A 72089-nucleotide genomic window follows, 5' to 3' on the forward strand; every position below is an offset into this window, starting at 1 on the left:
TGCGGAAGCTTAATTGAATTGAGCAAGATCAAGAGAACACATATAACTGAGAATGAGAAATCAATCACACATAACACAAAAGAAATAACTCGGTGAAAGCCTCAGCCTAAAACCCCAACTCTGTATTATCATACAAGTGGAAAATAGTCACAGAATTACACAAAGCCTTAGCTTGGAAGCCAACCAGATCCCATTATAATTTCTCTGCTGCTCATAGATAGTTAAAGGCCTCTCACAAACCTTCTCCTCTACCCTCCAAGCCTCCTATTTCCTTGCGCAATTTTTCTTGGGGTCCAGTGCTTCCACACATGTGAATTCCCACCTCACACTGCTCACTTGGCTCAATAGTAACTGCACAATCATGAAGGAGATAAATCCTTCTACATAGATGAGTTTCCTTTATAGGAAAAATCCATCTAACTGATAGTACATCTGAACTCAGCTGGGTCTTTGTCTGAACTCACATGCATGAGTTATTTATGAGAGAATATTCAGTTATCTGAAGTGCAACAGTTACAAGCATGCAAGCATTAACTAACTGAACTCACAATTAATTCAACAAACTGTTTGAATTAATCTAACTGGACTTGACTGAGTTAACTGAGCCAATTAATTACAACTCAATATTACAACTCATCCTTATCTCTTTAACTGATGGATAAATTCCTCAATTAATGGAGAAACTGTTGCATGTCCCCACATAGACTTCATGTTTGATTTTTCTTAACTAGTTAACTCAAGATGAATTAATTAATTATTTTACAAACAACTGCTAAGATCAAATTCAAATTTTACTTCACTATTTTATTTCATGGACTAATTAAAATAGGAATCCATCCCAAACTGTTAAAAATAGTAATGTTATTTTTAGCACTTCCATTTTTCATTCCTTGTTGCTCAGTTGAGGACTAATACCCGAACTGCTATTTATAAAAGTGTTATTTTTAACACTTCTATTTTTATCATTTCTTGTTGCCATTTTCAACATTTAGAGATGAACGGTAACCATAGCACTATCTTGGCTCCAAAAAGAGATTATAAGCTTACCTTCATTTTAATCGGCTCTTTCAACTGTGTGCATGTTCTTTGGGTCCAGTATTTTAACTCAATTGCAAGTGTCACGTGACAGTGAGGGCCCTCACCTTGCATGAATTAATATGTTGTGGGGAGGTACAATCACCTTGCATACATTAATATGTTGTGGCAGCAGCGGCGGAACAATCAACAATCGCGTCATTCATAAAACCACGACTCTAGAGAGATCTTTGCACATAACGTGGTACATCTGTTAGATTTTTATTATTTATGTAGATTTTTATTATTTATGTACAGATGTAATAATTACAAAGTAAGACCTCAGTCACTAGTTACGAAGCATAGAACAATAAGATGTTCAAAATTATAACCAATAACATTACACATATAGAAAAAAATATATATATATATAAAGTTTTATTTTGGAAATTGAAAATAATTTAACCTGTTTGACAAAAATAATAAATGATCAACGCAAGACCTATTACATAATACGCGCAAACATACACGCTGAGAGCAAGCATAATAATATTATAGAATATAAATATAAAAAATACTTAAATTTTAATAGCAAAATCAACCAGCTAAATAATGTTATGGAGCATCAATATGAATAACAATTTGCACTTAAATTTTGATAACAAATAAAAACGAAAACGAGATTTTTTTTTTTACAAACTTTAAAACATTTTAATTAAAAGTACCTAGGCATTATCACTGTATTTTATATATTTTTATTTATTATAATTATATTTAACTTGTGTGTTTATTTTATTATATAAATTATTTAATATGAAATAATACCATAGATAAACATAGGTGTGGATTTTTTAATTTTTTTATGGATAAATTTTAATAGCAAATAAAAAAAATTACAGACTTTAAACATTTTAATTAAATGTGCAGAGACATTATCATTATATTTTATATAATTTTTTATTTATCATAATTATTTTAGCTTATGTGTTTATTATGTTACTGCTTGAGACATATAAGAACGATTTTATGCCATTAGTTTTGAACATACATAGAAATATTTTCATATTTATAAAGATAACTTTCAAGTTTTGAAAGTTTGATAGCCTGTGACCCGGGGGCGAACCTAATTTCCTTTAGCGTATCAAACAACGATGGAATAGAATGGAATTTAATCCATTCATAACTCAATAAACCAGAAAAGGGTATAATATAAATGCACCTACATGTTGACTTTTGACGTGTGTAGTGGAGTCGTGAGAAGGTGTGTAACTGGGCCATTCTACAAGGGGTGACATGAGAAAATATAAGCACTTGATCAATCTAATAAATCCAATCAACGAGCAATTGGGTCATTCATAAAGGCAATTCTTATTTCCACCTCTATAGCATTATAAATGTCTTCTGACATGCGAGGGAAATAGCGCTCGTCCTCTCTCTTCACGCTCCATTCATTTGTTTACGTGTTGTCTCTACAAGGGGTGACATGAGAAATTATAAGCACTTGATCAATCTAATAAATCCAATCAACGAGCAATCGGGTCATTCATAAAGGCAATTCTTATTTCCACCTCTATAGCATTATAAATGCCCTCTGACATGCGAGGGAAATAGCGCTCGTCCTCTCTCTCCACGCTCCATTCATTTGTTCACGTGCTGTCACGCACGTGAACAAATGAATGGAGCGTGGAGAGAGAGGGCGAGCGCTATTTCCCTCGCATGTCAGAGGGCATTTATAATGCTATAGAGGTGGAAATAGGAAAAGCCATTCATAAAACCACGACTTTGGAGTCCGGAGAGATCTTTGTATGTAATTGGGTACATTGGTTAGATTTTTATGATTTATGTACAGATGTAATAATTACATAATAAGATTTCAGACACTAGTTACGATGTAATAATTACAAAATAAGACCTCAGACACTAGTTACGAGGCATGGAGCAATAAAATGTTTAAAATTATAACCAATAGCATTACACATCAATGTGAATAAAAAAATTTATAATAAATTTCAAAAAAATAATGATAATAAGAAAAATAATAATGATAATAATCTATTCTCTATAAGCTAAATCACATGATGAAATAGATTAAAATAAATAATAATGATAATAATCTATTCTCTATATAAGTTAAATCACATGATGAAATAGATTAAAATAAATAATAATGATAATAATCTATTCTCTATAAATAGAAAATAAGTTAAATCACAGATGAAATATAAGTTAAATCATAAGATGAAATAGATTAATAAAAATGATGAAATAGATTAGCAAATGCAAAATTAAATAAGAAAATTTTCAATGAACCATCAAATAATTGATATGAGATCATGGTGAAAAATAAGATTCTATCAACATGATTTAAACCCACTCCATCGACCGTAGTAAAAAAAATATGAATTAAACTTTTTCACTAAACATTATTTCAAAAGAAAGTTCCATGAACAGTAATAACTTCTCAATATAAACTAAAATCCCATCACCTAATAGTGGAAACAAAAGTGAAAAAATAAATTAAGCAAAACATATTCTTAACTCTATGTTTCATGAATTAAACCCAACAACTACTTTTCATTGAACATTACTTCAAAAGGTACTCCAAAAGAAAGTCCCACAAAGAACAATAATCTCTCGATATAGACTAAAATCCCATCACCTAATAGTGGAAACAAGGGTGTGAAAAAAATAAAATCCCATCACCTAATAGTGGAAACAAAGTTGTAAATTTATTTTTTTACCCAAAACATATTCTTAATTCTATCTTTTAAGTAGGTAGTAGTATATTGATCTCTTTTTCTTCTTTCTTTAATTTCTTTATATATCAGTAAGAGAAATTTACAATGAGCTACATTAATTCTATATCATTTTTATTTATCAAACATTTTTGACAAAGCTTCGCATACACACATATAATTTTGAGACATAAATGTAGAGTTCACCTTGTTTATAGGTTTGAGTAGAGAAATTTACAATGAGCTACATTAATTCTATATAATTTTTATTTATCAAAACATTTTTGACAAAGCTTCGCATGCACACACATATAATTTTAAGACATAAATGTAGAGTTCACCTTGTTTATAGGTTTGAGTAGTCATAGCATCTATGATGAATTTGCTTCTCAAAACATTTGTAATTAAAGTGGAAAATAATAGTTTTTTTGTTTTGTTTTGAAAGTCAGAGTAAAAACCTTATATTACGATAGCACAAAAATTTACATCATAATCTGTTGGTCTGCCAGACTGGAAACCAAACCAGTTGCAGTATAATATAGCTTTGTTCCAGTATTAACCAGATTTGCCAAAATGTTTTTATGTCTATAGTAATTCCTAGGCATATCAACAAAATCAATTTTTCTACTACTACTTAACCATTTTCCACTTACTAGAGGTCTGAATGAATATGTAACTTTCTGATCCAGATCTACAAACCTACCTATTATTCTATTACTTTGTTTCATCCTACCTAGCCTATCGACAAAATATAGCAAAGTTAGACACAGATACATGATCATTTTTCCAGGGACAAAGATGGGGCCTTCGCCACACCTGATCCAGACGCAGGTGTAGTTTTCGCCACTAGAGATGTTGCAGTTGTCGTTCCCACTCTCGGTTTTACCGGTTTCTTATCGTTGGCTCTAGCTACCTCTCTAACCTTGTATTTTGTTAATTTGGCCGGATCTTCGTACCCCTGCCCCAGAGTAATATCCAGGTTATGGATATATTTCAAGTAAATTGAAAAAAAATGTTCATATCACCAATTCGATCATCTTGCAAACGTCCTATATTCACCACCCGTTGCAGTTCCTCCTTGACGCCCTTCAGTCGTTGCTCAATTGCATTCATCGACAAATGGTATTCCATCTAACACTTGATCCTTTCTTCTATTGCTTCCACCTTCAACTTGCCCACTAAAGTTTTAACATGCCAAGTTGTTTCTAAAGTTCTCTGATAGACCGTCTGTCTCATTTGGGATTTCCCTATATCTATTATCTAGTCGACCTCCTCTTCAATTTTGTCGTCTGGGGTATTCCTTCTCAGATGCCTCACCTCATTTTCCCAGACTTCAGTAACCTCTTTGCCTCGTTTTGGGACGATTTCATGATAGATGAGAGTTGCTTCCTTTGATGCCTCCTCCATTTTGGTTATCTTGTCAGTTGTGGAGCTTTGAGCTTCCACTCTCGGTTGCCCCCTCGACCTACCACTCCCATTTCTCCCCATAGCTATAATGGGTGCCACAATTCATTAATGAACAAGTTTTTTCTCAATGTTACTTCTCGTTTCGTTTCAACTTATCATTATGCCTCCCATGCAACGCCCATCTCTAGCATATAAAGGAAAAATCTTGAGCAGCATAGTTTGCCCCGTTCTTTAATTGCCTTCCCTGTTCATTTTCAGCAACTTCCATTTAGCAATGTCGTCACAGTACATTCATGTGAGAAAGGGATTATCTTCCTTTTCATTTGCCTCTGCATACAGTCTGTGCAGGTCCATTATAGCCAATTTTTTGTTCTAGTAGTGCTTCACATTGTGTTTTGTCCTTCCCCACTTCTTCAACTGTCCTTTCTCATCAATGCCACCTCCCAACAGACAATTATGCGATCTTGGGTTCCACTCTTTCCCATCAGCTATCGTCATGTCCTTCATACCTTAGTGACATGTACCTCCTCGATCTTCCCTAATGCCCACTACTTGTCTGCTCATATTGATTATTAAACATTCTTTTCGCCAGGTGGGTTACTGCCTTCCTCCTAACCCACATCGTGTCCATCATGTTTCCCCTCTAATGTGGATAGATCTCTTACTGCCAAGGCTCGAAAATCCTCCTTTAGTTGTCCTTCCACCATTTCCTCCTGGGTCATTTGAGTTAGTACCTTGGTACTCTCGACCCCTTCACTTGCCACTCCATCTGCCAATGCATTAGCCGAGTGTCTGACTAAGGTAAACTCTATTGTTTTTAGCTCCTCCAGGTGATCCTTAATCCTTTGAATTATCTGGTCGAGATGCCAATTCCTAGTGACTTTGTTTATCAGGGTGCCACGTTGCAGTCTACGTGTCACTTGGATGGCTAATGTTGAGTCGCCCTCCACTATTACATTCACCTTTCTTTCCTGCCACAACGTTTCCAATCCCTGCTCCAGGGCCTAGAACTTCACTACATTATTTGTGGCTTGTCCCATCTTGATGAAATATAATCTCTAGATTTTACCTGTCCATTCCCTTATTATTCCTCCAACACCAGCCTTCCCCGGGTTGTGTTTGGAAGCTCCATCGAAATTCAATTTCCATAAACCCTCGGGAGGAGCCTGCCACATTGAAGCACCCGTCCTTATACGACCTTCTATGGGTTTGAAGATCTTATCACTCAGGTAATCAAGGTCAAATAACTTTAGCATTTTGGCTTCCTGAGGGGATGGATGTTCTTCCGGGGTTTGAAATATTTTACTTTTGATGGTTTCCTTCAACTAACGACGAATCTCTTCTGTCAGGCTAGCAACAGGGAGCTTTTTATCTCAGAAGATTCTGCGGTTGCATTCCTTCCAGATTGCCCATAGGATGAATCTTGAAATCAAGTTCTGGGTCCTGTTAACCACTTCATTCTTGGTATATTGTAACCACCATTTTTTAATTGTCTTGTATGTTTTCTTTATTTCTATCAGTTTGTCTGTAAATAATAGCCAACTAGTCCCACAGAGATTCTGTGTATCTACAAGTATTCAGTAAATGGTTAAGATTTTCTTCTTCCTTCTCACACAGGCAACACCATGATGGACCTATCATTCCTCTCTTCATAAGATTCTCCTAAGTTAGTACCTTTCTATGCAGAATTAACCACATAAATGTTTTGATTTTTGGTCAGTGGGAAGTCGTCTAGAGTTTGTTCTAGGTTGGGTTTCCTAAGTTAGGACCTTTCTGTGCAGAATTAACCACATAAATGTTTTGATTTTTGGTCAGTGGGAAGTCGTCTAGAGTTTGTTCTAGGTTGGGTCATGGATTTCGAGATTCTCTGTTCTAAGGTAAACCTTGACTTCTTTGAGGTAGAAATCACCTCCTTCTCATTGCCCCCATCGGATTTGATCTTTGTCTTCATTTGCCAAAATTTGTCTTTTGTGCAATTCATATGTAATAACTTGAATTTCTGAATTTCTTAGATTTACCTGGCAGAGGATATTTAGGTTCCATGTTCTCCACTTATTGTTTGCTAGCTCCAAAGCCCAAAATTGGTGGACTTATCTGTATCCCTGTCACTTTGTGGCTTCCTAAAGAGTTCTCCGTTTCGGTTTTTTTAATTTTAGTTGGTGTTGCTAGGCATCCTCCCAGAATAGGGCATTCTTTCCATTTCTTACTTCCCAAAAGTTGTGCTTTTGTATTATTTCCTTGTTGTTCCATGCCATGTTTCATATGGTTGACCCCTTGATTGATCCTGTGAGCCTTACTAGGTCTTTTAGTTGACAGTCAAGGGTGTATTTTGCTTTCCATAATTGTGCCCAGTGTGTTTCCCCTCTTGTTAACAATTTCCACCACAATTTGGTTGTGTTTACTCTGTTAATTATCTCAGGGTATTGTAACCCAAGGCCTCATACTTGCTTAGATTTACAGATCATGTTCCATGCCACCAGTGGTCATTCCTTTTCTCCTCTGCTCCTCGCCACAAGAAGTTCCTTTGTATCTCCTTTATCTTTTGGAGCACTCCTTTAGGCACATGAATAACATATAACATGTATCTCAGGATAGCCTAAGCATCAACCTTCCCGACAAACGCTCTCATTGTCCATCTTTTGACCCTATCTTCTAGGTTGGATAGAACCTTTTCCTTAATCGTAGGTATGCCATGAAGCATAGTGTCATCCATGTTGGGAATCACGACTATCGTTAGACCAAAACTCACAGGTATTAGTCAACGATCAAATCGTCAAAAGATAAGGATCTACAAGAGGCGATTAGTCCAAGTCACAAAACACACGGGTAGCATTGGTTTATCCAATATCCAACAATTCCCCCCCAACGCAAGCCAAGTGTGTATCGAACTCGTGACCTACCCTCTTATACCACTTGTTGGGAATCATGATTTCCGTTAGACCAAAACCCGTAGGTGTTAGTCAGCAATCTTATCGTCAGAGATAAGAATCCACAAGAGGCAGTCAGTCCATGTCGCAAAACACACGGGGAGTGTTGGTTTATCCAATGTCCAACAATCCACAAATTGTTGGTGAGTGGTATTCTCAACGTTGTTGTGTAGCTTCAGCCCTGTGATATCCCCTTCTGTATTGGCCACTCCTATTACTCTTCTGAGCCTTTCCATCATTAAGATAAATAGGAATGGAGATATTAGGTCCCTTTGCCGAATTCCTCTGGACAGGAAGAGCGGATTTGATGGGGCTCCATTAAGAAGAAGCGAAACACTGAGTGATGAGACCATTGCCATGGTCCAATTAATCCACTGCTCATCGAAGCCAAATGCTTATAATACCGCTTCCATGTATTCCCATCTAATCTTATCATAAGGCTCGGATAAATATAACTGCATTATCATACCAACTTTTTTTGGGTCTTCGAAGAGTGAGCTACTTCGTGAGCCAATATTATGTTGTCCAAGATCTATCTTCCCTTCACATAGTCTGATTGTTCCTTTGAGATCATATATGGAAGAATTGTTTTCATCTGATTAGCAACTACCTTGGATATGATTTTACAGACAACGTTGCACAATGCTATAGGCCTGAATTTTTTAGGGGTACTTTCTAGTTCTTCCTTAGGGACAAGGGATACAAAAGTTGAATTTAAAGCTTTAAGAACTATTGTTGATTCTTAAGAGTCGGCCACCAGCTCGTATATATAATTTTTACAGTTTTCCAACAAGCTTTGAAGAAGTCTATAGTGAATCCATCTGGACCTGGGGCTTTCCCATTCGCCATTTCATTCACTGCCAAAGCCACTTCCTCCATAGAGACTGGCTTGTTTAGGTTTTTGTTGTGTTCCTCAGTGAGCACCTTCGGGATATGCCTCACAATCCTTTGAATGTCTTCCCCTCTCTCCACCTAGGGCTCTTCAACTATCTTTTGAAAGTGTTGGACCAGGACCTCCTCAATGTCTTGGTGAGCCTCAAAGGTTTTCCCTCTTTCATCCTTTATTCTAAGGATTCTGTTGGAGTTTCTATGCTCGATTGTTGATCGGTGAAAGAATTTTGTGTTTTTCTCTCCCTCCTTGAGCCATTGCACTCAAGATTTCTGCCTCCAGAGGATTTCCTCTTGTTTGAATCTCTCCTCCCACTTCTTTAGTAATGTCATTTCCTCTTCTTTGCTTCCCTCTTAGTACCCATCAAAGATCAACCGTTGTTGTAATGCTTCCATTTTCTGTTCCAGTTCCTTTTTCTCCTGAAAGATGTTTCCAAATTCCATCTTATTCCACTGCTTTAGTTTCACCTTAATGTGTTTTAACCTAGCTCATAGGGTGTACGTCTTCGAGCCTCTGCCTGGGATCTTTTCCTTCCACCATGATTTGAAATTCTCCATGAAGTTAGGGTGCTCTAATCAAAATGCTTCAAATCGAAAGGGCCTATTTTTGGGAGTTCCTGCTAATTGCATCATTAAAAGCATTAGCCAACAGTCAAATCCCCCACAGGGAAGGATGTTTGCTACCACATATACCCCTCGCATCAGTAAATATTCTGATATTAAAAACTTGTCAAGCCTGGACGCCACTTGATGTTGCTCTCTGCGCTTATTACTCCAAGTAAAGCATCCATTCACAGTTTCCATATCAACAAGTTTGGTCTCATTGAATTCCTTAAATGATTCAGAGTCTCTATCTATTCTTCTTTGGCCATCTTTTTTCTCTGATAGAGAAGTTATCATATTGAAGTCTCCCCCCACCACCCAGTGGAGGTGCCCTTTCCTGCTCTTTATTCTTCTTAGATATTGCAACAACTTGATCTTCTCCTCAAGTCTTTGAGGCCCATACACATTAGTGAAAATCATTGTGCTAGGGGTTCCTATAAGCTACATTTCTACATATAGATATGATCTATTGGCTTCAGAGTCTAGAAGGATCAAGGATTGGGGGTTCCAACAGATTGCTAAACCCCCAGCTGAGCCCTATGCTTCCACCTCCACTGAGTCATACTTTATTCCTAGTTTCCTACTTAACTCATTTATTTTCCCTATTGAGCATTTTGATTATTGTATACAAAAATATCAGGTTGTTCCATTTGAATCTTTTTTTTTAACAATCTTTGTTTCCTAAGGCTACTAATGCCTCTGATATTCCAAGATAAAAATTTCATGATTTAGATATGGTTTGAGGAGGGTGAGCCTAGAGCTCTCATCTTACCTGAATTTATTAACATAGCTCCCAACTCCTTAAGGGCGACATTGTTTGGCTTTCTCCCTCTTTTCTGTTGTCTATGTCATAGTGCCAACACTGTATGAGATTTTGTTTCTTTCACACCTAGTTGAGACCCCTTCGAAGATCCCCTTGCTTTTTTTGGATGTGGTATTTTCTGCTCTTGTAATCTCGACTCTTCTCTCATCAAATATAAATATTGGATCATTTTCATTTGATATGCATTGATTGCTTTTATTCCTTGTTTCTCTGCTTGTTCCATTAAATCTTGGAGGTTGATTCCTTCCCTCTCAATTAGCTCCTGCAATTATGGATCTTTTGTTCCTACTTCGCTTAGGTTCATTTCCGCGTCTCCCTCAAAATATTTGTATAGATCTGGGATATCTCCTTGCTGCTCACGGTCCCCAATCGGCTACTCCATTTCTTCCTCTCTATTTTCTTCTTTATCACCACTTTCCTCTTCTTCCCCCCTTGTTCTTCTGGGTTTTCCTCGACTAGAATTTCAAAGCTATTTCTCTGAGCTTTCTTCCCCTGATTTCGTTGTTGTTGTCTTTTATTAGGTCTTCCCTACGGAGTGGGTCTGACGGCTCTCTGCATCCTTTCAATCTGTCTCTTTGTTCTATTCTTTTGCATTTCTTAGGGGGCATTCCCTTATTAGGTGGCCATGCTCATGGCACCTCTGACATCTGAAAGGGATTTGTTCATATTCCACCAGTTGTAACCAAAATTCCTCCCATAACTCTAGCTTGATTGCTTCAGGTAGGGCTCCGAAGACATCCATTTCTACACAGATTTTTGCATATTTTATATACCTGCCTTGTAACATTGCTTCTGAAATTTTAATGAATTTACCCAAAGAATCTCCTATAAAATTTAAATTTGTAGGAAGTCAATAGTCCAGGGGAAGGGAATACAACCTAACCCAAATCGGGACACATGTGAAGGTTTCCTTCTCTGAGGTGAAGTTCTCCATCCATGGTCGCATATACAAACCTGTTGATGCAAAGAAATATGGAGCCCCCATAAAAAATTCACTCTCTGTCATCCATATTAGCAAATACCACTATGAAGAAACCTTTTGACCCTAGATGTAGTTTTATTTCTCCCCTTGGTTTCTAATGATGTTTGATCCAATCACACAAATATTTTTCTGTGGGCCAGAGCCCCATGAATTTGCATATGACAGCATATGACCTCATTCATTCGCTGAAGGCTTGTGTCTCAGGATTGATGATCAATGTCATTGGGATTACTGTCGTTTTTGGCTTACACGATCCTGTAGATCCCTTTGACTTTTGTTGTTGTTGTTGTTGTTGGTCAGTTGGCTTTCCTTTTGGGCCCATCTCTTCATTTGCTCTCTTTCCTTTCCCATCGACCTCTATTGAGCCCTAGACCTTCTCTGACATACCATTTACAGGGCCATGTTCTCTGAAGCCCATTTGGATCCCCTTCCCTTTGTCCATGACTACATTTCTATCGTCCCCCTTTAGAGGTCATTTGAATCAAACCCCGTTGTTGCTACTCTGGAAATCAAAAGAATTTTTCACAGACACCCTTTTCTCTCGACACTAAGTTTATTATTTTTCAAGTGGAAAATAATTAGTTAATAATATTACGAGCATTAATATTTATGACATATTTTGTCTTATTTCAGATCTAATCAGAGGTAACCTTAAGAGCACATTAGCAAACATTTAATGCATAAGGAAAATCATGTAGCTATTGTAAAGTACCCAAAACCACCTTTCTTGCGAATATAGTATGTTGAGATTTGTAGCTTGGAAGGTACTCCAAACCCTAAGCTAGAGGTTGTGGAGGAATTGGCACACAAAGATGACTAATGGGCTTGGAATCCAAGCTTGGGGTTTTGTACCCAAAGGTGTGGGGCCAAAACCATGATGAGAATTTGACATGTGACTGATGGAGATGATAGAGGACTTTGAGAGCAACCAGAGGCAACCAAAATCATTGAAATCCAAGGTCTAGAAATTGAGTTATTAATTTTTTAAGTATAAGTGTGGGCTTTCACATGAAGAGTTCAAGTTGGCCTAGTGTTAAGAGGCCTAATGGTAGTTGTACAAGCCCTAAAGGATAGACGTTGGAGCCCTTGAGGAGAATATAAATAAGAGATGCGTGTGAAGTGATTTCACACCATCCAAGTAAATTCAATCATCAAAGAGAGCTCTGATTTGGACAGCGAGTTAGGGTAACAAGGACGCAAGGGCGGGAGAACAAGTTATGGAAGGTTATCTCTGAAATTTGGTGTGATTTACCTTGTGGAGGATGTCGCGGGCCTTAGGGATATTGTATGAGGCTTGGGAGACCTGTTTGGTGTGCTTTTTCACTAGTTTTGGGTACATTCTTCTTATAGACTTAAGTCGTTGTCACAGAGGGAAGTTGGGACTATTTTGTGTTGATTTTTGTGAGTGTCTTGGTGCTCTATTTGGGCCGCAGGGGTAGCTAAAGTTACAACAATGTCTGAAGGGTTGTTTGGAGGAGCGAGCGGGCTAGGTAGGCTCCTATAACCCAACCATAGTCATCTCTAGGAGGTCGTAGCTCAAACAGAGCCTCCTTCCTTGGTTTTGAGGGCAGTTTATCTTGTTGTTATGGACAACCACCTGTAGGGTGCCTTGTGTGGATCTTACAAGGGCCAAAACAATGTTTGAGGAGCCTAGAGTGGACAACAAGTAAGAGCGGACCAGTGGGAGGAGGATACACAGATTTTTGAGCATTGGTTTAGGGTTGTTGGTATGCCCTAAACAATTTGTTTGATGTACAAATACCAAGGCAAGAGGCAGCAACAGTGAGTTGCAGATGTCAACTTGATTGATGGTTGACGCTAGTGGATGAGGACGTCCTAGTTTGGACATTAGTACTAGATGCTCATGGATTGTTGGAGGGCAACATGAGAGTGGACCAAGTTGGAGACCTAAGTGTAGTGACCTTGATGGACTAAGGGAACTGCTAGGAGTGGCAGAGTTGGAGCAACCTAAAGAACAACTTAGGAGGATTGTAGAGGCTTGCTTCAAGCCCAAAGGAACAAGCCTCTTGAAGAACAAAGGGATTGCTAGATGTGGCAGAAAGAGAGCTCATAAGTCTGATCAACCAAGAGCATTTTGAGTAGCCCTAGACTTGCCTTGTGGAGAAGGACATCTACAACAGAAGTTGGTTAGTCCTCCTGGCCCATGTCCATTGTTGGAGAAGGACATATTGCAGTGATAGGTGACAACCCTACATGCCTTATGTTAGTCTTCATTGGAGCAACGTGGAAAGACTATAATGGGTTGAAGTCCCTAAGTAGCTAAGGAGCAACAATGGGAAGTTGAGAGTAGTTCACAAACAGATTTGTGAATAATTTGAGAGGAGTCTCGATGTGTTGATGTGTTGAAGGGCTAATGTCCAACGAGAGAGCAGGTGGAGTTGAGATTCAATGGCTAGATGGACTTGTTGCATTGATAGAGGTAGGTGTTGTAGATCGAGAGTCGAAGGACCAAGCAGAGGTGTACAAGGTATGCCAAGGCAGTTGTGAGGAGCTCTACATTAGCTAGACGATTAAAGTACTTTGTTCAGGGTAGATTGGTGGTCATCACAACAGACACTAAGCCCTAGTTGTTGTATATATTTGTATCAATGGATGTATGTGGGCTATTATCCCTGGTACGAGACTATTGTATTATCAGTTTGAATAATATAACAAAGTTAGATTGTTGTATAAATTTGTAAAAATTGTGTATATTTTGTGCACCGGTAGATTTATTGTTGTTTATTGTTCCAATGTGCAAATTAGTCTTATTGTGATACTTGGATTGGTAGTGTCAATGGTTTAAGATTCTATCATAGACTCTAGTATTGTGGAAAAACGACATATTACACCACCTTGATTACACTTATATTACAATGGATTATCTATTTTCAAAGTGTTAAATTAGCCTTCAATATTGGCCAATAATAACAAATTATATCCATCATGTTAATCAAAACTATGCCAAAATTAGAAGTTTTCATTTAACTACCCCTAGAATAAGGAGCCCAAGCAAGGGCATAGGAGATTGTAATTTATATATTTAGTTGTTAAAGTAGCTCATATACATGAGATTAATGGTTTTTTAATTAACAAGATTGAGTTTAAGATTAGTAGGTGTGACTTTGCATAGGTGATTTTTTGTAGCTATAAGAACTTGTGCTAACTTATACTACAACATACATCCATGGAGGGCCCAACAAACCCCATTGGTATTTGTTTTTTCCTCTCCAAACTGAGATACATCTATTTGAAGATACATGAATATTGTTGTAGCTTCTTAGGAGCTCACAATAAAGAGGGCAAGAACTATCTAGGAACTTGTAAAAAAGAGGGCACAATATGAACTATTTAGGAGTTTGCAATAGACAGGGGAAGATGAGCATTGTTTCAACTAATGTTTTTTCTTCAAACAACATGCCCCAATAAGTCAAAACCTTCAATGCTTTGGTTCATACGTACTACAACATTATGGCTTGTCTACTAACTAGATTGGGCATTGGATAATCCAAAAACAATCCTTCTATCAAAGACATAATATATATATATATATATATATGATGAAGATCGAGACTATTATAAGCTTTAGCAACAAGCATTGCCTTGTAAAACCCCAAAATTTATGGATTAATATCTCTCCTTCAAAGAAAAATTGTGAAATAAAAAGCAAAGACAAAATTTGAGATAAAGTGTGAAAACACAATAATAACAACAATTCACAATGATGTTATTACTCATGCTCCCATATGTATGGCAAAAGCAACTTTTTCATTCTCGATAGAGCAACCTCATCTCAAAATATTTAAACATCCACATCTTCAAGGAATGACTATTTATAATTTAAACTTTTGTTGATTAATGTCTTTGTAGAATGATTTCTCTTTTGATATTTTTTAATTGTGTTTCCATAATTTCAACATTTACTTTATTTTATCATTGCTACATCATGACTTACAACTTACCAATTATTCTCTTATCTCTTATGGATGATGTATGTTTATCATTAATAATAATAAAATCATGCAAAAAACAAAGATACAAAATTATAATAAACTTGTAAAACTTAATAATAATAATAATAATAATAACAATAACAAATTATCATTATAAAGAGAGTAGAGAATGCATTACAAGTTGAAGCAGAAAACAATACCTCAAAAAAATGCACAATGACTTGAATGCCATTGTAAATGCAACTACTATCAAAACAACGCAAACTAAAGATGCTAACGATGGATAAGGATGTGCTATTTCAATCCACAAAACGCCAATGCATTCAATACATTGTAATTAGCATTTGGGAAACATGGTTCCTTCATATTCTTCAACATAATCCCTACAAATTTTAATTACATCCAAGATATTGTAGCAATGAATCATTATTGCTATAAACCCAAGCACAAATCCAACTAGACCAAGAAGAGGTGCCCATTTCCGTCATGTATACTAGATGTTTAGCAATATTATGTTTAACAAGATATATAACATCTCCTTATCTAACATTTTTTCTTATACATGCTCGATTATTTAAGTTTTGCTATTACACATGTGGGATTAACATGCAAACAATGATGCTCTTACTGCAAAGGCCAATCCCAATATTAACTTCTTTACATTGGATTGCAATGCTCTATGTAGCTTTGATCATTAGAGGTTTTTGAGTATAAAACATTGAACCTTCAAATGATATAATCTTCGATGATTCTTTAATTGATTTTCCAATATCCACAAAGGTCACTTTAGAAAAGCTTCTAATTGGTGTGTTGGCACTGAATGTTCTAGAAAAGTTTGCTAATTTAGCACGTACTAATGTGCTTCTATGGATTAGAAATACCAGTGATCATGAATAAACGCATCTATTAAACCATTGGACAACATTATAAGACATCCAAACATGTCAAGGGACAAAGAACTTGAAATAGACAATTTATTTGTGACATTGGTGCCTACTTCAAGGAAGAAATCCCATTATTCTCTAAACTATCTTAAGAATTTTTGCATTGATATGGATTACATGCATATGCTATGAAATTTGTGTAGGGCATGGTTTTCAAAACACCCAAGGGAGAAGCAATGCATAATGTCTTTGCTTGGACAAAGGGCTTTATTTAACACAATACAAGCAATAGAGACAACTAGACATTTCGATCAAGATCAACCCCTCAGATGCTAATGTAACATCCATAAATAATAACAACAAGAAATATCAAAGAATAGCTAATCATCATTTAAATTGTCAACACACTTTCAAATTTGAAATAATGTGATAATCCTATGTTTTTCTTATGTGTATCTCACATCAACACTTTAACCTTATCACATTTACAAATATATAGCATTTTTTTAACAACCAACATATTATAATCGCTCTTAAAAATGCAATGATTGTTTATCCATCTCTATGCACAAACCACACCATGATTAATCTCACTGGATAATACCTAGTGTGTTATTTAAGTTGATAGATTATGTTTCAATATCATAATACTTATGATTAAGCGCTGCATTTAACTTGAAACTTTCTGTACACAACATTAATAGTTAACAAACAAACAATTGTCAAATATCATGCTTGCTTGCCAACAAGTTGGCTATAGTGAGCTACAAACATATGATAAATCAGTATGCAAACATTTGCTTTGTGCGAGTTAGATATCAAATAAAGCAAGTGCTCTTATTTCAAAGTTATAAATTTGTGAGTATTGCCATTTATATTTGCATTTGTCTTTGTACGAGTTAGATATCAAATAAAGCAAGTGCTCTTATTTCAAAGTTATAAATTTGTGAGTATTGTCATTTATATTTGCATTTATATGTCTTTATGCGAGTTAGATATCAAATAAAACAAGTGCTCTTATTTCAAAGTTACAAATTTGTGAGTATTGTCATTTATATTTGTATTTATATGTCAAAGTGCATGACATAATTAATTTATGTGCATTCAGTTCTCTTTTTATGTTGATAAGAATTGTCACAGTAAAATAAAAATTACATAAAAGAAATCATTTAAATATAAGATGGTAGGTCACAACCTTTTCTTCGTAGAATTTTTATTACAAAATTATCTTGCCTCTTTTATTGAAGAGTGCAAATGAAATTGCATTGTCAATTTACTTATTTCCAAAGCTTTGGTTATTTTATGTAGAGGAGTTAGCTCTTAAAGATTGCAATTCTTGACAATATTTTTAATTGCATTGACAGAGCTCTAACCAGAATAAAGATTGCAATTCTTGACAATATTTCTAATTGCCATTGACAGAGCTCTAACCAGAATAGCAATGAGAAGTTTTGAGCAATCACAAACCTCTATATCAATTCGGTTTTACAGCAAATGATCTACATGTTCTATGTTCAATGTTTAAAATAATCATCACGGATATAGCAAAGACAGGGACTAGCCACCGATAACAATAGATATTTGAAACTTGGGTCAACCTTCAGTATGCAAATCTACGAAGTCTCAGCAGTTGCAGGTCTGAAATATTACCATGGTTATTTCCTTTATGGATACATTTTATTCTTATATTGCATGCATGGGAGTAGATGTATTAGCTATGCACTCTTGCAGATTCCCATGCATATGGAACTTTCAAAAACATAGACACTGAACAGCATTGCAGTACATGGGGTTTGTTTTAATAATCTTTATAACTTTTTAAAATTACCTATTAAAAACCTTTGTTCTCTATCACCATGCTTGACTTCCACATTAAAGAAAGGAAGGTGGCAATGGCTTTCTTCTCACATTCATTTCATTGGAGCTTGTATGAGTTACTTATTCGTTGATACAAAAAGCCTTACAAATTTACTCACAGCAACCTCCAACTTACTTGAGGGTAGCATCCTCTAACAGTTTTCTCCTTTCCAGCTGAACTGGCAGCTGTCTTTCTTCAACTGACGGGCTTTCTTTTCCCGTTTCCTATATGAAACAATTAGAACCAGCAGGGTCAATTTCTCCTTCAATATCCAATGCATTTACATTTCAAGTTTCTGCCTTCTACTACTAGCGGATGACCTTGTCAGTCTCTCTGGTCCTCTCTCAAAGGGAATGGATCCACCATGGGGAACGATTGATAAGGAACATTTTCTCTCTCGCGTCTCAAAATTGAGTCATTTCCTCTTCAAACTGCAACCCCCACCTCAACTCAAATTCTATTCCCCCACAAACTCACAGTCACTCTTACTGTTACATTACCAAATTAGATTTATCAAAGCAACCAAAAGCCTATAAATTTCATCTTACACATGTCTACATTGTTGTAAAAAAGATCTGTCCTAAAAATGAACAGTTGAGGATCATCCTCTAGACAAAAATGGATTTGCCCCTCCAAATTTGTCAAACACTGGTAAACTTGACCATACTGTTAACTATAGAAAGTAGGGTGCCAGAGAAAATGCACATTACACCTTTAATGAAAAGTTCTTGAGACAACAGAAGATTAGTTCAGAACCCAACCCATGTGTTCACTTAGATGTACCATAAATCTTGAATATGTATGTTTGAACAGAAAAGCAACAGAAAATTACTTCAGAACAGAAGCATCGTATTCCATCAGGGATGACTAAGAAGTGCAATCTTTATGTGAATAAAAATTATTGTCACAAAGCAATCTCAAATTCAAGGGAATGTACTAACATGAACTCAAATTTTCTATTAGTGAGAAGCATTTTACCAATTTTAGGACCATTTATAAACTAATATCTATACTCAAATGAAACTTGGGCATTTAAACCTAGAACAATTGAACAGAGGCTTAAGCATGCCACAAGTCTGCCCGCTTTATTGAACTGATTTTGTATTATCAAATACTGGGCACCAACACTTGCAAAGAAAAGAAAGAATTGCTAGAGATAGAGGACAAGCTCACAATCCCCAACAGGTGAGTACAGATGTAAGGCTTCCACTTCAGAAGGTCCAATTTAGATATGGTCCACACAAAAATTGAACCTCAATGTCTAACCATCAACAAAGCACACATTCCAGACCTGTATCTCTGATGATGACAAGCACATTTTCATCAGATAGATGCATGTGTACATCCTATACAGAACTCAAATCAAATGCCTCTTTCAAAATTCACCAGTACAGCCCACTTAGAAACATATTAGAATAGATAATAAGGCATGTAATCTACAGGTTTTCTTCACCGTCAATCTGAGAGTCCCAGTCTAAAACTCCGTGTCAAAGCAAGCAACCATGAATTTTTTAGCTGCTGCTCGTGCAAAAGGTATATAGCTCAAGCTATACCTGTCAGAAAAAATAGGCAAAATATTGTCACAACAGATTAACCAAGCTTCCCAAGTGCTAAAATGGAGAAAACTGAATGGCATTCAAAATCAATTGAAAGGCTTCAGCCATGTACTAAAGCAAATTGAATGACAAGCCTGTTATTTGATTTTCCCTTAATTAAAAATCATGCACACTCCTGATTACATGGAGGATGCCATGCCTCATAGGATTCAATCATAGTCTGAAAAGAAAAGAGGTTCAATGTATCAACCTATATATGAGAATTAATCCATATATCCTATAGCCACTTGCAAACAAGGAATCTTGGGCTCTCTAAAGGAGCCTGTGGATGCACTACAGCTTCAAAAGCTGATAATCTTTGAATCACTACTGCAATTAAAGGAAAATACCAACTCTGATTAGCACAAATGTTGATTTAATACCACGAGAGAAATCACTCTTGTACTCATAGTATGACATGTGCAATGTTAGATTCTTCCATACAGTCAGTATAATTTGATGAAATATTAAATGTCTTCCTCATCATTGTAGAAAGTATGGTCAAAACATAAGTGGACATGATGTGCCTGTACGGTTAGGGTGGTCATATTCAAGCGCGCAATTGTGCTACAAACATCTGGATGGAGCAATCAGATAACCTTCTTAACAAGGAGAGATGTAATGAACTCGTTATCACCATCCAAAAAGAGACTAATCTCCTCGGCAATGTTGCTACTTTCAAGTCTTATTTGAGTCAATCTTACTTAAGAAAACCTAGCTTGACATTGCAAATTCTTCAGTATAACAAAATAATTTTTTCATATTAAGCAGGCCCAAATATCCTAAAGAAGGGGGTTGATGCTTTGGAAAGATGTTAAATTTGGCAACTAGGGCCAAACATCACTTTTGACAGTTCCTATGAGGCAACTGATATTTTTCTTGGATTCCTCTTTCTGAGAGGTGTAGGATTGATCTAAACATCATCCCATTCTGACATGTACAAATAAAGTTATGAATTTATATTGATTATGGACAAATTGTCAAGGTCGGCCAGCGATCAAATTAGCCTCGTCCAGGCTTCAACATTGCATATAAATACAAGGTGCCTCCTCCTCATTTTGGCATCACTCTCATTCATCTTTCTCTCTCTCATCTTGATTGGGTACAGATTTCTGGGCTTCTCTCTCTCTCCACACGTGCAAAGGAAGGTCTGATTTTCTAGCTGCTGCGTTGACCAGATTTGACCAAAATTTCAGGAGGCTGACTTTGACCAGCATTGACTTCAGTTTTGTGAGGGAGACTTCTGTTTGGGCAGGCCGCTGTTCTGAGCACAAAAACCGAGGCAGTTTAACCCCTGCATTGACCAGCGTTGACTGCCCTAATTCAGGTTGCTGCGTTGACTTTTGTTGACCAGATTTTACTGGTTATTTTTGGACTGTTTTGAGCTGCATTATCAATTTATCTTGCTGTTGGAGGCCAAGTAGAATAAGTTTGACCGAGCTGTTTTGGAGGTCAATTTCAGCCCTGTTGACCAGCGTTGACTTTCTGGTTAGGGCTTTCTGTTTCTGCTGTTTTCTCTGATCAGATTGGACAGGTGAATATTGTAAATTGTACTCTCTCTCTCTCTGCTGAACTTTTGAAGAATTATAAGAAGAATTGATCAAGGGTTTCCCCACATTGGGGTTTGTCCCTGGCTGGTGCCATATCTTGTGTCCTCTTGTGTTGGCTTGTCTTTTACTGTTATTGTTTATGTTCTATCTACATTTTACTATCATGTTGATGTGATTGCTATACTGGATATGATATTGGGCTAATAAAGAAAATTGAAGTAAAATTGCTCTAAGCATAGAACATACCATTATTATCCTAAAATTAACATGGTATCAGAGCTGAGGTGAAGAAAAAGTCCAGGAAAGAGTGAAGAGCAATCACTAAGAGGAGCAATCACTGATCAAGAACAAGTCTCAATGGCCTCCACATCCTACTTCAAGTCTAATGATAAGCTTCATAATAACTCTGATTATCATGCATGGAAGATGTCTCTTGATTTGACTTTAGAAGAAACAAGGATGATGGAATTGGAGATGCCTTTGAATAGGAATAACCCTACCGCATTCTCCGCTCATGCCAAGAGGAAGAACAATGCAAGTTCAAATAAGCAAAGTCAAAGAAGACCGGGATTCAAAAATGGAAGGAAGGGAAGATGCTTCATTTGCAACAAGTTTGCTCAATATGCCAGGGAGTGTCCAAATAGAAGGGACACATCTCATGATGATGATCACAATCATTCCAGGGGCAACAACAACAATCAAAGGAATGGCAAGTTCAACAACAAAGGGAAAATGAATGCTTCTACTACTCAACTTGGAAATGATCGAGCTTCTAAAAGAACAAGAAACTCCAAGTATGATGAATCTAATGTTGTAAATTCTAACCAAAAAGAATTTTATCTTATATCTGCCCTCTCTACTGCTTCTCCTCCGGATACTTTGGGAAATTGGTTGATTGATAGTGGTGCCTCAAGGCACTTCACCGAGTACAAGGAAGCTCTTTCAAATATGATAGAGAAGGATACAGATTTCGAAATTATCCTTGGAGACAATCCCACCTATCCCGTGAAGGGAGTTGGGAATGTTACCCTTCAATTGAATCAAGGAAACACCATTCATCTTCAAGAAGTACTATATGTACTTGATCTAAAGAAAAATCTAGTGTCTATCTCGGCGATGGAAGACAAAGGATTCAAGGTGGCATTCATTGATGGAAAGGTATGTGCATGGAAAAGAAATTTCAAAGAAGCATTTACTCTTGGATTCAAAGTTGACAGTTTATATCAAGTTGGAGGAAGTCCACTAGGAGCTATGTCTTGTGAAACCTCTTCAATCTGAACTATGGCACTAGAGGTTTGCTCACCTTCACTATAAGGCTCTGCCTCTACCCAATGCAAGAAAAATGGTTACAGGTATGCCCAAATTCAAAATAGAGCATGAAGGTGTATGTCAGGGATGTGCCGAGGGAAAACATACAAGGGGACCATTCCCCTCAAGTGATAGCAAGACCACAGACATTTTGCAATTGGTTCATTTTGATCTATTTGGTGCAATGCCCGTGAACTCATTGGGAGGATACTTATATTATGCAACCTTTATAGATGATTTCTCTCACAAGACTTGGATATATTTCTTGAAGAAGAAGGACGAAGTATTCTCATGGTTTTGTTCCTTCAAAGCTTTGGTCGAAAATCAAACCGAGAAGAAAATCAAAATATTGAGGACCAAAAATGGAACCGAATACAAATCAAATGAGTTCAAAGATCATTGCAGAGAAGCTGGCATTAAGAGGGAGACTATTATTGCATATACTCCTAAGAAAAATGGTGTTGCTGAAAGGAAGAACCGCTCTATCGTAAAAGCCACTTGTGCCATGCTTCATGATCAGAGCCTTCCGAAGTTCTTATGGGCTGTGTTAGCCTCACTAGCAAAAGGCCCAAAATGGATCCATATATGCTCTTAAAGTTTCCAAATTTGCTTAAAATCATCCCATGGGATCCATATATGCTCTTCAAATCTTCAACATTTGCTCAAAATCATCTAAAGGTCAAAATCGGCGCAAGAGGAGAGCCCTTGGAAGGGCGGAAATACACTATCGAGAGGCAAAAACACTTGAAAAACCAAAATCACAGGCTTTAAACAGTGAAAGAATACCAACCATTAGATTTGGCCGATCAACGGCCCAAATCTAAGCGGCTAATCGCAATCGGCCCAGCAAAGAGGATGATTTAAGTATGGGCGCAAGACCCATCGATCAGCGATCTCCGATGATCGAATCGGCGGGTCACATCAGCGAGGCATCGACGATTAAAGTAAAAGGCCCGGGCATCAGCGACATGCGATTGCGATTGATCGCATCGGCTATACAAAGGGAGCAGGCATATACACATGGGCGACCCGATAACCGGACCCGACGGTTATATACAGCATATTCGATAAAATTTCAAGTCCGCAGTAAGCCTATTTTAAATGCATTTTAATGTATTTTGTTATATAACGAAATACAAAGGGAAACATCGCAGTGTCGATTGCGATGAAGCCCGGACCCGAAAGGGTTCGGGAAGTGAAATGTATAAAATTTGAGGTCCGCAAGAAGGCCAATTTTAATGCATTTTCAATGTTTTTTCGTATTTTAAGAAATACAAAGGAAGCCTTCGGCGGCGACGATAACGATAGGTCCCGGACCCAAAAGGGTTCAGGAATGAAATATATAAATATTTCAGGTTCGCCAAGGCCGTTTTTTCATAATTTCCAATGTTTCGACATATTTCCAATATAAAGGAAAAATTACAAAACCGGCAAGATTTCGGGAGGGCCAAAGGCGATAAGTGGTTTAGGCCAAGCTTCGCCCGATGCCATACAACGACCGCCACGTGTTCAGGACGAGGAGAGAGAAAACCACCCTCATCAAGCGGTTAACTCCAATAAATTGATCACCACCGTTGGATCTAGAACTCCTAGATCAACGATGGAGATGGGATATCACCCCAAAGGCGAACCCGATAGATATAAACCATTTTTGAGGACTTTTGAAGTCCGAAAAGGACACAGAGGGGCGGGATTTCTCAGTGTTGCTGCGTTTTCTGTTTAAAACAGAAACAATCATTGTTTAAGGCATAGGTCCACCATATGGCAACGCTGTTTTGTTTTAACAAAAAGCATGCATTGTTAAACCTTTGAAAGGGCCATAGCATGCACAGTTCATCCCCAAACCGACAAAGAGGCTGAGGAGCAGCACAGCGCAACACAACACGCGCAGCTGTCCAAAACAAACAAAAATATCAAAGGCCATAGTGCAGCTCCTCAAAACAAACATCATGGGGCATCTCCGGCACGAGAGAGCCCCCAGACAGCACATCAAACTACCTGAAGGTGGTTATTCCTTTGTCAGAAGGAAAAAACCTCCGAGCCATGCTTGCCTCTTTAGGGAATCAATCAGTTAACAAGACATATCAGACAGATTAAGACTCCGAGCCTTTGAGAGCTCAGGAGCATTGTAAAAGGCCTATAAAAGGCTGAAAACTAGATGTAACAAGGGTTCAACTTCTGGAGATTGTTCCTCCTCTGTTCCTTCAAGCTTCTCATCTTCATTCTAGCAATATAAGCTTCTTTTGCTATTATATGTTCAATGTCCATTCTCTTTGTTGTTCTATGCTTGCACTTGAATAGGTTATTCAGGTTTTCTGTTGTGTCTAATGCCAGATAACTGTCATCTTATCTCTGCATTGTCATATGTGTTTATGTATGCAATCTGCCGGTACAGTCAATATTCTCCATCTATCCATTGAATCTATAAATTATTGAGCATTAGTGGTCTAAAGCCTTGTATTGGTGAGAGTGTTCATGCATGTCTTGAGTGAGAATAGAGCTGAAATGGTTATCTGACTTGATCCAAACCATCATCCATTCCAATAGTTCTGAGAACAATATTGAAGATTATATGTTACCAGGCATTTCCGAGCTGCAACCTAGGAGAGTTTCCCGAAGTGATAACAAGCCGAAGCTGCAAACACAATTGTGTATGTTCAAAATAGATGCCCTCATCAAGCGTTGGACTCCAAGACTCCTGGAGAAGTTTTCACCGGTAAGAAACCTAATGTTTCTCATTTTAGAATTTTTGGTAAATCGGTAGTCCCGTATACTTTCATGTGACGAAAGAAAAGAAAAGTAAATTGGAGGCATCTGGGAAGAAAGGAACTTTTGTGGGCTACAGTGAAACTTCTAAGGCATATAGAATCTATGTGCCTGGTCAAAGAGAAGTGGAGATAAGTCATGATGTCACTTTCGATGAGGATGCTGCCCTTGGGAAGATTAGTAACCTTCCTCTTCCAAGGAAGGACAAAGAAGTAGATTTCGGAATGTAGGATGAGCAGAGGCCTGAGCTGAAGGACCAATGGATCCCACTGATCCACCCACTCATAAGCCCTCCTCCTCGAAAAGGAGACCCTCGTGGCTTAGGGAGACTCTCGAAGATGCCGAGAGACATGTTGCACCTAGGGGGACATTTCATGAAAGTATGAAGCTGAATAGGTACCAAGAGTATTTAACTGCTATAAGCACCATTGTTCAATCTGAGCCTTGCACATTCAAAGAAGTTGCCAAACACCAGGTTTGGAAGGATGCAATGAACGAAGAGTATGAGTCAATTATGAAGAATGATGTTTGGGATGTGATCCCCAGACCCAAGGACAAATCCGTTGTCACCTCGAAATGGCTCTTCAAGATCAAGAATGGAGCTGATGGAAGTGTTGAAAAGTTCAAGGCCAGATTCGTTGCTCGAGGCTTCTCTCAAAAGGAAGGTGTAGATTATGATGAGATATTTGCACCGGTTGCTCGCTACACCACCATCTGTTCGATTATAGCTATTGCTGCCTCACAAGGATGGAATCTTCATCAAATGGATGTCAAGACTGCCTTCTATGTAGAACAACCTGAGGGGTTCGAAGTTCAAGATCATCTATCACATGTATGCAAGTTGAAGAAAGCCCTCTATGGGTTGAAGGAAGCACCCTGGTCTTGGTATGAGAGGATCAATAGCTATCTAATGAAGCTGGGATTTACGAGAAGTGAAGCTGATCCAAACCTTTATTTTAAGCTTGAGAATGATAGACCTCTCATCTTGGTACTCTATGTGGATGATCTCTTTCTGACAAGTGCAGACTCTCTTATTCATCAATGTAAAAGGGAGTTGGCTTCTAAATTTAATATGAAGGACCTAGGGTTAATGCATTACTTCCTAGGGTTGGAGGTCTGGCAAAAGCCAGGGAAGATTTTCATTTCTCAAGGAAAATATGTTGTGAAACTACTTGAAAGATTTGGGATGGTGGACTGCAAGTCCATGACTACTCTGATGGAACTTAACTTCAAGAAGTTATGTGGAAGTGTTGTAGGGCCCGATTTGGGAAATTCTTCTCAATATCGTCAACTCATAAGGGCCCTGATGTTCTTGGTGAACTCCCGTCCAAACATGTTTTGCAGTGAATACATTGACCCAGTTTATGGTTGAGCCTCATCACATACATTGGATTGTTGCTAAGAATCTCTTGAGATATCTTCGGGGCACAATCACTTATGGACTTAGATACACTGTTGGGAATGTGAGGCTCCACGATTACTCTAATGCAGACTAGGTTGGCAGTGTGGTGGATCGTAAAAGCACATCTGGATGTTGCTTCTCTCTAGGTTATGCTTCAATATCATGGAAGAACAGGAAGCAAAAGTCGGTTGCCTTGAGCACCGCTGAGGCTGAATATATTGCTGCTAGTTTGGGCTCTTGTGAAGCTGTTTGGTTGAGAACGCTCTTTAGTGAGCTGTTTGGACATGTGCTGGATACCACCGTGATCTTCAGCGACAATCAGAGAGGGATTCGTCTTTCGAAGAACCCCGTGTTTCATGACCGCTCCAAGCATATTGATATCAGGACCACTATATCTGGGATATGTTACAATGGGGAGCAATAAGGCTCCAACACGTTGGGACTAATGATCAGGTCACTGATATTCTTACGAAGCCCCTGGAAAAGGTCAAATTCTTGACCTTTCGTGAACAACTTGGAGTCGTGGAGAGACCCTCTTATGAGGGTCCCATATGAGATGGATGTTGAGCTCTAGGAGCTCTGGGGGGCTTGGGGTACTTCTTGGAGTGATGAGCGACCATAGGGTGAGTGGTTCACCCTCCCCTATTGGTGCATGATGTACAGGGTGAGTGGTTCACCTTCCCCTGTAATATTCCATGGTGGCATATGCATAGGATGAGTGGTTCACCTTCTCCTGTCGGCATCCTACCCATGCAGTCCGGGACTCCTGGTAAGTACCTCTCATCTCGCCAATGAGTAGGGAAATGAGGATAGGGACCATAGTACTACCGATGGACGCATCGTGTACGGCCGTACTCCCTATGCTAGGATGTTGATATTGATTTGGGGTCAATGGAAATTGACTTCGAGTCAGTTAAGATTGGTATGACACACTCTATTATTGGAGATTGACTTCGGGTCAGTGGAGAGTGGTATGATACATTCTCGATCATTTCTTATTTCCTTCATGGTTCAGCAGAGCAAAGCAATGACAGAGATGGTACAGATTATCAGACAGTTTGGCAGGTGATGTTCTCCCTAGTTGAGAGGATATCCCATGGTGGCATATGCATAGGATGAGTGGTTCACCTTCTCCTGTCGGCATCCTACCATGCAGTCCAGAACTCATGGTAAGTACCTCTCATCTGGCCAATGAGTAGGGAAATGCGGATAGGGACCATAGTACTACCGATGGACACATCGTGTACTGCCGTACTACCTATGCTAGGATGTTGATATTGATTTGGGGTCAATGGAAATTGACTTCGGGTCAGTTAAGAGTGGTATGACACACTCTATTATTGGAGACTGACTTCGGGTCAGTGGAGAATGGTATGGTACATTCTCAATCATTTCTTATTTTCTTCATGGTTCAGCAGAGCAAAGCAATGACATGGATGGTACAAATTGACAGACAATTTGGCAGGTGATGTTCTCCCTAGTTGAGAGGGAGTGTTAAATTTGGCAACTAGGGCCAAACATCACTTCGGACAGCTCTTATGAGGCTGATATTTTTCTTGGATTCCTCTTTCCAAGATTTGTAGGATTGATCTAAATATCATCCCATTATGACATGTATAAATCAAGTTATGAATTTATTTTGATTATGGACAAATTGTCAAGGTTGGCCAGCCATCAAATTAGCCTCCTCCAGCCTTCAATGTTGCATATAAATACAAGGTGCCTCCTCCTCATTTTGGCATCATTCTCATTCATCTTTCTCTCTCTCATCTTGATTGGGTACAGATTTCTGGGCTTTTGTCTCTCTCCACACGAGCGAAGGAAGGTCTGATTTTCTAGCTGCTACGTTGATTTGACAGAAATTTCAAGAGGCCGAAATTTCAGGAGGCTGACTTTGACCAGCGTTGACTTCAGTTTTGTGAGGGAGACTTCTGTTTGGGCAGGCCACTGCTCTGGGCACAAAAACCGAGGCAGTTTAACCCCTGCGTTGACTGCCCTAATTCAGGTTGCTATGTTGACTTTTGTTGACCAGATTTGACTGGTTATTTTCAGACTGTTTTGGGCTGCATTATCTTGCTGTTGGAGGCCAAGTTGACCAAGGTTGACCGAGCTGTTTTGGAGGTCAATTTCAGCCCTGTTGACCAGCGTTAACTTTCTGTTTAGGGCTTTCTGTTTCTGCTGTTTTGTTTGATCAGATTGGGCAAGTGAATATTGTAAATTGTACTCTATCTCTACGCTGAACTTTTGAAGAACTATAAGAAGAATTGATCAAGGGTTTCCCCACATTGGGGTTTGTTCCTGGCTGGTGCCATATCTTGTGTCCTCTTGTGTTGGTTTGTCTTCTACTATTATTGTTTACGTTCTATCTGCATTTTACTATCATGTTGATGTGATTGCTATACTAGATATGATATTGGGCTAATAAAGAAAATTGAAGTAAAATTGATCTAAGCATAGAACATACCATTGTTATCCTAAAATTAACAAAAGAGTTACCCCTTTTGATAGGTATCAGCAATGAAATATTATATTCCTAAAATTTACATATATAAAAAGCAATCTAGCAAAGCTTTTAGCATCATCATAAGAAGTTGAAGTCTGTAACAGATTGATCATTTCACTGCTAGCATGTAGAATCAAAACAGTATACTGGCTAAACACAAAGTAATGTTTTTTCTTCTAGGGCACTGAAACTTGCTTCGACATCACTCTTAACTAAAGATTAAAATAAAAAACACAGAAACGTTGACTGGATTTTATTTCCTAGAAAGAAGAGTCCAAATCTGAAAGATTTTCACCCAAAAATCTTCAAGGTACTTGATCCCACGAAAACAGCTTAAAAGTTTATATGTTTATGGTCTAGTTGGAAAATAAAAACTGGGTCTCCAACATTTTGGTATGGTAAGAAAAGAATATGGAGAGAATGGACAAAATCTTGAAGATGGTCATTTTTCTTAATATAGCGAGATGTTTTAATAACTGGAACAAAACTAGCATGCTGAAAGGAATCCTAATTTTCCATAGCAATTACAGAGACTGTTCGATAGACAGTATCCAAAATTTATACCAAAACATAAATTGTACATAAATCAACCTAAAATATCAAAGGGGATGCAGTACTTGAACCTTCAAGCTCATACCATAAGAATATCACTTAGAAATTGAACAGCAACAAAATTTACTGCAGTAGTATAGAATCTAGATTCCTTATATGGTTACAAATCACCCAGACAACTAGCTATTTAATACATGCTCTACGATGACAGAAACAGAAGCAAGCAAGCATTAGATAACACAAAATTCAAAATACAATCTTACCAGATAAGTGCACAAAATTCAACGATAATTGCTAAGAGTGTCAGAAGTTTATTATGAATCTGCAAAAGCCATGAAAATCATCAATGCATTCTCTTTCTTATGAAGCAATTCAGTAAAGAAATGCAGTTAGAAAGATTCTAATGAAATAAGTCTTTGTTCCTAGTACATAAGAAAATAGAAGGATTCAGACAATCAAACACAGTTTCATTACTTACATATAGTGCACAAAACAAAGCAATAGCCATGCTACCAATAAAGACAGCCGATGCCACAACACGTACAGGATCAAACATCATCTTCAGTTGTCGCATGGGTCCTACAAGAAAAGCTGTGCTGTACGGTAGATAACAACACTGATAACATTTAAGGTTTCCAACTTTCCAGAAAGCGCAAGCTCTTACCAAAACATGGAAATAGAAAAGCATTGAAATGAAAATAGAAACAGATAAGCTTCATATTTCGCCAGCACAATGAAGAATCCTACAGACAAGGAACAGTGCTCTCCAACAGAAGAGTGAAAATACACAAAGCACACAAAGATTGAATGGAAAGCAGAATTTGATTTGTCATTTATTAGATGGTTATCAAACTTCAACTCTTCAACCCAATTCAAAGTAAAACATGGACCACAAATACTTCAATACAACAGAATTAAGGGTATTTACAAACCTTCCTAATGAAAGCAGATTGCCGAACGTGAATGTGACAGCAAACTTAATAGGCCTGAGGAATACAAGTAATGACTGCAAGAAAGAAGCCACCAAATGAAATCACATGAGTCTGACAGTTTATGTCTTGCCCTCCTATTTGCAAACGTTCAAAATTGTAAAATTGCCCTGAACTGATCAATAAAACTGCGAAGAGCATTCCAATAGTTAAATCAATATTGTCCCTAGAAAACGCAGGCAGATCATGCACATTCATCAATGGATAAGACTCAAGACAAAGAAGAAAAAGGAACAAAAACAGTGCCTTTTTGAATGAGGACCCTAGTTCATAATAAATAATATTTAAAATAAAAAACAGCAAATAAAAATGAGAGGCAAAACTGCCTGTCATACACACGATGCCAAAATGGGCAAGTCTGAATTCTCAGTTGCAAAAACTGCAGTCTGGAAACTAGATCACTCTTCAAAATTTGGCCAAATTATTTTCCTTTGAAATGTTTGAACTTTGTATTGTCAGGAATGTGATTGAATTTTATCACTCTCAGACAAAGCCTAATCTTTAGGACGGAAGAGAAACTTTAGGACAAATTGAATGTGTTATGTTCTTTGCATGAATAACCCCATGTGCTGTACATTGTACTGGGCACATGGGAGGGGTCGGCGGGTCTGCAGCCCCCCCTTGTTCAGGGGTCACATGGGGGGCTTCGCCCCCCTTGTTCAGGGTAAGTATGGGCTTCAGTGCACCCCCACACACAAAAAAAGGGGTGGTTTTTTGCATCTATTTTTGGCAATTTTCAGCAGATGGTTTCACTTTTAGTGATTTTGTGGCACATGGCAGTTCAGCCCATGGTTTTGTAATTACGGTTGAGGAATTATGGTTGCATTCTAATCCAGGATAAATGGATTGGCAGTTTATGCATGTTGCGGGATATACATATTATATTGTAAAACCGGAAAAAAAATCTGGTTTTCTCGGTTTGGGTTTCTAGGGTGAAATCTCTGTGTTAATCTGTGTGTGTGTCATTGCATCTTTTCTGTTTTTATTAAGAATTTGTTTCCAGCAATTAACTGTGCAGGGTTAAAACCTACAAGACACAGGAGAGATTAATGGAATACACTAAACGATTCTGTCTTTTCTTGCATTATGAACAAGATAGGATCTGATTTCTCTGTTGTGTTTCTGTCTCATGACGTTAGTTCTCATTGGCTCTATAAAGTTGGTTTTGCAAAAAATCTAGCTGTTTGATGTTAAAGGGCATTGCAGGGCACTGAGGAGGTGCAAGTTCTCTATAAGAAATTAGCAAGGAGTCACAACCTCTGCAACATCAGTTTGAGATGCATTTTGTACACAAATAGACAATGAAGAGTGCATTGTTTTTTCTCTGACAATTGGTATCAAAACAACCGGCATGGCTCACAAAGAAGATGCCTTAGGTGGGAAAAGAAGAGGAAGACAGAATGGTGGGGCCAGAAGATACGCGGATGATGAGTTCTGCGCAAGGTTGGAAGCTATAAGAGAAGATTAGCAATTGAATATTTTGAAGATGACCGAGCAAACATTGTGGTCAATATTTTAAAAATCAGTCCAGTTTGACTCGGAACCAGTCAAACCAACCAGGCAGACAGGAACTCGCGTCAACTCAGACCAGCGGGGACTGGTTTGGTAGCAAACCAATCGAAACCAGTTCAAACCAACTGAGTCCTTCATGAACCCCAAATCGATCCTAACCAGCAGAGTCCATCATGAACCAACCAAGTCACTATGGACCACACACAAGCAGACTCGGCCAATAATTTATTTTTTTTAACTAAAAAGTAATAACCACACCCCCTGGCCTCAGATATTTTGCCTCAGACCTCCAGTTGAGTTTTTGTGAGCCTTCTAAGTTCTGCAATAGAGCTGAGCTTTTGAGCAGGAGCAAGCTTGGAGCTTGTTTTGCATCTTGGAGCTAGTTTGGAGTTACCCAGTGGATTTGGCATCTTCAGGAAGAGGTTACTACCCATCTCATTCCCAGGTATGCTTTCCCTCTTCTAAAACTGCAGATCTGTATTCTGCCCCTGTTTATGTTATTTTTATTTTTCTTTTTCAAGTGAAAATCTGCCCCACTTTGTTCTTAAACTCAAGATAAGGTTTGTATTGTAATTTATTGCATGTTTTTATTCCTGAATTTGCAGATTTCTTTCCGTTTAAATTCCATCATCCATGGCCCCAAGAATCAAAGATCTTGCAAGAACCATATTACCACAAAATCTAGCAGCCTAGTGCAAAACCACAATAGGCACTCCAGGTTAAGGACAACAATGGGATCATCCACCACTGTCACCTTAGTGGTTGTTCCCCTCTTGTTCCGTGGATGGATGTTGGGGAGGCTTCCCCAACATGTCTCAGGGATTATGTAACCCAAGGATTCCGATGCTAAATACCCTCTAATGAACCTGTTAATTAGACACCCCAAAAATATGTTCAATAAGGTAGAGCTCCGAGAGAAATGAAGTAGCAAGTTCAAAGAACATATGGCTAAGTTTGGAGGGCTAAGATAAGTTTTGGAAATGCTCAAATAGATTCCAAACACATGCTACCTTAATTAAATGATTGTTGTTATAAATTAGGTTTTTAAAATGAAGGCAGTTTATAGCATTCAAAATTTATGACAACAATAATAAAGCTAGCCTACAAGTGATGATAAACAATAACTATCAAAGGCTAACAAAGGGCCAACAAGGGAAAAGGTCAAAACAACTTTTCAATGGCGGAAAATGCAGAAAACAGCTATGGAACCCTACACGTCATCCCTAGAATTATGACTGAAAAATGCATAAAAATGTATTTTTCTTTATTCAGTTTAAGAGATAAAAGACCTAACCCTAGGACTATGATATTTAAGGCATTTTATGCTATTTAATGCCTATTTTGCCATAAACTAACTCTAGTTTACCAAGAAAAAGATAAAAAATTTAAAATATTAACACAAGGACTAGTGCCTTATCAATCTTGAGTCTATGGAGTCAAGAAAATGCGAGGTCAAAGGTGGAAAACCTTGGTTAGAGCAAGTAAAGAGAGAAAGCCTCTCAATCAAACCCTAGCTATTTTTGATCAATTGGAGATTTAAGGCAAAAAAATGTTATTCTAAGTTTCTTTGATAGATAACAGGTGACAAATCTTGTAAAGGAGATTTTAGAGCCATCAAATATTCTACATATCATGAAAACTTCATAACCCTAATTCTACAACAATGCAAAACAAAAGAAGATACTCACAATAAAATAACACAATACATCATAACATCACTTCATTAATCCAAGCAAAAATCCTCCAAGAAATTTTATCCTCCCCAAGATAATTCGCTATCCTTTAGTGATCCATTGCATCCAAGAGACCAGAAAACTAGTGTGCACTCTCTCACGACAGAAATAATTGAGTATGTGTAAACATGCTCCTCCTAAGTTGACTTCCCTCTATTTATATGAGGGCATCCAAGTCGATTTAGGGCAAAATTAAATAAAAAGTTAAAAACCCTAAAAATAATATTTTAAGTGTTTACAAGTTAAGTAGGTCACTAGTCAGCCTAAAAAATTAAAAATAGCTCTCTCAATGATAAAACATAACAATTAGCCTCTTTTTAACCCAGGTGTAGGTGAAAAGACCTCCAAGGGTGATGTCATCCTCTAAAAGTGGCCAGAAATGGCCTAGACATACCCTTTGCTTTCTTTTAGAAACTTTGTTTGATAAATGTAGCTTCAAAGCTATCTGACTTCCAGCTGATAGATATAGCTGTAGAGCTTGGAGATCTTCTGTTTCTTAGACACGCTTTTATATTAAAAAGCTGGCAGCAGTACTCTTCCTAGTGGTTCTGGTTGTCCTCTCATTTCTTCTTGAAATAAAGGAAATTACAATTTTTTTTATTGGAAATAAAAATAAAAATTGAAAATGGCAAAGAAAGATTGGTCTAGTTGTTTGAGATGTGAATTCACCAATAAGTGGTTATACTTTCTATTTGAGATGGGAATTCACCAATAAGTGGTTATACTTTCAAGCTTTGCAGGGTCATCAAATGCTTGGAAAATATACCCTCCGAGGCCAATAGCAGAGAGGACATCCTCTGCAACAAATGGAGCATCAATCATCCAAAGCACATCCGTCACCGGTGAAAATAATGTCCCCCATTTTCACCAGTCAAAAATACTTGTTTAATATGAAAACAAGCAAAGTAGCACGATCACACTCTGCTTGATAAAAGAACGCATGGGTATATCCATGTTACCCGAAATAGTTCTCTCAAAATTCTAGCCTTCCAATTTGGGAGCCTTTCCCGATGGTCATTTTCTTCTTTCAAACATGTAAATTGTGGGGATTAAGAGGAAATCAAAATGCAGACTTCAAAATATGAAAAATTATAAACCGGGGTTGCACATAACAGTAACAAAAGTAAAATGGAGATAAGAAGCGCCAGTACAAGAGCATTTGAGGAATTGCACTACGTTTCTTTGAGCCGGGATCTCTGTTATCATTTCTTCTCTTTTGTTCGTTCTGTTGCAAATATACACTGAAAGTTGCAGCTAAAAAACAAAGAGGCACAAGCATTGAAAGCACCGGTTTGGATTTGAGAGGCATAACCCCTTAGTCAGAGGGTATCTGTAGTGTGGGCAAGGAAACTAACTGTGTTGGATTTTAGATTTAATTTCCATTAGCTACCCACTAATCTCCACTAAATAATTAAACTAGCCATCTATTGCAAACATCCCAAAATGGGTACACTCATTTTCAGTGCCCTGTCAGTATCAAATAAGATGGAGGAATTCAAAACTAAATAATTGAGATAAAACATTGCCAGATATTACCAGGAGTGTACAAAATAGGCCACAGGCCAGGCAAGCTGCAAATCCATACATTCTCTGGCAACAAGACGAATTGAATATCAATACAGTTGAGATCAGTGATCTACTTTTTAAACTGACTACCAAATTATATGTTTAATCTACTGCAAGATTAATGATTGAAATGACTACCAAAGCGATTGATACCTGCTGAGGAGATAAGGAACATTGACGAGAAATATCATCGGTTAAAAAGACGTTTTCCTCCTGAGCTTCTTCCTCGTCTTCCATTCCAACGAAGGATTTCAGTCTTCCCATGGCTCCGCTCATCCTTTCCATGTTCATGGTGTCAGACTGCCTGCCTGTTTGCCTTTGATGTTTTTGGTTTCTTTGCTTGATCTTCAAAAACCCAATTCATTCATTCGATATTTTCTCTGACAGCAAATTCATTCAATATATTAAATCGGAATACAAGTTTGCCTAAATTTTTACCTTTTCCCCTGTACGTATTATTTTATTTTTCCATTTCCACCAGCGCCTGCTTACCCTGGCACGGTAAGAAAACAACTCCTTTATTTTCTCCTTTCAGAATGCGAAGGGAGAACGAGCAAAACCAAACCATAATCACATTTACATTTATTCTCCATTATTTCTCCTTTTAGAATGCGAAGGGAGAACGACCCAAACCAAACCATAATCACATTTACATCTATATACCCCTCAGGAATTTCAATCGATGAATTTGTTCAAGATTAATTGAAAATTTAATTACAAATATAATAATAATAATTTATTTTTAAAATTATGGATAGACAATTAAATTAAATTATTGGAAGAGATATTTTTGTTTTTGGGATAAAGATTTAATTAAATTATTGCAATGGATATTTTTGTTTTTAAGATAAAATTTTAATTTTTATATAGAGTTTTAGTAGTAAAGTTTATGGAAATGTACATACTTTAATTATGTTAGTAAAGTTTATGGAAATGTAAATAAGCATTTATGGCATTAACAACATCCACACTCTTATCACAAAAAATTAAATTAAAATTTTTCCATATATATTACAAAATTAAAAGATATTCTATTTTAATATGAGTAATATGGAAATTCACAAAAATAAATATATTATTTTTTTTGTAAGTTTGTTAAGACTACATCTTCAACTTGTCCAATATATCACTCAACCGGTGATTTCGCATCACAGAGTACCCTAATTGAATTGGTTACCTCACATCAAGGAGTGCCTTAATAAGACAACATGAACTAAAATTTGCTATTTTAATATAACATATTTTTATAATAAAAATAAATAAATACTAAATAAATAATTATTTTACATAAATTGAACTATTTATTAAAAAATAAATAAATATTAATTATATACTTAAGTCTTTTAATAAATATTAATTATATACTTAAGTTAATGGAGTGAAATCTCCTTGATAATGAATTTTCTTTCCAATTTTATATGGGGTTATTTTGGAATATATACACAATTTAAAAAACGAAAACCATCTCCAATAATAAGCCAACCTCTACCCGGATGCGGGTGCTCTCTCCAGATAACAATGCAATACATCACCGAAACAACAGCTGGCTTTTTTGCTGGCAGTCGGGAGTGCTGCAAGGTACAGGGGGTTGATAGCATTTATACGCTCAAGGCATTCACATTTACTATGGAGCTGTCTCGAAACCAGTTAGACTTCACCTCATGCATGGTAACAATGAAGGCGCATGGGCTCTGGGTACTGTTATCAAGTCATGGCATTAATGCCCCTTGGCTCTTTAATACAATGACGCTCCCGTCTTGCCGCAGTATGTTGTATGTCTGGTGCGGAAGGCTCCAGGAGTTTCATAGAATTCCCTCCCTGTTACACCACTGGAGTTCTTTCTGCCTGTACAAGCTCTCTGTGCCCGCAATCATAATGCGCAGGCGTGGCATTCCTCGGCGAGGCAGCAACTATGGCAATAGAGGAGGTCGAGCATATCCGGCTCCCTCGACTGTTAATCCGATTTCTGCAATTCCGCCTTCTCCTCTGTCGCTGGAAGCCGAGGGGGCTCATCCGAACAGCTCGTTTCAGACTTCTAGTTTTTCATTCCAGAGTGAGGTAAATAGGCCTATCATTACTATCAATTTTACTGTTTCGGTGGTAGAAGAGGAAAGGAATTCCTCCAGTTCGGCTCCCTCTGACAACGACCCCTCTCAAGACGACAGCATCCTGCTTGGGGATCTGTCAGGGCATGTGTATCGCGCGGGTCGTCAGCATGAAGACCCTCCGGCTTCTGAACAAATTCAGCCACCGCATTTCGCCAAGGAGAATGCCTTGGTTCAGGATCAGAACCCAAATTCGACTCCAGCGCGGATAGAGGGACCTTCTGGTGGTCCTTCTCATGGTTACACTCGAATCCTGCACCTGGTAACTCATCCCAACGGCGAGCCAGTGCTAGACGAAGAAGGTGGTGTAACCTGGTTAGCATCGCCCAGTCCGGAAAGGGAGAAAGCGCCATCATCCCCGAATCATGTTGGTTCAGATCAGTAATCTCTGGCTGTGTAGCCATCCTGCTCTCATGTTTTGTATTTTTGTTTTCAAAGTCTGGGATAGGAAGCTTAAATGCTAAATACTGGCATACCCTGTCAGCTGTTTTGGTCCACTTCAGAGACTTTTTGGTTTTAGTTGTCAATATAGGTCCAGTATTCCACAGGTATACTATATCTAGTATACAGGACCTCAATGTAATCGTGACTGATGTGCTATATGGTAAAAACCATGATTTTCCAGCTAAGGACTGGCTGAGGCCTCCTCTCGAAATGTAACCTCTCTGTACATATTTTTATTTTCTTATTCCTATTTTGTATATGATATTGCTAACTTCACTACTTTTGTCTTTTTTTTTCTTTTTTCTTTTTAATTTTAATTGTGAATGGTTTTCCGTAGCTCCATACAAATTCAACCAAATATTCAATTTGTCTACATATTTTCAAAATAAGATAATTTTGTTTCATATTCATCTCAAACAAATCCTTCTTGGTCCATTGTGTGATTATTATAATCTAGAATATTTTTGCATGCCTTTGAGTAGGAGTGAAATCTTTAGTAGGAAATAAAGATGAGCTCTCGGAAATAAATATGAGTCTTATTTGTTTAATCTTTTAGTTGTAGTTTTGTAATTCCAATTTGATAGGTAAATTATCATGGATATTTTATTGGATATGAAAGTAAAAAAAAAAAAAAAAAAAAAAAAAAAAATTAGATTTGTTAATTATTTTTTTTTTTCTTATATACAAAATAGATAAAATGTAGAAAATAGAGAACAAAAAATATAATCACACACCATCCATAATGAACACAAATTTTTTCTTCAGGAAACCCTTACAAGAGAAAACCCAACAAGAAGGTGAGGCTACTCTGTTCTCTTTTCTGGTATGGAAACAATATAATTACAAAGGAGAAGGCACTCTCTATGGATTTACCTAAGACATGTGCCTTGTTTGGTTGCTATAAAACACTAACCCCCTTTGTTATACTCTGTCACTCCCACTCTCAATTGCTCTGCTCTACTATGGAACAAGATATAATAATGTAGAATGGAACCCCTTCTCCTAGTGAACAAATCATGTAAAAAAGACACACATAAATGACAAATAATATAATGGTACAATCTAGATCACAACCTAATAGCTCCATCTCCTTAATTGTCTCTCTAATTGATGATAGATGATGCTCTTCATATTGTTTCTTTCAAATCCATGGTTCCTCTTTCCAATTTCATTAGTAAAAGATAATAGTGTGTACTTCCTTCATCTTCTACTTGTGTGGTCTATCTACAAGGTTTATATAGAAAATCTTGCAAAATTCTTTTATGAGAAACATTTAGACATTAGATATGTTCCCCTTACAAGCAGGTGTTGTATTAGTGGTAATAGAGTGAAGCAAATCTCTTCATTGTCCCCATTGTTGGCCACCCTAAAAGAAACTTCCTTAATATGTAAGCAGTCCATAGTCAAAGAGTCCAATGAAATAAGTAAGTGACAAAAATATCTACTAAAAAAAACAAAAAACCCTTCAACCAAAGAAATACTAGTGAATCAAAGAACTATAATGCTCATGAAAGAGATGACATGTAGAAGATAACTATCATAGTGAAATTCTAAAGTTGATATTAAAAAGAAAAAGGGACATGCCACATAGGTTTGAATTTCCAAGTTCTTAATATATCGTGATTCCAACCATGAACCAAAATCAAGTTATCTTTAGAAAAGACTCGAGGACTAACATGTTTATGAAAATAAGATTTGACACATCATTTATAAATCTCAATAGTTATTTTCAATTTCTTGATGATGTTTTTCAAGACATGTTAAAGAGATGAGATGTATATCCTCAACATAGGTACCACATGGAAATTCCATGACAAGTTTCAAAGAAGGGATCTCACATGCAATCAGAGCTTCTAAGATGCCTCATTCAAAGGCAATCACGACATATAAAAATTTATGAGAACTAGAAGGGTTGACACCCTAAATGGATGAAGTAAAATGATTGTACTTCACACAAGGGTGAAGATTTTGATCAAAATGTGTGAATCCCATTTGGATAGCTTGATAGGAAATCCCAACCATAATTAAAAGTGTACACGACCTTAAATTACCATCCTTTGTGAGTTGGGGCACCACCAAGGATCTTGACTAACAATGAAAAAGTTAGAATAAACAAGTGTGAAGGCACGACGTCAAAAATATCAAGTGACACAAGGGACAAGTCTTGTGATATAGTAGTGCTAGATGATATCATACAAAAGTGGACAAATCTACAAAACATACCAGTGGAGGTAGGGTAAATGTACACATAAATGATGAATCTTTGAATATCCAACCACCAATACTAATGAATGCATCCTTAAAGTCACCAATGAATGAAATGCTTCTTTAAATTTCACTTTAGAGTCAGGTATGTAGTAAGCTAGTTGTCTAATAGTAATCACCTTACCATGGTGAGGAAAGTGAATCACTCAAAATATCAAAGACACAAGTATCATCATTGCATAAGACCAATTGTGCCCTACTACAATATTATAATCAAGAGGAGGGCCAACCACTTCAGATTCAATCAAAATAGTCTCACAAACTAACTCCATAGGAAATGTAGTGATGATTCCATGAGGCTTACATGCATGACCGTCAAAGGCTTTCAACATAGTGGTGAATGGGACAAGCTCTAGGGAATCTAAAGCTCTCCAAGAAGATAAAGAAATGACACAAGTGGAGGCTCCTTCATTGACAACACATCAGAAAATGTTTGTTCTATGTGATGATGCTTGGATTTGAAATGTGATCTTGTGAGGAAGCCTAGACCTACCCTCATCAAGATCAAAAGTAATCAAATTAATATATGAGGGATCAATGTTGTCAATAGTGGTGAATAGTTCTTTCTACTAAACTAGGTTGCTCTGAAGGAATTTTAAGAAAAAGATGGTGCATAATGCTTGAGTTAAATCTTCAATAATATTATAATTGTGAGCATATAGGGAATTATGGTTGTGTATAAACCTTAGTAAGACACCTTTTGTAGGGTGAGGCGCTATGCCATTGGATAGCTTCTCCATGTGTAGAAAGTGGCCTCTCTAAGGAGAACAAGGATTGTTTGTAATAGGTCTATTCTTAGAAGTGTTGTATTATGGTCTTTGGTCTATTTGTGAATATCTTGTTCATACATGTAAATGTTGGCATCCAAGATATTTCCCCTTTGCAGCAAATTGCCTTGTTTTCTCGCTTGTGGAAGCATAGGGTTAGAAGCAATTATTTTTTGTTATTGCAAAGGAAAGGGATTCATTAAGATGATGGGTTGTTGGTGGGTTCCCCGTTGGGCCATGTATCTATGAATCTCATCCTTCTAAGGGCACTATTGAGTAAGATTATCTCCATTGCAAATGTTGCAAGGAAATTTGAATTTCTTCTTCTCTCTAGTGTCCCTCGTAGTAGCATTAGGATTAGGAGTAGTCCCTTGCCTGGGATTTGAAATTTTTTCTTGTTATTCTTCTTCTTACCACCAAGTTGTTGGGTGTTCTTCAAATTTATGGGTTGATCCAAGTGAATAACAAAGGCTTGGGTAGGGATTAAGGCATTTTGTGAAGTTGGCAAAGTCATAGAAAAATTATGATACATGGACATCTATCCCATGTAGGCCATTGACTAGATAATAGAAGCACGTGAAATGAAACCAATCACACCATTAACATGTGGTCCTAACATAGGTTTAAACAAATTTATTGATTATAGAGGGGTGTGGGTCATCAACTCATATAAAGCTTTGGACTATGAATAAATCAAGTCTAACTATTGAGAACATATAATAACTTGCTTTGTTAAGTGTAATATTCCTTTTTCTAATCCCCAAGTTTTGTAATGTAATTAAAGGATGGTAATGCTAGAGCGCCAACATGGTTGAATTGCCAAACTCTTTTATGTAAATATTTTTTTGATTTAATTATGAACCGTTGAAGTTAAAGATGAGGATGTGCTTATATAGATCTCGATGTCTGGAAGGATAGCTTATTTAGGAAGCCTATGAGGGGGATTGGGAAGTTTTCCAATATTTTTTGAACTTAATGTTTTGACCCCTTAATGTGCTCGCTAAGCTACCAATTTCCCTAGGAAGTTATTAGGAATGGGAAAAAAGGTATTGGAGCCACCCAGTAAAGGGTTGCATACCTCATGATAGCCCTAGGTAGACTTTACAACCCGAGAAGGGAAACCCAAGACCCCCCTATGTGAAGTCATTGGCTATGGAGAAATAGTTTAGTCTTTAGAGTTTTGGAAGTTGAAAAAGTGTGTATTGGAAGCGCTTTTGAGACATACCCAAATCATTTAAGAATTGTGAATCATGTAACTTGTAGATATATGTTTTGATGTTGTATTATAGAGTCTATTCTATACTAGTGACAGGTTAAGGAAAACCATTGATAGTGCCTCTAGTTATTTGATTATGTTATGCATGTGAAACACTAGAATAGTTAGGATCATTGAGGGACCATAGCAAGAGGTGAAGGGATCTCCCTTTGTGATATGTAAGCCACAACACACATATTTGCTATGTTTTAAGCCTAAACTTAGAGCTTGAGAGGTGGCATCCTTGTTTCCCAACCAATGAAGGAGATTGGCCTTCATTCTGACATATCAGCCTCCTTGGTGAATGTATTAAATAACGTATGGAGAAATTTCAACATGCCAAATCCTAAGTGATGGACTTCCTGTTAGAATTTCTTGAACCCAACACCCAATATTTGATTCCCAATAATTATTAATCTGAATCACATACACATGAACATATTTATTCCCAATCAATAGTTCTTCATTAATAAATATATCACGTAACTTACTTGGGCTCTTGTACCAAGGATAATGGCCAAACTGAAAAAATTACAAAATTGATCACCAACGTCATTGCACTCTCTCGAACCCAATACACACTCACTAAGAAGCCTCTTTCAATCTCGTGTTGTTGTTTTTTCTTAGCCTCAACACATAGGCTCAACTTATAACTTTCCTAAGCTAATATTTGCAACCAATATTAGTTCGTCAAGTTAACTAAAGATAAGTAACTTTACTTTAGTTAATTATCCTATCTTTGGCTTTCTTTCTTTACTTTAACTTGAGTACAAGTCATAACTTTAGCTTGCTTTACATGCACATCTCAAGCATGTCATGTGCAACACACCTGCATGCATGCAAATCACTTGCACATTATGCATGTCACATGCAAGCTCCTAAAGAGGTAAATCAATATCCTTCTAGTTAAGACACAACACTAGGAGTACCTTCCAAGCTACAAAACTCAACACTCCCTCTTAGTGAAGGAGGTACTTCTGGAAGAACCTCCTCCGCCTGGATCTATCTCGAGTACCACCATGTGATATGTTGTTGTATTTTCTCCCTCTGAACTGGAATACTTCCCTTCTACCTGCTTCAGAATTTGATTTGAAGACCTGTTCCTTCTTACCATACTCCTAGGATCCTGATCCTGAGTGTTTGACAATGTCATATCATATTGGTTGAGGCTCCTGGTAGTACCTGAAGAATCAATATTCCTTGTCACATTCTCCTTCTCATCAACTGACATTGATCATGTATCCAATACCTCCTTAGATATACCCACAATATATCCCAACAACTTGTATGATTTCCCTTGTCAGATGCCAAGCACTACAACTGCATCCAAGGTCGCTCCCTTTGAATATAGAAGCACCTATCCATCCCAGAACAAAAATCTATATATGGAATCCTCCAAGGCTGATGTTGAGAGCATGTGTACCATCAAACCTAGAAAAAACAGCATCCTTGTCACCTTTATAAATCCTCCTAACTCTAGTTGGAATCAAACACATCCAACTCCCTTCACTACATGCATGGTGCTAGTCCCACTAAACAAACTACACTCTGAGTGTGTCTCTGAAATACTACTGAACATTGACCTCATCATGTGACTAGACACTCTATTTTTCACTAGCCATAACCCATTATCCTCATACATAACAATACTATTGTCAAAAACACATGCAACTAGAGAAAATTCCTGCTTAAATTTCTCCGTAAATTCATCAATCTCAGTCGATGTCGATGCAACCACCTGATCCTCATCCTTCTTCTTCTTCTTCTTATATGGACACTGGCTCACATAGTGACCAGTCTTGTGACATGAAAAACACTTCACCTTGCTCATGTCCTTCACGAAAGAGAATCCTCCACTTCCCTTCACTTTACCCTTTCCCTTTACAACAAGAGAAAAAATCTCCTCATCATCCTTTCCATCATGTTGGCCTGTAGTTTTGGAACATCTCCTTGTCTCTTCCTGTATGAAATCGTCCCATAATCTATCCCAACTGGGTAGATTTTCCCATGTGACGATCCCATCAACAAAGGCATCCCATTTCAAAGGAAATCCACTCAATGCTAATTTGACCAACTCTTCACTATTAATAGTTTCACCCATTGTTGCTAAGTCATCTCTCATTTGAGTGATCTTGGTTAGGTATGATGAAATTGTGTCAGTTTAAAACATCTTGGTGTTTCTCAATTTCTCCTTCAACACCATCTTCCTATGTCGGTTTGTATTCTGACACAACTTGGTTAAGGATGCCCACATCTCATAGGCATACTTCTTCCCCATCACATGAGGTATACCATGTTCCCTAATGAAGTCTAGGATTATTCTCTTAGCCTTCATCTTCATCTTAGTACACTAAGGCAATTGAGTAGGATTTGCAGGAATTAGGACAACCTTCTCCATAATGTCCCACAACTCATGCTCCTCAAATAACGGAACAATACACTCCTTCCAAGGGCTAAAATTTCTTGCTTCATCCAACTTATCCTTGTAAAATAGCCTAGTAGTCATCTCTATCAAATGGACCAACAGTTAAAATTTCACCCTCTACAGGTTACCCAAGCTTGCTACCTGAGACTACCTACGCACTTCCCGAGGCTTCCTGGAGCATTCTTGCTCCTTGCTTGAAAATCATGAGTGCTGCTCGTACACACCTATGTCTTACTTGAGCACTGCCCTAGGTTGTTTGGTTATTTTTTTCTTTTTCCATGGGCCTAACTCAGTTGAAGAGTAGCCCTCACAAATCGAATTGTACCACATAGCGACTGCCTACATGGGATCGACTCTCTTGTCCATGTGACTTTCAACCACCATATCTCCCTCTTCCCATTCCAACACTTGGCACGCCACTTGCAAATTGTGCTAGCTTGTCGACCCCGACTACCTTTGGATTTTTCTAGTGTGGGCCTGCTTATTCAAGGTCCACCCACAACCATGATATGTCAACTTATTAGGTGTGGAGCCATATCTCTTCCTGATTCAAAGGTCTTGTTTCAGCTGCGTTTGGATCCCAATCCTTGGTAGGGGGGTGTGGGGGTGGGATTTCCCCCCCACTATTGCTACTAGGGGGATCCGGGGGGGGTGACATCATGCTTTTAACCCCCCTTCCTAGCGAGGGTTTGGGGGTAGTGCCCCAAAAGAAAAATTTAGAGAAAAATTGACTTGTAAAATACTGTAATTTCATCTTCAATCTAGGTCGTTCATTAGGCAGAAGATCTAACAGTAAAAGTTATGTTAATTTAGGGTTTTTCTTTCTTAGAAGGAAACCGTCGTTTTATATGAGGGAATTGTATTATAGCTATGTATTATTCTGTATGAGAAAAGAGAGGAGACTATGTGAGAGTGAAGAGGAAGTTACAATGGATTTGTTGTAGGTTGTATCCCTTTAGTTTGTTGGATAATATAAAAGGAAGGACTAGATATTTCTTCGTGGACATAACCCAAATTAGGTGAACCATGTATATCTGTCTCTCTCTTGTTTTATGTTTTTCTGTGTTTGTTTTTTCGCAATATTATATGTGTTTCATTACTCTGTTATTTAATTTCTAACACGAACTTTGCACTAGCTAGGTTTCTCGATGGTCAATCGATCTTCTATCGACTATCACTCCTTGTGTCACAACCCTTCCTCGTTTTCCCCTGTTCCGATATAACACCAAGCTCCTTGACCAATGGTCTAAAAAAAAATTTGTATGTTGGCCTCATTTGTTGAATTATACCTTGGAAAACACTTCAAGACACTCTTCCTTGCACAGGCACAAACTACAATTTGTTCATTTATAGCAGTGTTCACCACCCCGCCACTACTCCTTAGTTTATTGTCGTGACACTCAACATTGTAAGTTTCTTCTTTGTGGTTGGTTTTGTGTTCCCAACCTTGACCTTTGTGCGTGGTTTCGTTGTCGAGTTCCATGACTACAATTGTGCTAGTTGGTCGGCTATCTACCAGCTGCCCCAACGGCTGTTGCCGATGGCTGGTGGCTTGGTTAACGGCTAGCTAGCCTGACTTGTTGGCCACCCACTACGACCAATTTTTTTTTTCCCAAAAAAATGGACCCTCCTTCTAATCATATTTATTTATTTTCTTTCTCGACTCAAAAGAAATCACTCAAAAAAAATATCCTTAACCCCCCAAAAAAACAACGTGTCACCTTAAAAATTCGGGTTCGTATGGTCCTAGCCAACCTGGCTCTGGTGATCCAATACAAACCTGGCACTTGTAATTTTGAGATCAATTTAGAGTAGGTGCTCTGGTACCATGTTAGAATTTCCTGAACCTAACACCCAGTATTCGGTTCCCAACAATTATTAATTAAATGAACACACGACTAAGTTCATAACCAAAATATTTAGCTATAGTAAAATTACTCGATCTGAATCACAAACACATAAATAGATTTCTTTCAAATCAATAATTATTCATTAATAAATTAATCATGTAAATTACTTAGGCTCCCGTACCAAGGATAATGGCCCAACTGAGAAAATACAAAACTAATCATTGGCCTCACTGCACTCTCTTGGACCCAACACACGCTCATTGAGAAGCCTCTCTCAATCTTGTTATGTTGTTGTGTCTTAGCCTCAATGCTTAGGCTCAATTTATAACTTTCCTAATCTAAGATTGACAACCAAAATTAGCTCATCAAGTTAACTGACGATAAGTAACTTTACTTTAGTTGACTATGTTGTTTTTAGCTTTCTTTACTTTAACTCAAGTACAAGTCATAAATTTAACTTGCTTTACATGCATGTCTGTTACATATCATGTGAAACACATCTGCAAGTGTGAAAACCACTTGCACATTCTACATGTCACATGCAACCTTCTAAAGAGGAAAATCAAGATCCTTTTAGTCAAGACACAAGACTGGAAGTACCTTCCGAGCTACAAAACTCAACACTGCCAAATGACAACCAACATTCCCATCTACCAGGGTTGTCAACTAACATTCACAGATATCAAAGAAAATGGGGTATGGGGCACTTAGAGATTTAGAATAATGACATCAACATGATGTCACAAATGCTGACATGGAAGTGCCATGCGGATGACACATGTCTCCCTAACATAGCCCTTTTTGGCATGGTAGCTGTACAAAAATAAGTAACACGTGACACATGTGAGAAGTGCCATGTGGCAAGGGACACATCAACATGTGCCATGTGTCAAGAAACTATTTGTCAAACAAGTCAGTCAGTGCCACATGGAAAGATATGATTGGTTGGCACAATGATAAGGTGGTAATCTAACTTGGCCACCGTCCTATTAGCGTATCAATGTTTTAAGAAGGTTTTTAGTTATATAAAATTTACCAAATTTTTAATGTTCTACATTGATAGAATGTTATAGTAGCCATATCTACAAACCTGGAGGATCAAGCCATATTGGAATATCAATGGCTTAGGGGGGGCAGTGTATCAAGAGTTTCATGCCCCATTGACTATATGAATGATGAAGCATACTACCAATATCGAATATTGGAGACATGAGAGAATTGAGTTGTGCAGATTATGGAATTCATTGATATAACAATGCTCTATATAACATGTGGATCTAGTATGTGGACTAATGTAGAGGCACCGCATGGCCAAGGAAGCCATGCGGTAGTCATGTGGGCATACAAATGATGATGTTTCCCTTAAAGGGTAAAAACTTGAAAGGAGCACAACTTTGTGCTTATAGCTCAAATTGAGATAAAATTTATATCATTGGAAAGTTGTAGACAAACAAAATATGAAGGTGGTATCAAAACTATGATTTTAAGTGATGGAAGAAGGAGAATTTTTGAATAATCCCATCTTCATAATGTACCTTTGATATTGGGTCTAATTATGCCCCACATCCCTAATATGGAGTTATGGGGCTAGGTGTCTTACAAAGCGGTATTAGAGCTAAGGTTCAACATTCAAACTAAATGGGATCCGGAGGTATAAAATTATCAAAAATTAAGTTAGAGTTGTTAGCTCTGCTATACAACGCTGAGTTCTGAAGGTCAAAGATAAACTCGGTTAGATTAATCATGCTCAAAGGAGGCTCATAGTGGTCATTCTCCCTTCCCTCTCTCACTCCGATTATTCTCCGTTACCTCCATTTCCTCTATTTTTTTCTCTAAACTCGTTACAAACCCCTTTTACTTTAAGCCCCCAGCGCACAGTGCTAAAAACTACCATAAAACCTCATCCGTATAACCCCGCACGCTCATAAACCCCTCCCTTAATCATAGCCATTGATTTCTACCTACCGATCCAACGGCTCCTGTCACGCCCGATAAAGAAACATGCATGATTAAATCCCCACTGTCCGATCACCTCCACCAAGATCGGACGGCCTTCGCACTTTTTGCACCTACAAAGTGATGGAACGTTAGCGTGCGATGGAGAGCGGTTTTTCTCTCTCATTCGCCACTACGTGTCATGCGCTGAATGGGATCGCATGCCCTCGTCCCTTTACCGCCCAACGCCTAAAGGCAATGTGATCAATACCGCTTACCACTTAACCTATCCATCCCCACCCAATAACAGCCACGCACCTTCACCGCCCGATCACCGTTAGATCTGTTCGCCCAAGATCTAATGGCCCACGTTCATCCCGCCCCACTTCTTCTGATATCCTCCGCCAAGCCATCTCTGCCATCTATTCTCCCTATCCGACAACCAATATTTCCCCTCATCTAAATTGTCCATTCGCCCATGCAGTCCACATCCCTTGACCACTCTGTCTGCTCGAAGGACGAAGGTGATCGACTCGCCAGTACCAGTCGTAGTTGCTCCCCAACAACCATATTTAACAAACAGTATGGCCAAGGGGGGAAAGGACAGAGCACGATCATGTAACTGCATTTAGCAGTTATGGAACTCCATTGATATGAGCACTCCAACTGCTTAAGAGGACAGCACAGCACCTGAAAGGATTAGATTCACTCACTGAAGCAAGTAAGCATGTTCAAAGACTCCATCAGGCAGTTAAATGCAGTTGGTGGTCAATTATGACCCCTCCATACCTAAACGACCAAGTGCATTTGTAATAAAACTCTATATATACCTAGAAACAAGATGTAATCAGGGTTGATGGTTGATGTTTTGATGTAAGGTTCAACTTCTGGAGACTATAACTATTTTGACACTTGTAGCGTCTCGTCTTCATTTTCAGCTAATACAAGCTTCTTTTGCTGTTAATTGCTCACTTTTCATTCTTCTTCTATTCCAAGCTGTGCCTAATAGGCTGTATTCTTGAGCTCTTGATGTTTAGCATTAGAATAGCTGTCATCCTATCTCTGTGTTAAAATCTTGTATGTATCATTGAATAAGTTATTCAGGTTTCTCTTCATCTAGTGCCAAAGAGCTGTCATCCTGTCTGTGCATTAGTAGACTAGATTTGCAGACTTCTTTACTGGTTGCAGTCGGCCATCACATGGTCTTGTGCATCTGCTGGTGTGGTCAGTATTCTCCATATTCACCCAATCCTTAAACTGTGAGTAGTTGGTGGTCTAAAGCCTTGTATTCTAGGGGTGTTCACGCATGTCTGGAGTGAAACAAAGTAGAAGTGGTTATCTGGCTTGGACAAGAATCATTCCTTCCATTCATCCATTGCAACAATAAGTTGAATTTATATGTTACCAGGCATCTCCGAGCTACAACCTAGGAGAGTTTCTTGGAATCCTAACATAATTGGCGCTGTTGCCGGGGAGAGGAGATTGAAGCTCAGCTTCCCTGGGAGAACGACACAGATCCAGCTTTGATGATAGACAAAGCTTGGACATATTTCTGGTTGTAATCATCTATCTGGCGACTCTACTGGAGGACCAACCTTTGGCGACTCCACATTACAGTTCTGGCTCAGTTTGTGAGGCATACCCGGAGAAACCCCCAGAAATCACCAGCTGACCCAGTGCCTGACCCGGAGAAGATTGTCAAGCAAAGAAAGAGCATTCAGAAAGGAGCATCAGGATCAGGTAAGCCTAAACAATCTTATGTATCTCTGCAAGAGAGGCTTGTAACTGAGCATGTACATTTTGAAGATATAGAGCCTAGCATTGTCAGTGAAGAAATACCCTCAGAGATTCATAAAGCTCCTTGTTCGTTAAGTTCCCCTTTGGATCTCAGTCCAAAGAAAATCTCCCCTACAGTCCATCATATTCCTTTGTCCCTGTCATTCATTTCACAGCTCCCTACCTTTCAAACTACCAGTATCCTTCCACCTACCCCAGTCATGGCAGGCCCACAAGCTCCTACTAAGATGGAAAGAATCATAGCTGCTAGGTATGGACCCCTGGTCCTGCCTGTTCCTTTGAATGCCATGCCTGTAGGAGAATATCAGAAATACATGCCTAAATTCATTGGTACAGAGGGAGTAACAGCTGAAGAACACCTTGAATCTTTTTATAGTTATGCTGATAACCTTGATATCAGTGAAGATGATGTGTGGATGAGAGTGTTTGTCCAGAGCCTTGATGGAGAGGCTAGAAAGTGGTTCAGAGAGCTGACCCCTAGGTCCATAGCAGACATTGAAGCATTAGATGATGTGTTTTTAAAGCATTGGGGAGATAAGAAAGACCTGCTATACTACCATACTGAGTTTGGAAACCTCAAGAGAGAAAATGGGGAATCATTGTCTGATTTTAATAAAAGGTTTAATCGTATGTATAGTAAGATACCAGCTGAAGTAAAGCCTACCCCCACCTCTGCAAAACTCACCTATGCTAATGCATTTGACTCTGACTTTTGCCTGCTGTTGAGAGAAAGAAGATGTGCCACACTGGCCGAAATGCAAGATGCAGCCCTAGAGGTAGAATCTAATATCATGGCTGCAGAAAAACTCAAGGGTCATGCTGATAGAAGAAGGCAGAGAGGTGAAGCTTCCACCTCTTCTTCATCTTCAGAGCCCAAATTAGATAAAATGACTAAGATGATAGAGTCATTGGCTGCTGAGATATCCAAGCTGAAGGTTGAGCAGAGTTCTGGGAAGGCAAGGCTGCCTAATTCATTTGCTCCTAGAAATCCAAGTTCCTTCAGAAGAGCAAATGATCAATTGCAGATCATTCAGAGAGGAAAGGAGACCAATGAAGAACAAAGAGTTAAGACTCCTTTTCAGAACGTAGTCATGGAGGAGGAACAGTTCAATGAAGAGGATGAGATTCACTGCATGGAAGATAAGGGCAATGCTGCCTTTTTGACATTAGCTGCCTACGAAGAATCATTACTCCAGGACCAGACCAGTCAAGAGTGGGACAGAGAAGTTGTTCTGCAGACTGATGAACAACAAAGGTATAATTTGAGGTCAAGAACGAGTAATGTCAAGGAGAATCCTACCCAAAGAGCTGTTGTCCCCACAGAGCAACAGATCAGCAGACAGAAAAAGCCAGCAGCTGATCCAGTCATCCCCAAAGCTCCAGCTCAAGAGGTAAGAGGCCCTGACAAGTTCCCTTCCCCTTTCAGTTTTGAATCAGAAGTCCAGAAGTTAAAAATATCTATGCCTCTGATAGAACTTGCAAAGAGTGAGGTATTTAGAAAGCCTATCCTTGATGCCCTTGAGCTAAAAGCCTCACAAGCCTCCAATGACTATGTAAATTTGCAAGATGATAAACCTGCAGTTGTGCTTAGCCCAATGACTGAACCCTCTGATAATAGCTCCCCATCATTCTATGTCTCCTTGACCATTCATGACAAAACCCTCCATAACTGCCTGCTGGACACCGGTGCCAGCCATAATCTGATGCCCAAAGCTGTCATGGAAGAGTTAGGCCTTGACATTACCAGACCTTATCATGATCTATTCTCCTTTGATTCAAGAAAGGTAAAATGTCTGGGATTAATCAAAGACTTGGCTATTACCCTAACTCAGCTACCCATGAAGAGTATGATGATGGATATTGTGGTAGTAGATGTCCCCCCTAAGTTTGGTATGCTACTTTCTAGAGGGTGGATTAAGAGGCTGGGTGGAACATTACAAAATGACTTATCTTATGCCACTGTCCCAGTTTTTGGAGGGGAGAGCAGGAGATTGTACAGAGAAGCACAGCTGGCCTACATCATCAGTGATGAGAAGAATCCTACCAATCATCCCATCTATGCTGTGGACACTGATTTTGGAGCATGTATTCTCCAAATTGAAGAGTCTCAGAGGGCCTCGGTACAGCTCAAGAAACCAATAATCCAGGCCATGGAAGAGCAAGGAAGTCAAGTTTGGGATATGTTCTTTGATGGAGCATGTTCAAGGGAAACTGCAGGAGCAGGAGTGGTGCTGATATCTCCAAAGCAAGAAAGCACACATCTGTCTTTCAAGCTGACTTTTCAGGTCACCAACAATATAGCAGAGTATGAGGCTCTGATATTGGGCCTAAACGCAACTAAAGACAGAGGAATCAGAAACATAAAGGTGTTTGGAGATGTTGATCTCATCATTCAGCAAGTGAACAAAACGTTCCAAGCAAGGCACCCGAGGCTGAAAGCATATAGAGATGAGGTATGGAGACTCAAAGATTCTTTTGATAGTTTTTGTATCTCATATATCCCTAGAGTCAAAAATTAGCTTGCTGACTCCCTTGCTGTGTCTGCTAGCATGTTTATCCCTCCCATGCCCCCTAAATTGGTTTATGAAGTCCAAGTAAAATATAGACCATCCTTGCCTGATAATGTCCAGCACTAGAAAGTCTTTGAGGATGATGATGAAGTAAATAGGTTTCTTCAAGTCATTGATGAATTCTCTGAAATGCAAATTGACCAAGAGAATGAAGCCTTGGAAGAAAGCCCCCAATCCCAACTAAAGAATAGAATTGGCAAAGATAGCATTGTCCAGCTGCCCAGCAATCATATACCTAAAGGCCTAGTCCCCTTAGAAAATTTGTTTGACCAGAATGATGTGCCTTATAAGGCTGCCCAAAAAGAAGATCAGTTTGCAGTCCATAGACATAACGTAGGGAGTTCGGATCACCCGAAATATATAAATTTGTCCACCCGTCTGTCTGCTGCTCAAAGTTCTGAATACTGCACCTTGATAAAGCAGTTTGTTGATGTCTTTGCTTGGGAGTATAGTGACCTAAAAACGTATGATAAAAAGATCATCCAACATAAGATCCCCTTGGAGAAAGACACCATCCCTTTTAAGCAGAAGCTGAGGCCCATAAACCCTTTGCTCCTTCCTCTGATTGAAAAGGAAATCAAGAAGTTGTTGGCTGCCAAAATCATTGTCCCTCTCAGATATTCAAAATGGGTAGCCAACTTGGTAGTTGTGAGGAAGAAAAATGGAGAAATTAGGCTCTGTGTTGATTTCAGAAACCTAAACAAATGCTCTAAGAAAGACAACTATCCTCTGCCCAAAATGGAGCATTTGCTGCAGAAAGTCTCAGGAGCCAAAGTGATGTCTTTCCTGGATGGATTTTCAGGGTATAATCAAGTTGCTGTGCATCTAGATGATCAAGAAAAGACTGCATTCACCACTCCTTGGGGCACTTTTATGTATTCCAAGATGCCTTTTGGGCTGATGAATGCTGGAGCAACCTTTCAGAGAGCTATGGATATAGCGTTTGTAGGGGAGAAGGATAAGTTTGTCCTTGTCTACCTTGATGATATAACAGTATACTCCAGCAGCCATCAAGATCATTTGCAACACCTGAAGAAGGTATTTCTGAAATGTAGAAGGTTTGGGATATCAGTCAATCCTAAAAGTCACAGTTTGCTTTAGAAGAGGGCAAGCTGTTAGGACACATTGTCTCTGCTGCAGGTGTCAAAATTGACCCAGAAAGAGTGAGAGCAATACAGACCTTGTCTGTCCCAAGATCAAAGAAGGATATCCAATCCTTTCTGGGCAAGATAAATTTTGTAAGGAGGTTTATTCCAAATTTTGCAGAGCTTGTAAAACACATCACCTCCATGCTAAAAAAGGGATCTGAGATTAAATGGACTGATGCAACAAGAAGATCTTTTGAATCCATCAAAAGAGCCATTATGGAAGCTCCCACTTTGATTAGCCCAAACTATAGCAAGGAGTTCCATATATTTTCGTTTGCCTCAGATGACACCCTTGCAACAGTTCTATTGTAGAAAGATGATGAAAGTTCAGAACATCCGGTGGCATTCTTCAGCAAAACCTTAAGGGATGTTGAACTGAGGTATGACATTATAGAAAAACAGGCCTATGCTCTTATCAAATCTTTGAAAGCTTTCAGAATATACATTCTGCACTCCAAGGTAATTGCATATGTGCCCTCTGCTTCAGTAAAAGATGTCTTAACGCAACCAGATGTTGATGGAAGAAGGGCTAAATGGATTGCAAAACTGATTGAATTCAACATAGAGCTGAAGCCCACCAAGCTGGTCAGAGGACAGGGCCTTGCCAAATTGATGGCTGAAGAAAATTGCAGGACGCTGGACATAAATCTTATAAGTAAGACATAGATGAACCAGGGCAGAACCAGTCATTAACAGAAAATCTAGCTTCATGTGAATGGTATTCTACAATAGCCTATTTTTTACTGAAGCTAGAAGTCCCTTTAGGCCTAAGTGCAAGTCAAGCCAGAACCATTAAGCTCAAAGCAGCCAAGTATTGCATTCACGAAAGCTTGCTGTATTGGAGGGACCGATCTGGAATCCTTTTAAGGTGTCTGGACAAAGAACAATCCATGGAGGTCATGCATCAGTTTCATTCCAGTATCTATAGAGGGCATCACTACTGGAAAACCACAGCCCACAAGATCCTCAGAGCTAGGTATTACTAGCCCACTTTGTTTTTTGATGTATTTTCATTTGTAAAGTCTTGTGATAGTTGCCAGAGGTTTGAAGGAAAATAGCAATTGAAATCCCTGCCCTTAAAGCCAATTCATGCCAGTGGCCCTTTTCAACAGTGGGGCTTGGATTTCATAAGAGAAATCAATCCACATTCCAGTGGCCAGCACAGATGGATCTTAGTAGCCACTGACTACTTCACTAAGTGGATTGAGGCCATCCCTACAAGAAAAGTTGATCATCATGTGATCATAAAGTTCTTGACAGAGAATATCTTCACCAGGTTTGGCTGCCCACATAAATTAGTTACAGACAATGCAGTAGCCTTCAGGGCAAAAGAGTTGGTGGACATGTGTGACTCAATGGGCATTAAGCTTGTTCATTCCACCTCATATTACCCTCAAGGTAATGGCCTAGCAGAATCTTCCAACAAGAGCCTGATAAGGATAATTAAAAAGTTGTTGGAAGACAACAAAAGGAATTGGGATTCCAAGCTCAAGTATGCATTGTGGGCTGATAGAGTGACCACCAAGAAATCCACAGGGAATTCCCCATTCAAGCTGGTATATGGCACTGATGCCATATTCCCAATTCAGTTAATACTCCCTGTGGCTAAGTTCTTGCAGGAAGAGCAGAATGAGGAAGAGGACATGGCAAAAAGGATCACTGACTTGGCAGAAGTACATCAGATCCGGGATCAGCTGGTTGAGAAGTCTGCAGCACATCAAAAGAGAATCAAGGAAGCCTTTGACAGGAAGGCAAAGACAGATAGTTTTCAGGTTGGAGACTTGGTTCTTAAGTGGGATGCACTGAAAGAGAAGAAAGGCAACCATGGGAAGTTTGATGCTCTGTGGACTGGACCTTTTGTCATCACTCAGATCCAGGGGAACAATACCTTCATGCTGCAAAGTGTGGAAGGAGAAACAATTTTTGATGGCCTAGTTAATGGGCGATTTTTGAAAATTTATACTGTTTAAGGTCTTCAGGCCTTAATGTTGTAAATATGTTGTTTTATCAGGTTTTAGTGTAGACTTAATTAGACTCCATGCCCAATGGAACACTAGGAAATTTTGCTAATCTGGTTTTTGTAGGAAAGGCAATGGTCTGCAGTTCTTGAGACCTCACAGGAAGGATCTCATCCCCAGAAGGAGCCAGTGTTAGCTCTGCTATACAGCGCCAAGTTCTGAAGGTCAAAGATAAGCTCAGTTAGATTAATCATGCTCAAAGGAGGCTCATAGTGGTCATTCTCCCTTCCCTCTCTCACTTCGCTTATTCTCTGTTACCTCCATTTCCTCTGTTTTTTTCTCTAAACTCGTTACAAACCCCTTTTACTTTAAGCCTCGAGCGCACAGGCCTAAAAACTACCATAAAACCTCATCCGTATAACCCCCCGCGCTCATAAACCCCTCCCTTAATCACAGCCGTTGATTTCCGCCTGCCGATCCAATGGCTCCCGTCGCGCCCGATAAAGAAACCTGTGCGATTAAATCCCCACCATCCGATCATCTCTGCCAAGATCGGACGGCCTTCGCACTTTTCGCACCCACAAAGTGATGGAACGTTAGTGTGTAATGGAGAGCGGTTTTTCTCTCTCATCCGCCGCTATGTGTCATGCGCTGAATGGGATCGCACGCCCTCATCCTTTTACTGCCCAACGCCCAAAGGCGGTGCGATCAATACCACTTACCACTTAACCTATCCGTCCCCGCCTGATAACGACCGCGCACCTTCGCCGCCCGATCACCGTTAGATCTATCCGCCCAAGATCTAACGGCCCATGTTCATCCCACCCCACTTCTTCCGATATCCTCCGCCAAGCCATCTCCACCATCTATTCTCCCGATCCAACGGTCAATATTTCCCCTCATCTAACTTGTCCATTCGCCCATGCAGTCCATGTCCCTTGACGACTATGTCTGCCCGAAGGACGAAGGTGATCGGCTCGCCAGTACCAGTCGCAGTTTCTCCCCAACAATCATATTTAACAAAAAATATGGCCAAGGGGTAAAAGGACAGAGCACGATCATGTAACTGCATTTAGTAGTTATGGAACTCTATTGATACAAGCACTCCAACTACCTAAGAGGACAACACAGCACCTGAAAGGATCAGATTCACTCACTGAAGCAAGTAAGCATGTTCAGAGACTCCATCAGGCAGTTAAATACAATTGGTGGTCAATTATGACCCCTCCATACCTAAACGACCAAGTGCCTTTGTAATAAAACTCTATATATACCTAGAAACAAGATGTAATCAGGGTTGATGGTTGATGTTTTGATGTAAGGTTCAACTTCTGGAGACTGTAACTATTTTGACACTTGCAGCGTCTCGTCTTCATTTTCAGCTAATACAAGCTTCTTTTGTTGTTAATTTCTCACTTTTCATTCTTCTTCTGTTCCAAGTTGTGCCTGATATGCTGTATTCTTGAGCTCTTGATGTTTAGCATTAGAATAGCTATCATCCTATCTCTGTGTTAAAATCTTGTATGTATCATTGAATAAGTTATTCAGGTTTCTCTTCATCTAGTGCTAGAGAGCTGTCATCCTGTCTGTGCATTAGTAGACTAGATTTGTAGACTTCTTTACTGGTTGCAGCCGGCCATCACATGGTCTTGTGCATCTGCTGGTGTGGTCAGTATTCTCCATATTCACCCAATCCTTAAATTGTGAGTAGTTGGTGGTCTAAAGCCTTGTAGTCTGGGGGTGTTCACGCATGTCTGGAGTGAAACAAAGTAGAAGTGGTTATCTGGCTTGGACAAGCATCATTCCTTCCATTCATCCATTGCAACAATAAGTTGAATTTATATGTTACCAGGCATCTCTGAGCTACAACCTAGGAGAGTTTCTTGGAATCCTAACAAGAGGTATGATCCATAGTGGTATCTGTAGAAATTTCACCTATAGAACAAACCGATATATGCAATGTCCTAAAGCATAATACTTGTTCTACTTCTATAAAACATTAAGCGGAAGCATAACCGAATTCATGAGCAACATCAAGTAGAAAAATGCATAACTGATCAAGAGAAATCAATCACACATAACACAGAATATATCACTGGGGAAAGCACCAACATAAAACCCTAACACTGTATTATCAATCAAGTGGAAATCCTCTTTAACATACAAAAAGAATCAACTCAATAGCTATCCTGCTCTCTTTGTACTCTGATGATCTTCATTCAGAAGATGAAAATCATGGACTACCTAGGCCTCAATATATAGGCCACAAGTCCTCCAATCTCCTATAATAGATCCTTCTCCATGCAAGGAATACTTACTAGAAATATCCAAGCATCTGATAGTACATTGTCCCACATCTGATCTCAACTGGGTCTCTGACAGAACTGACATGCAACAATTATCCATGAGTGAATCCTCAGTTATCTAAAAATATAGTTGTCACATGCATGCAAGCATTAACAAACTATATTTTATTATTTTAACAACTTGTTAAAATAATCTAACTGGACTTGACTAGTTAGAACTAAGTCAACTGATTCTCTCATTATAGAACTCATACTTATTCCCTCAACCAGTGGAGGAAATTAAGGATAAATTCCTCAATCAGTGGGACAACTCATGTGCATGCTCATAAAGACTTCAAATTCGAATTTCCTTAACTAATTAATCTCCATGAGTTAATTAATTAATTAATATTTCCAACTGCTGTTAAGACCAAAATTAATTTTACTTCCTATAGATAGACTAGTGACTGCTATAAATAGGAAGGGACCTAGAAATGCTATTTTTAGAAATTTCTATTTTTAGCAGTTTCACCTCTCACCCAATGTGGCCAATGACCTCATTGGCCAAACTGCTATTTTTAGACATGCTATTTTTAGCAAGTCTATAATTAGCACATTCTAAATTTAACATTTCTTGTTGCACATTTTTCAACAGTATCAGAGCTAAAGGTTCAACATTAGGCCTAGAGGGCCAAAGACACATCAACGAGGATAAAATTGGAGCTCTGATGTAGAGTGATATTACAATTTAGGTTCAATCATAGAGTTGAATGGACACAAGAAAAGTAAAGTCATAAGAAGTTGTGGTTTAGATACTAGTCCTCGAGGGCCATATTTGCACCACAAGGATGAAAGTAGTACTTTAATATAAATTAGTATTAGAGTGGCTTATAGAGGTACTATTACAGAGTGGTATCTACTATCGTTCCACTATAAAGTGGTCAAAGAAAAGGTTCAACATTGGAATTAGATGGGCCAAAAGGACATACTACAAAAGCAGAGTGCTAGAGTAATATAACAAAGGTTCCAGAGCAAGGAGTATAGTTGTAAGGTTGTACCACATGGAACCAGGATCATTGGGTACAAAAAAATGGCTATATAGACCAAAGCTTATGATATGTACAGAATAACTTGAGACAAATATCTATTAAGCAATCGAGGAAGGACTATCGAAGATACAACAAAAAGATTGATTCATTGTAATGTTGATTTCCAATGTTGCGAAACAAGACCCAATCAGGATGTTGACTAGACATCCCTCGAACAACTCAATAAATGATAGTTACAAAAGCACATGGCTACCAAGTGATGTAACCATGATTATGAGGGAGCATGTCTCAACTTGTCTCTTGTTGTTTGACTTTTTTTCTTCTTAAAACCTTGAAATGGTTGTAATATGTTAATAAATAATAATGTAGACATGATAAGATGGCAAAGGATTGAATAACTAGATTGCATATGCATTACTAGGCATGAAGACAATGAGGTGTTAAATGCATATAGAGACATCATGATGTATGTAAATAATGATTGAACATACATGTGATATGCTTGTAGACTCAAAGTATTATGTTGTCATAATATGGTTATGATGACTAACCATGGTATAATGATGAACATGTAACCAAGAACAGGTTGGCTATATGATTAAAGAAGTTGATGAGGATGATGCATAGAGTCTTTTGGGGACAAGGCTAGAGATAGTAAAGTATTGATCAGGAGGTTGGTGAAGAGGAGTGTAAGAACCCTCCTTAAGACACCAACTAATCAAGTAGCATCCAAAATTGCTAATAGCCATGTAGATATGTTCTAGTATGCTCAAAATATTGAGAGGAAATTAGGTAAGGTTTTGCTTAGTAAATATTCAATAGAATTAATGACATGAATGCAGGAATGGAAAGTAAAATAAGATTTGGAATTAGTTATGCTTGGGGTGGTTTTAATGGTCACTTGATAATTCCATGATATTTGGGATGAATTATTCTTATTGGTTGTTTTCATATGAAAGAGGAAAACTTGTTGTATGTAACGACCCTCCTCCCACATCTACCCAAGTAACTGACCAACTGGGGTAAACATGTGACGAGAACTTATATGATATGATTCGACTCCCTATGTGTCAATTAAGGAAGTGGAATCGACAGAAGCCCACAACACAGACCTTTTGTACCTTCTATAGGACTTCCAGAATGCATCCCAGTCATTCCCCTGACCAAACCCTAGGTCCCATTGAGTTTTATACCATTAAACTCCTGGACACTCCCTTGATATGGACAAGGGTGCATATGAAAACCTCCATATGCACGCACAACATGGGTATGCATGTGTCCGAGGACTTTTCTCCTCATACTTGTGCTCGCGACTTTGGGATTTGTGCCACTTTTCAAGCCCATAATCCAGGTCACTTCCTAGAAACCCCTTTAGCTTTCAAAATCCATAATTTACATCATGAAAAGACTTATAAATAAAAAACTGACTCCAGGACTAGGCTTGACCATCCCCTATCAGGACTAACATTCTATCAAACACTTGGCATTAGTACAATCTATAGGAAATGAATACAATATAGAGGATAAATGACTGATAACTCATATGAGACTTGAAAAGAAGGATCACCACCCTCTTCCCTTAACTGTTTTGACATCAATTAGGTCTTGCACCATTATCCTTTCAATTACAAGTAAATACATGAAATAACCATGACTATAACTAGTCACATAACCATGCTTATACCAACATTAAACCATGTAGATAACAATGAGATAAAAACCATTAAGGCCACATAATAATAAGTGCAAAAGCAAGAGAAATTAGCTTTTACTAAACATAGGCAAGATTCGACTAGGTTCGGGACTTCCACGTACCACCCGACTGTAGACATGGCTGAACCAAATATTTCTTTCAGTCAATCACCCTTGTGTCATATTGCAAGCATGAATGTGATATCTCATGGATAAACCAATCCAAAAACAACTAAGGGAATCTAGAGGTTAAGCCACCTCCACCCTCACCAAAACCGACACCGAGATCACAAAACCAAATTGAGCTTCGAATGCCTCTGGACTCCATCACTATCCTTGAGGATTTTTTCATCTCCTTGTCTCTCAAGATTTACCGCAATCCACACCAAATCACTAAGCCCTAAACTGAGACACCAGTCTCTCAGGCTTTACCGCAATCCACACCAGATCACTATGCCCTAAACCAAGACACCATCCTTAGGCTTTACCGTGTATCCTGCCAAAATCGGTTAAGGGATTCCTAGGCCTTTGGGAATTTTCATGAGACCACCTCCCCCTAGATTCCAAAACCATTTGGCAATTTCAAAGCTCAAAAACAAGAAAACAATCCTATCACGTTATTATCACTCCAAAATTTCTCTAGAGTTGTTATGAAAGAAATGATAGAGGTAACCACAAACCTACTTTTGAGATCAGGATCTAGCCTTCCTAATGCTCAGAGAGGGCTCTCTCTTTATGATTTAACTTTGTTTAGTTAATTGATTTTAGGCTAGTTATTTAAGCTTTGGTTGGGTTTTGATTTTGATTTGGTGGTGGAATCACTGACTTAAATGGATAGAGGGATGTCTTTTACCATTGGGATATGGGGTCAAGTGTCAAGAAAACATGACTGGATCAAGTTCTAAAGATAGTGTTTATAGGGCAAGGTAGTTGAGTAAATTCAGATCTTTTAGGCTGGATGGTGAAGTGGTTTTCAATCGGGGTCAAGGAGCAATTAAGGGTTCCTCAAACTGGATAATGAAGGAAATGGTAGGGGTCAATCAAAACTAGGGAGAAATGAAGGATTCCCTACTCTGGATATCAGAAGAAAACATTAAAATGATTAAATGTTCAAGACAGAGTGTACTTAAACAAATTCTGTAATAAATTTCCAGTTAACTCATTCAATTTAGATAACATGCAAGTTTGTGAAACACTTAAGAAAATAACAATTTGACAAAAAGAAAATACTTCACTAAAGTGGCCCAACACATGAATCTTGTAATGCAATTTCTTTATTACTCAGTCCAGTCTGCTGACTTGAAAAATTGGTACAATGAACCCTCAAGTTACAGATTAATACAACTATAGAAAAGTCTAGCAATCCACACTCTATACTTCGAATTATGAAGTATTTATACAAAAATTTATTACAAAATATCCCAAACTGTTTTGGGAATTATTCTAGGAAAAATAAATATCTTCATGCAAGAAGATAGAGACAGATATGTAATTGCTGCAATCTGTCCCTGTTTATTAGGCTCTGTTGTCTTATGCTTTGATCTTTTTCTGTTTTTTCTCCTTTGTTGTTGGTCTTCCACGCTGACTATTCTTTTTACTTTGTCTTTTAACTGATACTCTTTGACTAGGCTGATCTGTTGTTTTTCTTTTGTTGTTCTGTGTTCACTTTTACCTTGCAATTTCACAGTAAGTCATTTATTTTTTCCAAGTCTCTGCATATGGTAATTTAATATTTACCATTCTTTTGTAGACTTCATCTGCTTCTGTGTATTTTGCAAAGGTGGGCTTGTTCACAAAAAGGTGTTTTACCTCATGTTGGAGGTAAAATAGGTTCTCAAATGTCTAATACAGAATATTTCCTGTAGGCATCCATTTCATAGAAGAATTATTGGTTTGATCTCTTGCCGCCTCTCTAATTTTCATGTTATAGTCTTCTTGTGGCATTAATCTATCATTTATTACCAAGGGATTTGGTAGACCTTTTTGCCTTAAAGCATCAAACTTAACCATGAACCTGCCTATAGCCAACTCCATGGTTTGGCATTTGTCCTCAAGGTTCATCATTAAGTTCCTCTTGGTGAGCACTTTCTTCACCTCTAGTATAGTGCTAGTCCTATCAGCTATGTCCAGCTCCTGCAATTCATATTTATTTTTAGAGTTAAGGAATTGGATTATTCTGGTGGCTTCTTCTGGCATGTCTCCAAGTTTAGCCTTAACTCTCTGAATTGCTTCAGTAGCCTCTTTGACTAAATCATTTTGTTCAAAGATGACTTATATAGATGGTCAAATATCATTGGCAGAGTCAATGATATTGGCTCATAGATGTTCTTTATCTTGGGCAAGTGGCTCCTTCAATGTTAACTCTTTCTCCAAATTATTCATCCTCTCAGTAAACCTGTTTGACTTCTGTACTTCATTTTTGTGCATAATTTGAGCCAGTTTCTTCTCATCCTCCAGACTTGTTATCTGTTCTTTGAGTTTATTTACTGAATGGACATGTCCTTCATGGCTGTGACCGATTTACTGGCTTCATCACTCGGCTGAGCTACTACTATTGTTGAACCTGTTGCTGATGTAGATGTTGTTGCAGCTAGAAGTGTTGTAGCTAGTGGAGCTATGGGGTCCAATAAAACTGCCAAAGTTGATGGAATTGCTATAGTGACTGTAGGAATAGCAGTGGCAGTGGTCGTCTTAAGGCTAACCTGTTTCAACTGTATTAAGTTGTCCAATTCCTTCTCCATTTCTTTCAATTGATCATTTAATTAAAGAATGAGATCCATCATTTCCTCCTGCTGGGTTTGGCTTTCTAGGACCTCCTTGGTTTGTGGATGTTCTGAATGAGGCAACTTCAGTTGCTTCTTCAAAGTAGCAATATCCTCATTTTTCTTTTTTATCAGTTTTTCTGCAACTTTGACATCATTGGGATTATACCTAATTTCAATCACCAAGTCTTCCAGTGACTTGATTTTGTTATTCTTGGCCTGTGAGGATGCCTTTTCCAGCTTAAGTTGTGGTGTGATGTTATCCAGTGAGCTTTGAAGTTTCTGCACAATCATTGCTTTGTTAGTCATGGTGGAATAAATCATTTCACCAACTTGTTTATGGAACTCAATTTGGTCAATAGGGTGAACATCCCTAGCCAAAACTTCAAAATCTATTTTCCTGTAGTCCGCTAATGATCTGGGCTACTAGACTGTAGGCTGCATGAATGTCATTTGCATTTTACCTGTTTTAATGTCAGAGGCTGACATTAATCTATTTTGATTTGCAGGTGTTTGTTTGAAGTATTGGGCATAAGTTTCAACCTTCAATGCCTCATTCCTCAACTTAATTTCCTTGTACTTCTCGTTTATATCTTTCTCTTTATCCGCTGGCTTGCTGGATGAAGAGACTTCAATACTGAGCTTCTTTTCAATAATTTGAGTGTTTGGGGTGGAAGGTTGGTGAGTTTCCTCTGAAACTACTGAGCCTTTATTCCTTCCAACCATTGTGTCAGTGTCAATGATTTCCACTGTCTCAATGGTGTCTTCTTGCTTAGTTACAGGATTAAGCTTGGGCCTCTTCCTGTAACTGATCTCAAACCTGTCATTTGTAGTGTCCATCCCAGAGCTAGAACCTTCTTCCCTGGTTCTTTTCACATTTTTGTCCTCATTAGCTGGAGTCTGTAGAATGGGAGTAATAGTCATCTGTTCTTGTAGGGTTGGAACCTGCAGAAAGGAACTAGTATCAATCTGCTTTTCCACATCTATTAAATCATCCTCCACATCTATTAAAGTATTCTCCAACCATTCTGACTGGTTGGCATATATTTCAATGTCTGGCCTAGGGTCATGTATGAAAGGACTTAGCTTGAATTTGAGCCTTAGTTTATTTATGACTCCATTAGGGTCATACTGCCACATGAAACTGCTTTTGAAGTTCATCTGCTGTAAGATTTTGTCTGCCTCTTGTCCAGCGTCTCTATTATTACAAATAAAAGGGCCCAATTGGTTTTTGATTTTAAACTGGGTCTTCTTCCTAGCTGATAGGAAATTAACCTCATCAAAGTTTATAATTTTCCTGAAATACTCTAATGCAAATATCCTCATGGGGAGGTATTTGGGCAGCTTGTAGGGAGTTAGTTGACATCCATATATCCTAATTTCTATGTGGTCCTGGAATAGATACCAGTCCCCCACTCTACTGTTCTTAGCCAACTGTAAAACTCTCTTAATCTTCTCATTTACCCTGGGCTGATAGCTACTAGTTAGCATGTTTATAACTGGATGAAAAAATGAATCAATGAACTCTTTATAAGAAAAAACAGTGGAATATCTTTGGATCAATGGTGTCCAATAGATGATAGATCTTGGATTTCCCTTGGTGTCTAACTTTTGGATGCTGATTGGAAAATTGTCTAACTGAAAGTATAAGAACATGTGAAACAATACTGATGAATATTTGAACACTCTCTCATTTGGTAATCTGATAAACTGTTCATGGATTTTGTCTGCTATGAACTGAGCAAAGTTGTAAACTGTAGCAGGAGGCTTTCCTAGGCAAAAGATAGAAAGGAAAGCAAGAACAACCTCATCCACATGTTCATCAATGGTGTACCCTAGAATGCAAGAGAGCATGGTTATAATTTGTCTGCCTCTCTCAGAGAAAATGGTGGCAGCATATGGAGGACTATCTGTTGGAGTATGAGACTCTTCAATGATGAAAGTCTGAAAGATCTGAGCTTTCTTGGGAAGGTCTAGCTTGGTGTAGAGTTCAAGTAAGCCTTCAATGGAAAGTGGGGTCTCATTTGGGCCTGGTTGGATCTGCAGCATTTGATTTATTGATTCTGTAGTAATAGTGAATAAAACCTGTTGGTCAGGGGTGACTATGGCTCTTTGACTGGGGACATAGCAAGCTTGGTAGAAGTGAATGATTTCTGGGAATAGGTGTACCTGTGGGAACAAGTACTTGGGCAAATTTGACTCCCATAGGTGAATGTCATCATTCTGGTTCAAAAACTTGTCTTTACTCCAACAGTGGAGTTTCAGTAGGTGGCTAGGGGAAGCAGTATCTTTAATTTGAAATTCTCTGTCGGCTAATGGGAGGTGGTCAATATCCAGGTGAGGGGTTTGCAGAGGTCTTACATCCAGAGAGGTTTGGGAAGCCATAATTTGGTTTGTTCAATGGAATTACTCTTTCTGTGGCTTTAGGAGTAAGGTCAGAAGGTCTGAAAAGTGGGGAGGGTAATTTCAATCTATAGAAAAAGGGTTTGGATGCACAGTAAGTTTTTTCTTCAGTTTAGGAAGTTTTTTTTAATTAATTCAATTAATTAACCTTTGATAATTAATGTGTATAACTCAAATTACAGGGTCGTTCTGGTTCTTTCAAGAATACCTGGAAATTTGCGATTTGGTGCACAGACAGGGTTCTGTGGTGGCAGCAGAGGCTTCTGAGGCTTCAATTGTCAATTTGGTGTCTGCAGCGTCTTCGGGTGGCAAAAGGTGGTTAAATTGGTCACGCAGAGGTTCAAGGTGTCAAAATTGGTTAACAAAGGTTTGCAACGAAAATGAGCGAAAAGAGAAAAATGGGGCTTTTTCGGCCTTTTAACCAACAACGGTTAGATTTTGGCGCGAGAATTGGTGAATGAACAATGGGCAGTTTTGGTTTAGGTGGGGAGGTGGTTTTAGGCCATATCACACCGCTTTTGGATGGAGGGTGGTATTTTTCATGAGCATGCGATATAACCTGGTGCCGCCACGTAGCCAAACAGTGCTCGGCCAAAACCGCGAATCTCGCGTGCTCTCAGACCGTTAACTGTCGGACGATGAATCTGCGCGATATGGCTGTGTGCCGTTGGATCTGGAGGTGGGAGATTGGAGGGATATCGCGCGGTGAAGTTGCACGGACGGAGTTGGGATGTGATTGGCGGGGCCCGGGGTTTAATTACAAATGAAATGTGATTAATCAAAAAGTAATCATGGGATTTTTAAATATAAGCAGTGGGTTAATAAAGGTGGGGACCATGGGTTTATATGGTGGAGGTTTTAACTATACACCAAGGTTTGGTGAGTTAAAAGGGTGTCGGGGAATTTATAATGTGGGAGACTTTAATTTCATAATGGGGGGGGTATAGTTTAGGAAATAACTTAGGATAAAAGGGGTTTAGTGGGTTTTAAGGGGAAAAGGGGAAATTAATAAGGGGGGAATGTATTGTTTGTGATGGGAATGTGTTTCACACTAGGGAAAAGGGTTTTGGGAAGGGGGAATGATTTTTGAAGGGTAAGGTCTAGGGAAATGTGTGAAACAAAGGGATAAAAGGTCAAAATGAAGGGAAAGGGTTTTTTACAAGTAATGAAGGGATAATGAGGGGAAATTAGCAAATAAGTATGTGGGGGTCTAGTGAAATGAGGGGAAATTAGTAAATAAGCTTTAGTGAATGTCCTTTCTCTTTCACATTTCCTCCTGCACATGAAACATAGGATTAAGCATGATGAATGTGCTTTTGACTTGGCAACCTTGTGCATTTGCAAAACTTCTTCTACCTACCCTTTATTTACCCTAGCATTTTCTCTTCATTCATTGGGTGCATTTGAGCTTGCTGACCCTTCATTTCTTTTTCTTTTGATAAGAAAACTATCTAATTCTAACCTTATAACTTCCAATGGCTCAGATTAAACTGATGAGCTCATTATTATTCTCTACCTAACTACTGATCTGCCAAGATTAAATAGTTTGGCTAGATCTTTATTCTCTATCTATCAACATGAAATTTAAAGCATGAATGAGTCAAGATTAAACTATTTGACCATCATGGATTGTGGCATTTTTGACAAGCTGCACACAATATTATTTTGCAAAGTAAAGTAAAAGTAGTGGCATTTGAATTTTCACACTTTCATGATCTATTCTTATCTCTTTTTGGGGTTCATATTTTACTTTTTTGATCTTTTTCTCTCTTTTTGTCCTATGATTATTCTTTTAGGACATACCCTCTTTACATTTTTTAATTTTAATAGGGGAAAACATTTTTCAAAAAGCAAAAGTATGTACAATATTACATGACTAACCATGGCCAATTCAAAATTATGAATCCTATTATTATAGGACCCTAACACACACCATGGCTATCCAGAAAAAGGCAAGGTAAGGCTAAAAACCACTGTCATAACCCAGCAAAACCATGCCATCAACAACAAGAGAACCATATAACAACATGCAAATCCATGCATGTCAAAACCAGCTAGGAAATCACACATGCAATATGTTATCTGCAAGTATTCCTGCTGAAGTTGCTTGACCTTGCTCTTCCTTGCTTGATCTTTGCTTTGCTTTCCTTTCCTTTTCCTTCCTTTGCTTTCTTTTCCCTTCCTTGATCCAAATCTAGAACGCTCCAAGAAAACTCTAAGTGTCCAAGAGTGAGAGAGAGAGAGAGTAATGGGAGAGCTCCAAAACTGAATTGATCAAAAGCCATGAATTGATCCTTAGAAGCCTTCTTATCAATGAGGCCTCTATTTTCTTCATTTTCCATTATTTTCCTTCAATTTCCTCCTCACATGCAACCTATGACCTTTCACATTCCTTTTCTCCTATTTTCCTTTATTTTCATAAATAAATGTGCCAAAATTACCTTTTTGCCTTTTTAATGCCTTAGCCAATTTCCCTTAGCCATAAACACATCCAGTGATTCCCACTAGGATATCTTTTCCCAAATTTCAGCTTGGAATAAGTGTCCCTTAACCATGGTCTTATTTTGCATTTATTAACTTTTATTATATGAAATTTTGATTAGGGGCTATTACAGACCCCTCCCCCTTTGGCAACACCTTCCTCGGTGTTAAACCACACCAAAACCTCAACAAAACCAATGAAAATCAAACATACTTCCCATGGAGCTTTATAACTTAGCTCTTTGTAGTATTTACAATGATCATCCTGTTGAGAAGCAAACCAATCATGACAACATAACAAGTATAACATCATAATGACATGACACCCATACCACTTATTGAAGCTTTATAACATATCTCATGGTGATATTTACATCCATATACATATGTACATATACCAAACATCACCAAAACATGTACCAAAAACATATACCAAAACTTCCGCTCAGCCAAGGAATAAGAAAGGATACATAGCCTGCATCTAATCTGCCATCTCCCATGTTGCTTCTTTGGGCCCAAAGTGCTTCCACTGCACTTTAACTTGCTCAATGGCTTTGTTCTCGAGGATGAGCTGCTTGCGCTACAATATGCACTGAGGCTCCAACTGGAATTCTCCTTCTTTCTCCACCTGCAATATAGACCAATCAATAACATGGTCAACATCCTTTATATACCTTTTAAGCAATGAAACGTGGAAAACAGCATGGAATTTTATTGTTGGAGGCAGTGCAAGTCGATAGTCTATTGGTCCAATCCTCTCAAGGATCTCAAAAGGCTCGCAATACCGCGGTGCCAACTTGGCACATGATCCAAACCTCAAAGAGCTCTTCTTGGGCTTGATGCACAAATACACATGCTCCCCAACCTAAATCTCCTTGAATGCCCTGTGCTGGTCTGCATAACTCTTCTGCTTATCCTATGTTTGTCCACATAAATCGTCTATCTATCTTGTGCTACCTATAAATTCTTCTTTGTAACCTACATTTCCTGTTCCATGTCTACCAACATCTCTAGTCCAATAAGTACCATGTTCACTGGATCACTCTAAGTTATGGGAGTATTACAACTCCGACCATATAGGACTCATCCTTAATGACTCATGATAACCTTTTTTGTATGAAAACTCAACTAATGGAAGATACTCCTCCCATATTCTCTGTTGGTGCATCACATACATCCACAACATATCCTCCAAGATCTTGTTAACCCTCTCTGTTTGTCCATCTGTCTGTGGATGATAGGTTGTATTGAAGTCCAACTCTGTACCCAAACTTGCAAACAGCTCCTTCCAAAACTTGGAAGTGAACTTCACATCCCTGTCCGACACAATCTTCTTTGGAACACCATGTAATCTCACGAATTGCCTGATGAAAACCTGTGCCATCTCACTAGTTGAATATGTAGTCTTCACTAGAATGAAGTGAGCTACCTTGCTCAACTTTTCAACCACGACTGTAATAGAATCATGTTGTCTCGTTGTCCTTAGAATACCTGTAATGAAATCCATGGAAATGACCTCTCATTTCCATTCCGGAATCAGAATAGGCTGTAGTAGACCACCTAGATGCTTACATTTTGCCTTTACCTGCTGAAAATCCAAACATCTAACCACAAACTTTGCCACTTCCTTCTTTAGATTTAGACAATAGTAGAACTTCTTCACCACCATCAATGTCTTTTAATATCCTGGGTGACCTGAGTATGGCTTGACATGAAACTCCCTCAAGATAATCTTCTTGAGCTCACTGCAATTCGACACATAGATCCTGTCCCTAAATCTCACCAAATCATTTTCCGTGAGACGATAGTTTGCATCCTGATAACTTGTACCTGTACTTGTACCTATACCCATACATGTACATGTACCTATACTTGTACGTTGTTATAACCTGTGCATAATCTCCATATACCTGTCATCCTGTTGTCCTCCCTTCAAGATCCTATCTTGTAATTATGTCCCATAAGAGCTCATAATTGTTAAATGATTCATTTGTACCTTCTTGCTAAGATCATATACAACTCGATTCTCCTTTCCCTTAATGTATCTGATCTCGAAGTCAAACTCACTAAGGGTATCCAACCATCTAGCTTGCCTGGCATTTAGATTTGGCTGGTCAAACAAGTATCTCAACCCACTGTGATCGCTCATTAATACAAATCTCCTTCCAAGAAGATAATGCCTCCACATCTTCAAGGCGTGAATAATAGCTGCCAACTCAAGATCACGAGTCATGTAGTTCTGCTCGTGCTCATTCAACTTCTTAGACTCATAACACACCACCTGTCCCTCCTGCATAAGGACTCCACCAAGTCCTCTTTTAAATGCATATGTACACACTACAAACTCTTTATCCAGGTCTTCAGTTTTAAGGATTGGAGCATTGGTCAAAAATTGCTTCAGCTGCTCAAAACTAATTGCACATTCTTCTGTCCATTCGAAATTCTTACCTTTCCTCTGTAATGATTTCATAGGATATGCAATGCGTGAGAAGTTCCTAATGAACCTCCTGTAGTAACCTGCCAATCCCATGAATGATCTCACCTCATCCACATTCTTAGGAGCTGCCCACTCCATGATGACCCTTATCTTTTCTGGATCTACTGCTATGCCTTACTTGGAAACAACATGTCCCAAATAATGCACCTCTATCTGAAAGAAGTTTCACTTGCTAAGCTTGGCATACAACTAATGCTCTCTTAGCAATCTCAACATTGCTACTAAATGTTCGACATGCTCTTTTTCATTCTTGGAGTATATCAATATGTCATCAATGAATACAATAACAAACTTGTCCAGATAAGGATGCAACACATTATTCATCAAACAAATAAATGTCGCTGGAGCATTAGTTAAACCAAATGGAACTACAACAAACTCATAATGCCCATACCTGGTCCGAAAAGTTGTCTTGTAAATTTCCTCCTCTTTAATGCATACCTGATATATCCAAATATCAGAACAATGTTTGAGAACATTGCTGCTCCCTTTAGCTAATCAAACAAGTCATCAATCCTTGGCAATGGGTATCTGTTCTTGATCGTTACCTTGTTAGGATGCCTGTAATCAGTTCACGATATAAGAGTACCATATTTCTTCTTTACAAACAACACTGGTGCACCCCAAGGTGATACACTTGGCCTAATGTATCCCTTGTTAAGCATCTCCTTTAACTGCAATTTCAACTCTACTAGCTCTAGGGTACTCATCCTGTAAGGTGCCTTCGATGCTGGTGTTGCCCCTGGCACCAACTCAATAGAGAAATCTACTTCCCTGTGAGGAGGTAACTCTAGAATCTCTGCTGGAAACACATCCTGATATTACTGCAATACATGGTACCTCTTGAAGAT

At 38.4% G+C, this 72089-nt stretch overlaps 1 protein-coding gene across 4 annotated transcripts; it reads right to left on the bottom strand.

The window, feature by feature from the left end:
- Positions 1-19006: 19006 nt before the first annotated feature.
- LOC149206210 (uncharacterized) lies at positions 19007-36191 on the bottom strand. Of its 4 annotated transcripts, none has more exons than XM_089395352.1 (8): positions 35989-36167; positions 35704-35895; positions 35521-35574; positions 30683-30756; positions 30229-30346; positions 30014-30072; positions 19528-19627; positions 19007-19373 (listed from the first exon to the last, which is right to left on the bottom strand). In XM_089395352.1, the coding sequence occupies exons 2-7, from the start codon at positions 35839-35841 to the stop codon at positions 19549-19551; spliced, it is 522 nt and encodes a 173-aa protein (XP_089251478.1). In that variant the 5' UTR covers positions 35842-35895; positions 35989-36167; the 3' UTR covers positions 19007-19373; positions 19528-19548. The 4 variants fall into 4 exon arrangements, with proteins under 4 accessions (XP_089251478.1, XP_089251477.1, XP_089251476.1 ...); XM_089395351.1 differs by having other exon boundaries at positions 19515-19627; positions 35989-36166; XM_089395350.1 differs by having other exon boundaries at positions 19007-19627; positions 36043-36191.
- Between the last annotated feature and the right edge of the window lie 35898 nt (positions 36192-72089).

Source organism: Pinus tabuliformis, chromosome 1_2 (assembly GCF_031772625.1).
Source record: "Pinus tabuliformis cultivar Carrire ecotype Pingquan chromosome 1_2, CPIR1, whole genome shotgun sequence".
In the NCBI taxonomy this organism is placed as follows: Eukaryota; Viridiplantae; Streptophyta; class Pinopsida; order Pinales; family Pinaceae; genus Pinus; species Pinus tabuliformis.

Bases quoted from the DNA above. Each gene is read 5' to 3' on its own strand.
- LOC149206210 (XM_089395350.1), bottom strand. From the start codon at position 35,841: ATGAACATGGAAAGGATGAGCGGAGCCATGGGAAGACTGAAATCCTTC. The intron at 30,757-35,520 runs GTAATATCTGGC...TCTTTCTTGCAG, and splicing joins GCCTATTTTGTACACTCCTG to TCATTACTTGTATTCCTCAG. The intron at 30,347-30,682 runs GTTTGTAAATAC...TCTACCGTACAG, and splicing joins AATCTGCTTTCATTAGGAAG to CACAGCTTTTCTTGTAGGAC.